General features: G+C 33.3%; 3 protein-coding genes, 3 long non-coding RNA genes and 1 pseudogene across 9 annotated transcripts; 6 read left to right on the forward strand and 1 right to left on the reverse strand.

Moving 5' to 3' along the window:
• The first annotated feature begins 252 nt into the window (after positions 1 to 252).
• On the forward strand, positions 253 to 11714 carry LOC109161951 (annotated as a pseudogene).
• On the reverse strand, positions 8164 to 27034 carry LOC109161952. Of its 2 annotated transcripts, none has more exons than XM_019310539.1 (4): positions 26680 to 27034; positions 26432 to 26588; positions 8585 to 8659; positions 8164 to 8497 (listed from the first exon to the last, which is right to left on the reverse strand). In XM_019310539.1, the coding sequence occupies exons 1-4, from the start codon at positions 26768 to 26770 to the stop codon at positions 8452 to 8454; spliced, it is 369 nt and encodes a 122-aa protein (XP_019166084.1). In that variant the 5' UTR covers positions 26771 to 27034; the 3' UTR covers positions 8164 to 8451. The 2 variants fall into 2 exon arrangements, with proteins under 2 accessions (XP_019166084.1, XP_019166085.1); XM_019310540.1 differs by lacking the exons at positions 8164 to 8497; positions 8585 to 8659 and adding exons at positions 25725 to 26158; positions 26246 to 26320.
• LOC109161955 lies at positions 18589 to 23262 on the forward strand. The gene is made up of 3 exons (XR_002050980.1): positions 18589 to 18854; positions 22219 to 22316; positions 22479 to 23262. It is a non-coding gene; the product is annotated as an uncharacterized LOC109161955 (long non-coding RNA).
• Positions 27035 to 27779: 745 nt separating the features above from the next.
• On the forward strand, positions 27780 to 28639 carry LOC109161956. The gene is made up of 3 exons (XR_002050981.1): positions 27780 to 27820; positions 28125 to 28214; positions 28310 to 28639. It is a non-coding gene; the product is annotated as an uncharacterized LOC109161956 (long non-coding RNA).
• A 19754-nt stretch (positions 28640 to 48393) lies between these two features.
• On the forward strand, positions 48394 to 51951 carry LOC109161954. Its single transcript, XR_002050979.1, has 5 exons — positions 48394 to 48641; positions 49421 to 49531; positions 50217 to 50293; positions 51079 to 51146; positions 51838 to 51951. It is a non-coding gene; the product is annotated as an uncharacterized LOC109161954 (long non-coding RNA).
• A 6-nt stretch (positions 51952 to 51957) lies between these two features.
• Positions 51958 to 54674, forward strand: LOC109161953. Of its 3 annotated transcripts, none has more exons than XM_019310543.1 (4): positions 51958 to 52089; positions 52521 to 52570; positions 52644 to 52690; positions 54288 to 54674. In XM_019310543.1, the coding sequence occupies exons 2-4, from the start codon at positions 52542 to 52544 to the stop codon at positions 54545 to 54547; spliced, it is 336 nt and encodes a 111-aa protein (XP_019166088.1). In that variant the 5' UTR covers positions 51958 to 52089; positions 52521 to 52541; the 3' UTR covers positions 54548 to 54674. The 3 variants fall into 3 exon arrangements, with proteins under 3 accessions (XP_019166088.1, XP_019166087.1, XP_019166089.1); XM_019310542.1 differs by having other exon boundaries at positions 52537 to 52570; XM_019310544.1 differs by lacking the exon at positions 54288 to 54674 and adding an exon at positions 52791 to 53079 and having other exon boundaries at positions 52537 to 52570.
• A 1107-nt stretch (positions 54675 to 55781) lies between these two features.
• On the forward strand, positions 55782 to 56435 carry LOC109161670. Its single transcript, XM_019310161.1, has 2 exons — positions 55782 to 55958; positions 56031 to 56435. The coding sequence occupies exons 1-2, from the start codon at positions 55782 to 55784 to the stop codon at positions 56358 to 56360; spliced, it is 507 nt and encodes a 168-aa protein (XP_019165706.1). The 3' UTR covers positions 56361 to 56435.
• Positions 56436 to 72089: the final 15654 nt, after the last annotated feature.

The raw sequence follows: 72089 nt of genomic DNA on the forward strand, positions 1-72089 counted from the left end.
AAGCTCTTTGAAAGTAAAATACTTTGTGTGTGTGTCTATATATATATATATGTATATATATATATATATTTATTTATTAAGATTAGCTAAACCAACCCAATCAGCCCATTACTCCATTTATATATATATATATATATATATATATATATATATATATATATATACACAGCCCATAAAATAAACCCAAAACCTAAGCCCATACCAGACCCATTTAATGTCTGAACAAAAACCAACCCCAACCCTAGAAACCCAACACCCTTTCGCGTCTCCGCCCGAAACCCTCCTCCGTCGACACAAATAGAAACCAAGCCAACCCTTGCGCAACAAAACTAAATCCAAGCTATGCACGACGAAAAATTGTACCAGTATGGTTCTAATTACATCACTTCTAGCTCTTATATCCAGTAGAAACCTTAATCGAATCCTTTGTGGTGAAATGGCGCCACCAACAAAGTAGCTCTTGGACAGCAGCTCGTAAAACATCCTACTTTATCAGGTAATATTTATATTATTTTACATATTATAAATCTAATTTTACCAATTTTCTAATTTGGAGAAGTTGGTTCAGTCCTAATTTGAAATTTTTGTTTGTTCTATGCTTTAATGTCCAGATTGTTGTTTAAATTGTTAATCATAGATTTAAATACCTAAATGATTGTAACTATTTAATTACCATTTTGTAAAGTAATAGTTACTCTGATCTAGGCCATAACATTTTTATACACTTAGGCATTAAACTTGTAATTATCTTCAACTATTCAAAATATACTTCCATTTAATGATGCTGCAGGAAGTTGCAAATTTAAGCATTTGGGATAGCTTGATTCTGTACAAAGTAATAAATACTAGTTAAAGGTTAGATAAAAAAAACTATAAAAGCATATCTAAGCAACCAATCAGTGTAACATCTCTGTGAAATAAACATAAACCATATAAATGCATAGTAAAACACACATTATAAATTTAATAGTCTGAAAATTCATAATTTGACCTTGTGGAGTTCATTAATGTCATCATGGGCCCTAGTAATTGGTGCATTAATTGTATACCACATTTCAATATTTCCTTTTTGATTACCTTGATATCTGAGTCTATCATATGTTATGAAAATCGTGAGTTCTTAGTCCTATGTCAGTCTTGTCAGCCGCCTTAATCAAGAATCAAGCTTTTACTTGTATTTTGTAATAGTTGTTCTAGCTGAGTGTTCTTTCTTCATTATTTATGCCTCCTGGAGGTAGTGTAATTTTTCAGTTCTGTTTCAAACCATGTAAACAGGCTGAACTTGAGGCTGTGAAGGCCGAATATGCTAATGTTCAGCTTGAATGTAATGCTGCTGATGAACGCTCGAAGCTTTTGGCATCTGAAGTGATTGGTTTGGAAGAGAAGGTATTGAAAGAAAATTCCAGTATTCTCTGCCTCCTTTACTTAACATAAAATTTCAAGTAATGCAGAATTTAGGTGATATTATTGTGTTACCACTTCTTAAATATTTGATTCTTATCCATTTTTACGAAACAACTTTGGTTGTACATATTAAATTTTCATTCAAGAAGATACAATCTCTGCAGAAAAATGAATACATATCCATATGAATATGTGTTTTTGTAATTTGAGTAAAGAATGAATGTTGAAATGATCATTGAACTGCCTGCTTCTTGCTATCTTTTACACTATTCACAATCCACCTTTTCTGTTTCTTTTGTATTGATATGTTCTTAGACATGGAGTCATCATTAGTGTTGTCGAGTGACCAGAATGAATTTTCTTAACCTCTTAGTAACTTATATCTTTGATTTATATTATAGTATTTATTGTCACTTTTGTCCTTCTCTAATCCCTTTATTTGTCCTACTTCCAATGCCCCAAATGCACACATATCAAATTTCTAGAACTTTGTCATTGTAATATCTATTGATTTTTCTTTTACCTGAGGTCCCCCTTTGCTTATTTCTTCAATTCATTTTTTCCTTCTTCTTTCTCTTTCTTTAAGGTATGGATAGGATATGTACTTGTGTAATTAATGCTCTTCTTTCTTACTCTAACATGAGTTGTTATCTTAATGCTTTTGTAGGCACTTCGGCTGAGATCTAATGAACTTTAATTGGAGAAGGAGTTGGAAAAGAGAGAAGCTGAAGTTTCTTCTTTCAAGTATGGTCAAAGCTTGTCTCTCTCTGTGTATTTATTTCTCAATTGTCATTTCATTGTTTTGATCTGATTTTGTTCATTCCTTCCATTTACTTGTTTCCAACTTTTGGTTTGGTCTTTCCTCAATGGGCTGGCTCTGTCCCCAGAGGGGGGAGTTGGGGATTATATGATTTTTAGACTGTTTCTGGTTGTACAAGCTGTGATGCTATCTCTATCATGGGAAATAGTTCTGTGTCAGTAGGTCCCATTGAATGTTGTTGAAGATAAATTGGTGAGAGGATCTGTGCATTTTCAAGGAAGTGTGTCATGCCTGTAATTAATTTCACCAAGATAATTAATTCTAATATTTTGGTTAAAATGCCATAATTCACGAGTAAGAAGGGAAATCAAGCCATAAGCATTAGCTCCCCTGTTAATGTACCCGAAAAAAAAAGTCCATTCTTATAAAGAAAGTCTCTTATTTGAAAAGTGAAAGATTATAGGCTATTAGTCTTGTGACTGGTAAGTACAAATTTAACCAAAATGTTCCCTCTAAAGTTGATTCTCATCTGAGGTGCGACAGGACTGATGACGGTGAGTACTGTCTGCCATGGTTGCACCTCTCCCTCTCCTTCTCTCTTCAAACAGTGCTATCCCTATCTGCATCTGGTACTTACAATATGCATCCTATATTAAAATGTTAAATAATGAAGCAGATATTAGGTGAATGCAAGAGTTTGGCTGGTTTCCTATTATTTATGCTGTCTTACCTAAGTCATCTTTATAATTTTTTTGTTTTGGTCATACAGAAAGAAAATCGTTAGCCTTGAAAAAGAACGTCAAGATTTGCAATCAACTGTTGATGCATTACAAGAAGGTAATCTATTGACTGATTATGCACCTGTTTCATTTACATTAGAACATAACTATTTAACATGATGCTAAGAGAAATGAGGCTTATATTATTTATGAGGGTTAAACTATACAAAGATAACTAAAATAGTTTTACAATTATCCACTTCCATTAATTCACTTATTCACCCGAATGTAATCCTATTACTTACTGGAGGAGTCGGTACAAGCAAACTGATTTTTCATTGTCCTGTGGTGTCTGCAAGTTGTGAGATGAAAAGTCAATAATGTTTTTTGCAATCAACTAAGTGCCAAATATATGTGATGTGTCTGTGTGTTGATATTTTATTTTCATTCTTACCAAAGGACATACTGCAGTCCGGGAAAATTGTTGTACAGAATTATATATTACCTGTTTTAGAAGAGTTCCACAGTTTGTAAAAAGAAGAGTTCCACACTTCCACAGTTCAGTGAAGTAGATCTCTAAGCAGCTTGAAGAAGTTTGTAATCAAAATAACCTGATGAAAATTCCGCTGACTTTTACTGTAATTTATAAGCAGTGTATCTTTTGCTTATTTGTAGTATTGAAATTGGTTAATTCAGAATGATCTGGGATGTACCGCTTTCCACCCTGGACCCTCTAAACATATTGTGTATCTTTAAAAGGCTTGTGTATTTTCATTCAATGACTGTATCCTTCCTCAATTCTTGTGCAGAGAAGAAGCTATTGCTGTCAAAACTACGAAAAGCTTCTACTGGTGGCATGTTTGGTGATACTAGCAGGACTTCACCTAATAAAATAGATGTCTCAACGTCAACAGAGGATCTTGGTATGCAATTTGAAATGTCATTACATACTGTAGTGTTATAAACTGCTTTATGGCTCCAGAGTCCAGAATGACCTGTTTAATCTGTATCCATAGTTCTAAATCTTTTGATTTGTGAATTCAGATGACAATGAAGGTTTGACCACTTCAGTGGATGATCCAAACCCCGGAGCTCAGACTACTGCTACTAGTACCGATGAGGTGATGAGGGGGCCATCAAAGACCAAGCTTCTTTAGTCCCACATGGGAAAGTGATGAAAAAAACGAAGCCTCAGGCTTCTAAATATAGAAGCCTGAGGCGAGACCAATTCAATGACCCGATATATTGAAAAGGAGATAGAGTCCGGAACATTGTAAGTTTTTAATTTTATTTAAATTTGTATTAATTAATTATTAATTATTATTGTATTGTTTTTTAGTTTTTTTATTTTATTATTAATTATTAATTATTGTTTTTTAATTTTTTATTAATTATTGTTTTTTATTTTTTTAATTATTAATTATTGTTTTTTAATTTTTTTTAATTATTAATTATTGTTTTTTATTTTTTTAAATTATTAATTATTGTTTTTTATTTTTTTATTATTAATTATTGTTTTATTTAAATTTGTATTATTTTTTTTATTAATCCGTACATATTATTGTTTCCATATGAATTTATTGAAGTTATTTACTATTTGCAGTGATGGATTTAGCTACGGCATCAACCGATAAGTGGGTCAAAATTATGAGTTTGGAGGATGACTTTATCCTCAGGATAACTGAGGATAAACGTCACTTGAAACGGGAATTAGAAAAGACTTTAAAAGTCTTTGCTGAAGCTCAGAGTAACTTGGATGCAATAAAAAATAGTCTCTCAGAGGTATAAATTAGTTTTAGTTTGAAAATTAGTTAATTTATTTAGTTTTTGTTTAATTTTTTTTTTTTTGTTTTTTTACAGGTTGAATCTAATGTTTTCAAACTCCTCCCGAAGTTTGAAAATCCATCAGGGGTTGAAAATCTAAGTGACCCTGACCCAGTGCCACCACCTTCTCAGGTTATTGACACTGCCTTCATTCATCAACATACCAAGATGTTAGAGGAGTTCAATGCCAAAGTCAAATTCGAAAAAGATTTGATCTTTGAAGTGGCAGGACTGAACAGCGAGGTGAGATTCAGCCCTTTGTCGCTCCGATTCGTCCCTCCCACCCCCTATCCAACCCGCCTTTCATCACTCCCTATGAAATCCAATTCAATCCACACTATTACGCGAGAGGTTACAATTCCAAGAATGGTTAGGATGTCTAAGTGGTTAAGCGCTCAATCAAGAAACAAAGGCTTGAAAAAATGGCTAAGTGTCAAAGTATTCACAAGTTTCAAGTTCTGTGTACAAGTGTTTAGTGGCCAAGGACTTAGCCACGTTTCACTCGAACTTCGTTGGTGCCTACGTTGCGGACGGATGTGGCACGCTGGTACCTAAGTGCGGACAGAGTTCCGTACTAAGTGGCTAAGTGCGGACGGCGGTGCATAAGTTGCTGACTTATGCGCAACGTTAGTGCCTAAGTTGCGGACTCATGCGGAACGATGGTGCCTAAGTGCGGACTGTTGCGGAACGGATGGTGCCTACATTGCGGACTCATGCGGAACGAGTGTGCCCAAGTTGCGGACTATGCGGAACGATGGTGCCTAAGTGCGGACTGTTGCGGAACGGGTGGTGCCTAAGTTGCGGACTCATGCGGAACGATGGTGCCTACGTTGCGGGCTTTGCGAACTTGTGCGGAACGAGTGTGCCTACGTTGCGGACTTATGCGGAACGATGGTGCCTACGTTGCGGGCATATGCGGAACGAGTGTGCCTAAGTTGCGGAGTTATGCGGAACGAGTGTGCCTAAGTTGCGGACTTGTGCGGAACGAGTGTGCCTACGTTGCGGACTTATGCGGAACGAGCGTGCCTAAGTTGCGGACTTGTGCGGAACGAGCGTGCCTAAGTTGCGGACTTGTGCGGAACGATGGTGCCTACGTTGCGGGCTTATGGGGAACGAGTGTGCCTAAGTTGCTGACTTATGCGCAACGTTAGTGCCTAAGTTGCGGACTCATGCGGAACGATGGTGCCTAAGTGCGGACTGTTGCGGAACGGATGGTGCCTAAGTTGCGGACTCATGCGGAACGATGGTGCCTACGTTGCGGGCTTTGCGGACTTTGTGCGGAACGAGTGTGCCTACGTTGCGGACTTATGCGGAACGAGTGTGCCTACGTTGCGGGCATATGCGGAACGAGTGTGCCTAAGTTGCGGACTCATGCGGAACGAGTGTGCCTACGTTGCGGGCATATGCGGAACGAGTGTGCCTACGTTGCGGGCTCATGCGGAACGAGTGTGCCCAAGTTGCGGACTTATGGGGTACGAGCGTGCCTAAGTTGCGGACTCATGCGGAACGAGTGTGCCTAAGTGCCGGACTTGTGCGGAACGAGTGTGCCTACGTTGCGGGCTCATGCGGAACGAGTGTGCCCAAGTTGCGGACTTATGGGGTACGAGGGTGCCTAAGTTGCGGACTTATGCGGAACGAGGGTGCCTAAGTTGCGGACTTATGCGGAACGAGTGTGCCTACGTTGCGGACTTATGCGGAACGAGCGTGCCTAAGTTGCGGACTCATGCGGAACGAGTGTGCCTAAGTGCCGGACTTGTGCGGAACGAGTGTGCCTACGTTGCGGGCTCATGCGGAACGAGTGTGCCCAAGTTGCGGACTTATGGGGTACGAGCGTGCCTAAGTTGCGGACTCATGCGGAACGAGTGTGCCTAAGTGCCGGACTTGTGCGGAACGAGTGTGCCTACGTTGCGGGCTCATGCGGAACGAGTGTGCCCAAGTTGCGGACTTATGGGGTACGAGGGTGCCTAAGTTGCGGACTTATGCGGAACGAGGGTGCCTAAGTTGCGGACTTATGCGGAACGAGGGTGCCTAAGTTGCGGACTTATGCGCAACGTTGGTGCCTAAGTTGCGGACTCATGCGGTACGAGGGAGCCGAGGTTGCGGAATTATGCGGTACGAGGGTGCCGAGGTTGCGGACTTATGCGGTACGAGGGTGCCGAGGTTGCGGACTTATGCGGAACGAGTGTGCCTACGTTGCGGGCATATGCGGAACGAGTGTGCCTACGTTGCGGGCATATGCGGAACGAATGTGCCTACGTTGCGGACTTATGCGGAACGAGCGTGCCTAAGTTTGTCCGACGGCTCAAATCGGGAGGCTGCTCTACCAGACGCCTCCAATCAGGAGGCTGCTCCACCCAAGCATCCTTAGGATGCTCTACCCAAGTCAGACCCCTCCATGCTCCACCCTGCTCCACCCAAGTCAGACCCCTCCATCTACTTTCCGTTTTATGAACTATGTTTACCTTTACAAGTTTTTTACCTTGTTTTCTAATTTTGAACAAACCTCAAAGCTTCTTTTAATTGTTCTGCAGAAAATAATTTCACTGCTTTGTTCTTTGCTAAGTTTGTTTTGTCAGCTAAAGGGTCAACCATATAGATTCCTTCTGATTTGAGAGGACCCCTAAAAGCAGTTCTTAGGTTCCTGATAATAAAAATTACAAGACATTTAATAAATGGAATTGGGGTGGGGGACTAAAACAAAGCACTTTATTTTTCATTGCAATGACAAGAGTGTTACCCACCCTCCCTTGAGTTCGGTCCTTGTGACAGAGTACTTCTCTGATGTTTTCTGAAAGAACAAACATTAGAAAATAGCACTAGTCTATTTTGATTGAGACTATTGTAAACATTATTTAAATTACCTGTCTATGGTAGCTGCAATATATACCATTACGTCTGCAAGTGTAAATGACTTCATAAGTAATGAGAGATAACTCATATTACAAGGAGATACAACTCCTAAAATCAACACAACATCCTTGATTTTATCAAGAAACAATGGAATATAAGATTCTACATAAGCAAGCAAAGGTACAAAACGAGTTCTGTTACAAGAAGTTGATGAATACCCATAATTAGATGGTAAGAGGATAACACATTATATGCCTGAATCTTTGCTACAATAGAGTATGCTTTGGTGGAAAACTCAACACATTTATTGACTAGACTAGAAAATGCAAATATACTTAGAAAACTGAGATTACAATTCCTAAAATACAAAAATCAATAACTTTATTCATCTGAGAACTGTAACTCTCTTAGAGATGTAGAACCATTCCTAAATGCATATTTGTGAAAACACGAGTATTAGAGTATAGAGTACAGCGTAAGAGACAACATACTTATTAATGACTAGTGTGCAAGCCATTCCATCTTTCCTTTTCCCCTTGCAAACTCCATAATCGACAGAAGTGCCGATCTTTAAGATGTTACTTGCAGAATATTACTTGCAGAATATACACTCAACGAAAACCCATTCTCCTATATAAGAAACATAAAGTTAGAGTTTTTACTAGTTATCCCTTAATAAAAACAATGAAAAAAAAAAGTTTAATAATGGCACCGAATTATCATTGCGGACACCGCAATTGAAAAGGGCAAACACAGCCCCAGCCTTCTCATTGCTATTCCTCTGATAAGCATCGCCAAACAAAAATACTAAAACAGTATTTTCTTTCAAGCATCCCATTTTCCAAATTGCATAGGGCTTTCCAGTAGAGCTAGTCCTCGGTTGTCCCGTCTCAGTTAAGACCCCAACAGCCCTGAGAGGGTATCTCCTGATAGCAAATTCCTAAGACATAGGCATGAAGTCGATCATCATCTACAATGCAATTAAACAACAGAGCATTTTATGAACTTATACAAACATTTCACTTACTTTATTGCTGGTAATCGAACAAATCGGATATCAGAAAAGCGGTTGCTCAGCTCAAGCGGTGAGACTAATTGATTCCTGAGCCAAAAAGCATGGTGGAAAGCATAATCTGATTCTCGTCAGTTTGTAACAGTTTTTCTCCCTTCATTTATCCTTGACTAGAAACGTTACACGAGTTGGCTTTATGTGCAAATGGATATTGAAGGACTGCAGCAGTCAATACTCAATAGCATTCCCTTTGGATATTCTTTTCATTTACTTAGTTCCTTGGGGGAATTGAGGTGAGGGCCGGGGGGAAGACCTTTCTGGAACATCTGCAATGTCTTTGGAAACAGAAACTTTTGTGTATTTTTTTGTGTTAATATTCCTTGCTCACTGATTCAGTTATGCCTCATAATCATTTCCTGATTTTCACTTGTATTAAATATGCATTTCAGTACTTTGGATAACAATAGCAGCTAGACTTCATTTTGTGCTCTATTTGATTTTTTTACTTTACATTTTTACTTCCGATGTTTGTAAGCATTTGTAATATAACATCCAGTAGACTTTGTGTAATAGGTTGTTACATGCTTGCTCGTAACCATTATTAACCTTTTTACTTCCCTTTGAATATGCACTGTGAAATTCATTATGATATATTTCGTTGTGCAGATATATGATAGTCTGAGGTTTTGTCATTCAGAAATCTTTATATCATGGATCTCTTACACTCGTATGCTGATGATGAAATGGACGATGAAGGGCAATCTGAAGAACAACCACAATCCTCCAACCAAAACCCTAATTCCCAACCGCTTGAGCATTCGAATCACTCCTCTCCAGATTCATCTCCAGTCCGGATGTCACTCCCATCCAAATCTGCTGCCCCAAAAGTTAACGACACCATGTTGGCCCTCACGGTTGCTGGCAGTGCGGCTCGAGCTCTTTCAAAACCCCTTGACCCAACTCAACACACAGTCTCATTTAATCCCACTTATGACCAGCTCTGGGCACCGATTTATGGCCCTGCACACCCTTATGCAAAGGATGGCCTTGCACAGGGCCTCCGCAATCACAAGTTGGGGTTTGTGGAAAATGCTGCTATTGAGCCATTTGTTTTCGATGAGCAGTATAATACGTTTCAAAAATATGGTTATGCATTTGACCCCTCGGCAAATAACTTTGTTGGGGATATGGATGCTTTGAAGAAGAATGATGCAATTTCAGTGTATAATATACCACAGCATGAGCAGAAGAAGAGGAAGCTTGAGAAAAAGAAGGAGATGATGGAGAATGAGCAAGGAGATGGTGAGGAGGATGTTGATGCAGCAGAAGTGGACAATCCTGCCACTGTGGTGTGGTTGAGGAAGAATAGAAAGAGCCCTTGGGCTGGGAAGAAGGAGGGTTTGCAAACTGATCTAACTGAGGAGCAAAAGAAGTATGCTGAAGAGTATGCAAAGAAGAAGGGTGAGGAGAAAGGTGAAAGAGAAAAGGGAGAGCCTTTGGTTGAGAAGAGTACATTTCATGGTAAGGAAGAGAGGGATTATCAGGGAAGGTCATGGATTGCACCTCCTAAGGATGCAAAGCCACAGAATGATCATTGTTATATTCCAAAGAGATTGGTGCATACTTGGAGTGGCCACACAAAAGGAGTTTCTGCAATTAGGTTCTTCCCCAAGCATGGCCATTTGATTCTCTCTGCTGGGATGGATACAAAAGTAAAGATATGGGATGTTTTCAATTCAGGCAAGTGTATGAGGACTTACATGGGGCACTCAAAGGCAGTGAGAGATATTTGGTTTTGCAATGATGGAACTAAATTTTTAACTGCAAGCTATGACAAAAATATTAAGTATTGGGATACAGAGACTGGCAAGGTGATATCTACATTTTCCACCGGGAAGATACCTTATGTGGTGAGGCTTAATCCCGATGAGGATAAACAGAATGTACTTCTGGCGGGTATGAGCGATAAGAAGATAGTACAGTGGGATATTAACACTGGGCAGATTACTCAGGAGTATGATCAGCACCTCGGAGCAGTTAATACAATCACATTTGTGGATGATAATAGGAGGTTTGTAACTTCTAGTGATGATAAATCTCTCCGCGTTTGGGAATACGGCATTCCTGTTGTTATTAAGTATATTAGTGAACCCCATATGCACTCTATGCCATCCATTTCACCGCATCCAAATGGGAATTGGCTTGCGGCCCAGAGTTTGGACAATCAAATTCTTATCTACAGCGCTAGAGAGAGGTTCCAGCTGAACAAGAAGAAGAGATTTGCTGGACATGTTGTAGCTGGGTATGCATGTCAGGTTAATTTCTCACCTGATGGGCGGTTTGTCCTCTCCGGAGATGGTGAAGGTAGATGCTGGTTTTGGGATTGGAAGAGTTGCAAAGTCTTTAGAACCCTCAAGTGTCATGATGGGGTATGCATTGGTTGTGAGTGGCATATTGGAGCAAAGTAAAGTTGCTACATGTGGCTGGGATGGCTTGATCAAATACTGGTAAAATATCTTATCCTTGAAATAATATGAAACATATGATGACTACTTCTTTATATTGTTTTATTGTGGAATTTGACAGTAGTTATAGGCAATACCCTAAACGCAGAGGGCAGTCTAAACGTGAACCATTTTTGTTAGCATCTTCTACCTTTCTATTATCACAAGTGATGGCAACTCATTAACTCATTCTACAACTTTAGTTATACAACTGAACTGGTTGCGTGTATCTATGGATAGTCCTGTCATAAGATGAATAAGTGTCTAAATTTCTCGTTGCTCTTGCAGGGACTAGACTACGGAATGCCAAGCTCATGTTTGTATCTATCGATAAACTCTTTGGCAGAAGAGGTTTTACTATAATCTACAATATATAGCAGCGCTGTATGAGCTTTGAAGACATCCTTACAACTTACAGGTTCGAACCCCGTTGGTATGTTTGCTAGAATAAAAGTAGCACTATAACTTGTGTCCTTGTATCCCCATCTATCTATCTGTACTTGATCAATTTTGTGCACCAGGCCAGGAGGTATTACATGCAAATTTAAAAAATGATTATTATTGATCAAGGCTTTGTGTATGATGTTATATTGGAATATTGCAGATGTATTGTGTGGAGTACTTTCTCCTACAATTTGTTAGGTGAATGTTGCATCTATTCAACGTTGCACAATGCACATCTAGCCATTTTGCATTTGGTGGCATTTTTACCTTTATTATTATTATTACTATTATTATTATTATTATTATTACTAGTAGTTCCACCCGTGCGATGCACGGCAATATATTTCAACCATATAATATATATTATTGTATAATAAAAAAAACACTGCCTCAAATCAATTCAAATGTATTAAACATTATTGAATACTTCTTTATATACGACGTTTGTAGTCGTATTTTTCGATTGTACATTTTCGTCATAAATAAGAATTTTTAATCCCTTAGGATTATTAACTCTTGACAATGCTACATACATTTGACCATGATTAAAAATCGGCCTCTTCAAAAACAAATCCACGTTGGACAGTGTTTGGCCCTGACTTTTATTTATTGCCATTGCATATGACAATATCAGCGGAAATTGCTTTCTTTGGAATTTAAACGGCAATCTTGGATCAGAAGGTGTTAATGACATCCTTGGAATTAAGACCTTTGTACCAACACTTGATCCAGACAGTATTTGAGCTTCTAAAACATGATCCGCCAACTTTGAAATAATCATCCTTGTACCATTGCACAATCCCAATGAGTGATCAATATTTCTTAAGAGCATAACTGGGGAGCCAACTTTTAGAGTCAATGAGTGATTTGGAACTCCAGAACATCGTAAGCCATTTAAAAATTCCGGGGTGTGCAGATCAGCAAGCATGTCAACATTAGAATCAGATTTGCATACCGAATCACAACTGAGATACGTCCTTCCTTCAGCGTTGTTATAGTCATTCATGTATTCGTTGACTGTATCTACAACATCCAAAGTTGGCGCAAGTATCGCACGATCTTTTAGATATTCATGATCTCTGTGGCCACTTTGAAACATAGGGAATGTGCTATCAACAATTGTAGCAATAGGATCCTCTCCACAGTTGAGCAAAAATTGTTCCGGAATATTTATCTCAGATTCTCCATCCATTGAATCACCAATTGTTCCATCACCTATATTAGCAATCCACTTTGCAAAATCCGCAATCTCTTGAACTTCACTATCTGATTTCAAAGCCCTAAGCCGTAGATTCTTTGTTAACCTAAACACTTTACAGCTTCTCCAAAGATAGGAAGAATTTATACTTGCTAGCACAATATCTTGCCTCGTGCCCTTTGGAATGACTGGTAGAATCTGTCTGAAATCTCCACCTAACACCACTGTTTTTCCACCAAAATTCATATCAAAGCTGTTTGGATTCTTGGCACGCATTATATCTCTCATAGAGCAGTCCAACGCTTCAAAGCAGAATTTATGCATCATTGGTGCCTCATCCCAAATGATCAACTTACATTGCATGATCAAGTGTGCCAAAGGACTGCTTTGGCTGATATTGCAGGTTGAATCTTCGTTAACAGCGATGGGTATTGCGAACCTTGAATGGGCAGTTCTTCCTCCGGGTAATAGAAGAGAAGCTATGCCACTCGATGCAACGTTCAAAACTATCTCACCCTTAGACCTTAGAGCCGAAGATAATGCTCTCCACAAGAATGTTTTTCCCGTTCCACCGTATCCATAAACAAAAAAAAGTCCTCCAAGATTATTCTCAGCATCTTGCAATACGTTGTCATATATTGTTCTTTGCTCTTCAGTTAGTTTCTCCACCAAAGTATCATTCTCTTCCTTCATTACATTAACATCATATGCCAATTCCTCCTGTATCAGCCGATTAGTTGTTCTAGAATGATTAACTAAATCGGGTATGGGCATCCCTTGAAAGTCTTTCAGACTTTTTCCCATAGCTGAAAGCATTATTTCTATCTCCGTAAGTGCAAAATTCTTCTTTTCATCTTCTGATATAATCCAATCTGTGATAACATTATTAACAACTATTATAATTTTTTTGGTCAAATTGTATCGTAACAGTAAAAATGAAAAAATACAATACCTGGAATTCCCAATTCTTGTCTAATCTTGAATTGTGCATCGTCGGACAAATGAATCCACGCAGCTTCCCACACCACCTCTGGTTTTGCTATCGAGTTAGTCATCAAGAGAGTGACAAACAATCTTCTCAAATTCACAGGTGTTGCCCAGTGACTTGCTTCTTCTATAGCATGAACATATTCTCTGTCGTCATCTACTAATCCTCTAGCACAACACGCATCCCTAAAAGATTCATATTCGACCCCATCAACTTTTTGTATGTCTAAATAACTTGTGGGACCTTTGACTTTATTCAAAAGACACCTCAAATAAAATATCTCCCCTGACCCAGGAGGCACATAGAATACTCTACCGATTGAAAATCCTCTTTTCCTTGGCTGCCATTTTCTAATATCTTTCTTCCATACAAATTTCGTTGGCATTTCAGCATATGTCAAATTCCTTGCTTCAGGGTAGGTTTTATTTGCCTCAAACCATTCCAGGAACATGCTTTGTAAGATTGTTGGCCGGCTGAGAATGTTGTCAACGGGATCATCATCTGCGAAAACAACACTTTGTTGATTCGGCAAGTGAAAGCTCAATCGTTCCACTGGTGGTGTCCTAAACTGTATATCAAAACCGAACAACCGCCACGATGCTTCACACGGCGATATGTACCTACAATCATAGTACATACTGATTTCATCAATAACCTGCGGTCCATCTTGATCATTGCTGGTCCTGTAAAACTCTGCTGTAACCCTGTCGTGACCCTTGTTCATGTACTTGAACAGGTACTTGATTGAACGGGACTGATTGCACCATTCAACATTAATATGAGCCCTATACTTTAACAACAAATGCCTATTGTGTGGTACAACGTACCTATTATCCAAGTTAATCCCATTGCGCGTCACGGAACGACCATTGTCTCTTCTCCGATATATAGGATAACCATCCTCATCAAAAGTTGTGCAATTAACAAACTTTTTGGGGAAATGTTTAGTACATTTACCATTCGACATACATGGAGAAGTCAACCTGGCTTTCCCGCAAGGTCCATGCATCATAAACTCCTCAACAACTTTGTAGTATTCTGCGTCAGCTTCTTGATCAGGTAACTCAGCTGAAATAATGTGGTCCAATTTTTCGACAGAATGGGTTCCATTGATTTTATCCAGAAACAGGAGAATATGAGCATGCGGTAATCCTCTTTTTTGGAACTCTATGGTATATATCACTGTTAACAAATAAGAAGAAATAATAAATTAGAATAGAGCAAATAATAGGTACAGTGAATTTTCTCGCACATCTTGAAATAGCGGCATTTAATTAACGTACCTCCCATTACTGGTCCAAATAACTTGTTCTTCCTACAGTCTGAGATTAGAGCATCCAATTTCATTTTGAATAATCTACATATGATGTCAGGACGATCTTCAGGTTTTAACTTTCTATCATTCAAAAAGCGTTGTACCTCAGGCCACTTGGGGTTGCATGTGAATGTGATAAACAGATCAGGATATCCGACCAATCTACATATCGCCATGGCGTCCTGGTAATTTTGAATCATGTATCTAGCACCCCCTGTAAAACTCGAAGGCAATATTATTCTCTTTCCTTGAGTAGTGGGGTCAACTTCACCGCGTGTTAATGCATCATTCAAGCAATTATACGATTCGCACCTCAAACTTTTTTGGTGTGTCCTTATATAGATTAACCTTCCTGACTCCACCATTGTATAGGCATCTACCAGAAATTGTTGGAATAACCTCTTTGAATGCAATAAAGTAGATACCTCAGAGACCCTCGACATTATACGGTATGCAAAATATTCTCGAGGACTTATCCTTTGACGACCAGTTGTGTTTCCTTTTAATGTAGAGAAGGAGATGTCTTCCCTGTATCCGTCCTCACCATACGAAAACAACAGAGGGTATTGCATCGGCAAGTAAGCTGGATTTAATTCACTAATTCTTTGCAAGAGGCCACTTTTCGTCTCCACCATAATGTCCCGTTCTCCAATATTTGTATCAATATCACCGACAATTAATGCTGCCACTTCAGAAACTTGCGGCAAATTGTATGTTCTGGCATCCTTTGATCTCTTCCCAAGCAATTTTATTTTGACCTCAGCAAGTGGATTCATTTGTAGCTCAGATCGTGCCATGCGGAATGATTTGACCAAGACATTACATGTATCCAACACTTCTTGAATATCATTAACAATCTCTACATGGATTCCGTTTTGCTCACCATCTGGCCTAGAAAGAGACAAAAAAATCAATTGAATTATGCACATATAATATGAATGGATGTGCGGTATAATATGCTTGTACGTATACATATAATTAATTAACAGGTACGTACCTTACAGAATTGATACGATTACTAAGTTCATTATTAGTATCATATATATACAACTGGGCAAAATGGGGTTTTTTCCCGTCGACCGGCAAGAGACTACCAATGTAGTGAAAGTTTTGGCCATTTATCCTGAAAATTGGTGGACCACCGTTCTTGTTCACGCTTCTATCTATTTTACCACCCATGGACGTGAAGCAAAACATACTATTGTATGTTCTAATGTTTTGCAGGAATTGCTTGCTTTTTTCTCCTTCTCCAAAAAATAGATTGTAAATTGCATCTGGTGGCCTCAGGTTTGGTGGCAATTTAATCTTACCGTTGTTGCAACACATTGAATATCTTGGGGTGCCATGAATAACTGTTTTGTTTATCCTTTCTTCGTGCCAAAACAGCGCTCCACAATGTTGACACTTGTTATTTGCATCACCAAGATCTTTGTATTCAACTACATTGATAATTATATATAATTTAGGTCAATTATATAAGATGACCTTAAACATTTCATATTATGCATACACGTATTGAACTGATTATTATCAAAAAGGTGAATGCGATTGGTTTCTACACTAAACATAATAACGTACACATAAAATAATTTTGAATTTACGTAAGATTCTAAATAATAAAGGAATTACCATTTGGAATATGTTGTATAGGTTGTTGCAGAATTTCGACCAATCCTACGATACAGTAATACATTTGATTTAAACAACTAAATACATAAACTTGAACATTTTTTTTGTAAAGTAACTTCGCAAATGTTAGTGTATGTTGAACTTACCACAAGTGTCTTCCATTTGTTCTAAAATGCGATTAGTATTGCAAACTTCTTCAAAATCTTGAAACAAATCGCGGTTGACCACATTATCTTGGCTATGGTCTTTACCCTCATTCATGCATGGACTCTTGTTGCATTGTCTGGTAGCGACTTTATTTTAAGTAGAAAAAAAAGGTCAATAAATAAAAATAACTACTTAAGCAAACTTAAAAATAGATCGAACTTTAGAACTTACGGTTTGATATATTTTGTAGAGGTGATCGTGTGCTGTTCGACATAGTTATTGTACCCTCTGCAACAAATGAAAATTTTTTGTGTCTGTCATTGATGATATCCGAGTTCTGATATGAAATAAATAATATTAAGTATATGCCTTAATATAACTAACCGGGATGTGTAGAGCTTGTTGTACAGGATGAATAGGGAGTTCTGCCGCCTAATACAAAATGTCTGGAGTTACTTTTGCTTGTCGTATATTCCATGAGGCATGTACTCATATTTATATTTATACTCTCTGGATTCACTGCAGGTTTCCAATAATGTTAAAAAAATAATAATAATAAATTCTAAACAGTGTATTAGACCTAAGTAAATGCCAAACGGTATTACATTTGAAAAGACATGAGCGTTTACCTGTTGTTAGACCACTTTTTGGTGTATCACTTGAAGTACCCACTTGTAGTGGTGTGCATTCCGTATGTAACTTTGAGCTATTTTTTTTTCAAAATAGCGTTATGAGTACTTGTAACCGGAGAATTTTCAACATTTTCTGCAATTAAAAGGTGCAAATATTCATAGATAAGTACCTTTACTTTTAAACATAACGATATGATTATCAAAATAATTCTAAATAAAATACATTTGTAATATACTAATTTCTGAAAATTGAGCTACGTAAGTTATATATTGTGAAAGTGACTTTTTATTCTACCTAGTGTACATAATTGTATATAATGTACCATAAGTCTAAAAAATTATAACTTAAGTGATTGAAATAAATTACATTTAACATTCAAAAAAAAAAATAAATTACATTTAAATATACTTTGAGTATATTAAAAATGTAGATGATGGACCAATTGTTCACACAATATTGTGGACCATTATCCACAACCTAGATTTGACCAATAATTCTATAATTAAAAAAACAAAGCAAAATTTACCTACTAATTATACCAAATATAATGTTAGAATACTGTCATTTGCATTTAGGGGTCTTCTAGATGGATCTGCCATTTCTTGATCCATTCTCTTCCACACTCTCGTACAGCTAGCATCTTCTCACATCTACATAACCTTATCTCTCTATCTGTTCAGACAAAAAACCCCATCTCCGACAGTAGAACTCGTCATCTGCCATTACAGTGTTGAGATCTTCTTTAATTCGTAGAAGATCTCAACCCCTAAACCGATTGCAGTAAGATCCGATTAGGGTTCATTTGTGAAAACCACACTGAGATCGGTTTAGTTGTTGTTCGAGGATCTGAACTATTAATCTCCGATCTTGGTTTTTAGAATCGGATCGGCATTTTTAAGGTTCTAACGTCAAGCTTCGTATCTCAATCTTCAATTACTATCCTATTCGACTACATCAGATGTAAGGTAAGCAAGTCTTATACCCTATCGTAGTTTGTATTTGCTTATAGATTAAGTCTTACCGTCTAATTGTAGATCAAATTTAATATTTTTTTTTGTTTCCTAATTCTAGATCAAGCAGATAAGAAAATGGGTCCGTACGGTGTTCATGACTTAGATGCAGATTAAAGGACTGAAATGCAAGATAAGTTTAAGAGTACAAATTTGTTTGTCTAAATTCTTATCTTAGAATATTTAACATATTCTAGATCTTTAATTTGTTTTTGTATTATTCTCTATATACCTAACATCAGACATTATTGGCTTCTTAGTATTCCTAGGATATTATACACTAACCAAATGATACCTAATTTAATTGCAGAGGTGTAGTTGTTAGATCTATATGTACACATTCAAAGGTGGGAAGGTAAGCAGGCATCAACAGAGTTCAATAGGTGTAAATTTGTGCAATGAACCAAAAATTCTTAGGTAAAGTATAAATTTTCAGTTTCAAGCAGTGTTTATGGTACCTTGATTGTCGAATGTTTGCTTCCTTTTGCTTCCTATTATTGTAGAAGCAACTATTTTCCTCATATCTGAGCTGTTATTGTTTATGTTCCTGTGTTTTGTTGTGATTTTATTTGTATTAGAAATAGTTGTATTCAAATAGGTTAAGCTTTTATTGGGTTTTTAGCATTTAAGAGTGCAGTGTAATAGTAATGATGAAAAGCAATGATATGACTCTTCATTTTTTATTGGAAAACAACAAAGCCAATTAGTTTTTATGATATTGAATACACATGTTCCCACTTTCTTTTAATTATTTAGTTTATGATGTACAGAGTTTTGTTTTCTGATGACTGGTTAAGTATGCTGTACATTATCTATGCTATAAATTATTGTCTAGTCTGTAAACAGATTTTGTGTTTACACTTTTTTTTGGTCTTTTCAATGTTCCAGGTTATCCTAATAACTTCATCATTTTAGTTGTGACTAACATTTTTTCTAAGCTTTGGCAAATGATGAAGTTACAGTTCTGATGCCCTAACTGTAAACAGCAACTTAGTGGATTGCAGAGAAACCATTTTACATGTCTATTTCCCTTTTTGGTTGATAAGCCTTAATTATTATTCATATAAATAGTTTTTGCGTTTTTAATATTTAGTACATCCAATTTATCTTCCAAAGGTTATCTGATATGTACTGTGATGTCCAAGTTGTTAGGCCTAAAATGTCAAAGTTTTTCTCATATGTACTGTGCTGATCCAGTTCCAAAGCAGTCTGACTTTGTAATGCTAAAAAGAGCAGTTTTACTACTCATTGTAAAATTTCAATGTGTAACAGTTTTAAATTATATTTACTTCAATGGATTGCAGTTTACCAAATGTTTTTACTCATTTATCCTAAATATATTCTATTTAGTATATTTTGAATAGAATAAAACTGAATAGAAAGAATATACTGTTTAAAGGTTGTTTTGATTGGTGGTTTAGGATTTAATTGAGTTATTTATACACTTTTCTTCTTTAGAAATTTGACCAATGTAATAGTTATGTTAAAAAAAAACACAAATAGACATTACTTTGAATTGTTTATTTTGTATTCACATTTTATCACAATTAGTCTGAATTGTACTGTTATGAGTCCTATGTACTGTTATGTAGTGTTAACATTAGGTGTGATATGTACTTTTCCTCATGTCAACAGTGTTAGTCCTAGATTGTGTACTTTGGTTTCAGATAGACATGATCATACATCTTGTAATTTGAAAACAACAGTTTTATTTTGTAATGAGGAAGTTACTTGCAGTGTTACTCCTCTATTTCAAATTTACCTGTGTATGAGTTTTTAATTGACATTTCTAGGCTTGATTTGGGTTCGGTATACATTTGACTTCTTAAAATGTAATTTCATTTGAAACTGACCAAGTGAATTTATGCTGAGTTTTTATTTTTTTTACTCTTTAAATAATGTTTATTTAAAGATATACGAATGATAAGTGTATTGTGTTTGTTCTTTGTTTTTTGATGCATAAAAACACCAAAAATATACAGAAACTTAATAAATAAAGTCAAAAGTGTGAGCAGTTTCTTTTATTTAAAACTTAATTTCAAACTGCTTAAACTTAAAAGTGTAGGCAGTTTCTTTTCATTATAGTTTGCCAGTGATGATATTTAGAGTGTGTGAGTTAATTATTTTAATAGAGTACGATGTTTCCAATGTAAATAACTTTTTTTTTTTTTTGGTCGAGAAAAAACCATTATTTTAATTACCAATGTTTGTCTGTATAAATAACCATTTTGATTGTATATATCTTTTTTTGTTGTATCATACTGATCAAAGACTAAGTTGTACACTTTTTGGATGATAGTTTGCTAATGCTCTACATTTAAAGTGTGTGAGTTGTAAAGTACCAGAACAGTCTGTTACCATTGTAAATAATAAGTTTGATTACATTTGATAGAGTCCATTTTCATTGCATATATCTTTTTTTGTTGTATCATACTGATCAAAGACTAAGTTGTACACTTTTTGGATGATAGTTTGCTAATGCTCTACATTTAAAGTGTGTGAGTTGTAAAGTACCAGAACAGTCTGTTACCATTGTAAATAATAAGTTTGATTACATTTGATAGAGTCCAATTAAGAATTCAGACTTAATAATTGATAGAGTACAGTTTTCAAAATAGCAGATTGCTACAGATTAGTAATTGAAAACCCTTGTGTGTTACACTAGTTGAATGTGTTTGCTTCCTTAACTACCATATTCTTGTGCTTGATTCCTTGTGCTTGATTCCTTGTGATTGATTCCTTGTGTTTGATTCCTTGTGGTTGCTTCCCTGTGGTTGCTTCTTTCTTGTCCTGCATTCAGATTCATACATCTAACAGTATATGTAATAAACATAGTGTAATGAATGTTTACCAAAAATCATAGGTAAAAAACAAAGGTAAATAGTCTAATCATAGATCTCAATAACATGAAATTGTTCAGGACAAACACAGTCCAATTTAACATGGCAAATGATCATTTTAAAAATATTAAAAAAAAAAAAAAACCACAATAATGTGGTAATAGTTTGTAGTATCCCAGAACAGCTCAGATTTTTTCTTGTTTAACCACCACAGTTTTTCCCTTCTTGCTAGAGGATGAAAACTGGTCCATAAGCGATTGCTTCACACCATCTGCCTCTGAATGATCATTGTCTAGGCTTTGAGACTGATGTAGATTTAATGGACTGTTGACCTCATTGTCTCCATTTGAAGCTTCCTGCATATTAAAATAAAGTTTAGTCTAAAACCTGTCAACCATAAGATTAAAACTGTACAACTTTATTTGACTTTATAAAATAAGCAAAACCTGATCCGAGTCCTCCTCTTCCTCCTCGTCCTCATCTAACATTTTTGATATCATGTCCTTGTCTTGGTCTTCAATCAGTTTAGAACAGTATGCTGACACTAAGGCTTCATCCCTTAGAACTTTCATAACAGTGTACGCTGAATTAGCTCCCTTCATGAACTCCATTTTTAATGATATCCTAAATACCATTCTCATACCCACTAATGTTTCCAATTCTTTTGGAATGTCAGAAACCTAACCAAAAAAAATAAAATACATTCTAGTAAGAAATATCATCTCAGACTCTGTATGTACGTGTTTAGTTTAGAAGAAATTTAATTTTACCTTATTATACTTTGTGTACAAACTGTGTGCTGGGATACCAACTAATTCAGAACACTCCCTATCCCATAATAGGAAGGGAGCATCATCTAGACCTTTATCTAGAACAATAACTCTGACCCGATACCTTGCCATTCCTTCTTTATATTTCTTATCACAATTGGTACAAATCAGTTCACCTGATTCGTCTGAAAGTTTTCTGTTAGATCCCGGTGACATGCAAGAAATGTACATCCATCCGAAAGAACCTTCAATTGCAACAATTTCAGCAGGTACATAGAACTCCCCATTCTGCATTTTTTTTTTTTTTTTGTTTTAAACTAATTGGTTAGTCTTTCATATGTAATCTATCTTATTATAATAAGAGATAGGTATCCAAACTGTATTTATGACTCTTTATAAATATAGAGACTAACCTGTTTCTTTTTCAACAGATTAAATACTGTAGTTACAGTCAAAGCACCCCTGGTAAAGTCATCTAGGCCTGCTGATTGAGACAGCACTGTTGCTGTACTTATACTGCGCAAAGGACTGTTTGGAGCAGTTAACCTACAGGTAAAATTAATAAACAATTGTATAAATGTGTAAAACAATAGTTTTGAAAATGTAGAGTGTAGATAAATAAAAATTTAGGCACTTACTGAGACCTAAAATCAGCAAATTCCTGGTAAGATGCATTGAAATGAAGTTGGGTAGCATCATAGCAGCTAGTGATTCTGACTTCACCTATTTAGCATGATAGATGTAAATGAAGACTGGCAAACCTAGAAATAGTGTAAAAGAATAACCTAACATTATAACTTACCATTGACCACCTTCGCCCGACATAGCTGTAGTACCAAAATTAATGGTTCTTTAAGACCTACATCATAGTAGGGTAGCATGGCAGCAACATGACTGTCCCACACAGTGCACTGTAAGGTATTTCCCCTATAGGCAAGTGTGTTAGAAAAAAATTAATGTCTTGAAATATAGGAACAGATTTGTAATATGAAACTTACTCATTATCAGCCATTTTAAAGTCTATGAGTTTTGCTGGTCTACCCACTATTATCTTGTCAACTGGAGCATGGATCTCTACAACTCTGCCTATTAAATCTGTATCATCACAAAATAAATGAATAGTAGACGAAATACAAAAATAGTTCAAAGAAAAATAGCAAAAGTAAGATCAAAATACTTACCAAACAGAACCTTGTCATTCACTTGAGTAGGGTCTTTCAAAGAGTCATAGTTTTTTAGTTGAAACATCTTAGTAAGAAAACCTTTGGATTTTATGGCCTTAACCTGAGTCTTATAGTTTGGCCTGATCATATACTTGTGATCACAAGTTTTGTACATATAGTAGTGGGTGAAGACCAAAATTTTTTTGACTGAATACAGCTTCCCTTCTATGAAAACATTGTTATATTTTTTCACATCGTTATTTTGCATGTTCAAATGAATGAAAGTTCCCTGCAATAATGTTAGTGAAATAAATAAAACATTAGAAATAAATAAATAACCCTAAACCCTAAACCTTAAACATTGAAGAGAAAACAAAAAGTGTAGATTTAATATCTGTTTAGCGCCTTGATTTGGTAGAGCAAGAAAATGGTTTAGAGACTTTAAACAGTAAAATAAAATATTACACACTATACTAAAATATAGCTCATAAGGATAACCTGGAACACAGTTAAACAGTGAACAGAGTACAAAAATGTGTACATCAGAATTCTGTTTAAAGCCTAGATAATGTAGAGCATAGATAACATAGAGCATAGTTAATCAGTGAACAGAAAACAAAAATGTGTGCATCAAAATTTGTTTAAAGCCTAGATAATGTATAGCATAGTTAATCAGTGAAAAGAAAACAAAAATCTGTATAGCAAAAAACTGCTTAAAGCCTAGAAAATGTAGAGCATAGATAATGTACAGCTTAGTTAAACATTAAAAAGAAAACAATAATGTGTAGATAAAAATTCTGTTTAAACACTATATTTGGTTGAGCATAAATCTGTGGAGAGCCTAAAAATTAAACAGTAAAAGAAAATATTAAACTGAACATCATACCTCTTTATCGCAAAACAACACTTCTCGACTCTTAATCTCTGTAGACCCTTTTTCAGGGATTTCGTAACATATAACACACTTTACTCTGATGGCTTTCTCCCTATCGAGAGGACCAATATCCTTTACAGCTACGTACATTGACATGGTTTCTTTGCTGATTTGTTTGTTTTCTTTCTTCTGTTTGGCAGGTGATACAAACTGAAGATAAGGTGGAGTGGGGAGTGGATGTCTCCATAGTCATATGCTTATATACAATGTAATACTGCATTTCAAAATCTATGATGTTATCTTGGAAGTATGAATGCTGCGGACAACCTTTCAGTTTTCAAGAGCATGGTGATCAGACTTGAGTCTCTTTATTATGAGTGTATTTATATTTATTTATTCGAGATTTGAGAAGTATGTTTTCGAAGAAGTCTTTAATATAAAGAGTCTCTTTAGAAGTCTGTAACTAATAGAAGTCTATTTAAAATGCTTTATTTTAGTTGGTATTACCAAAAAATTAGCCGGCATAATTTAATTGCACGCGTTAATCTTTATTGAGCGCCATTTACTGTAGACTTGAGTTTATATATATGAAGTGACGTCGTTTCATTTGAGCGGAAAAATGGTTTAGATAGAAAGTTGTTGCTTTATTATAATAAGAGATTATTATTTTTAATGAGGGGATGAAAATTCGCAATCACTATTTAAAGGTGTGCAGGGATAAAATTCACTCATGTGTAATACCCCTAGGCCCTAATCATGCATGAAAGAAAAATTGCTCTAGAAAGACTCCATGGAGGCTCGATCAAAAGTGTTGATAAGAATCAAACTTGAACCTTTAAGTATAAGATTCATCTTTCACCCACTTAGTTATTCTTTTCGGGACACTTTTTAAGTACTAGTTTCTTATTTATGTTATTAAAGGGATCAATTCCAAATTTATAAACAGTTTTTCATCCCCTTGTAAATTTCTGTTCAATTTAATTAGTTTACCCTTACCGTAACATTTGTAATTTGTTTGTTGAAGGAAATATGAAAAATATTTAGATCTTCTTTTGCCATGTTCATAGGAATCTTATTCCCCTCCTATTCTGAATTTCTCATGTTATATTAAACATATTTTGGAACCAAACTCCCCTAATAAGAATCAAATAAATACCCTCCACAACGGCAATATTGATCAAACATATTTATTAAATATAATTGAGTTTTTAATTTTGTTTTAATAAAAATCACAAAACACATTTAGGAAATGCATTTGACGTATTTCTATGGATACATCAAATACATTTGGGAAATGCATTTGATGATTTTCACAAAAGGTGGTGAAAATAAATTAAACGCATTTATCAAATGTGTATATTATTTTTTTCAATTAAAAAAGTTCAATTGAAAAATACGTTTAGGATCCAGTACTCCAGTCAAAGACTCATATACATTTTCAAAACGTGTTTTTTCTTATTAGGGTTGTCTAATTTTAAACTTTCTTAATTTTATAAAAATAAAAATGTTCATTTTGGTCAATTTGTCATAATTTATTTAGTATATATTTGAGAAATATCTACTATCTAACTATCTAAGATTCTAAGATGACATCAATGGACACATTAGACATATGTGGAACAGCGTAAGAGACAACATACTTATTAATGACTAGTGTGCAAGCCATTCCATCTTTCCTTTTCCCCTTGCAAACTCCATAATCGACAGAAGTGCCGATCTTTAAGATGTTACTTGCAGAATATACACTCAACGAAAACCCATTCTCCTATATAAGAAACATAAAGTTAGAGTTTTTACTAGTTATCCCTTAATAAAAACAATGAAAAAAAAAGTTTAATAATGGCACCGAATTATCATTGCGGACACCGCAATTGAAAAGGGCAAACACAGCCCCAGCCTTCTCATTGCTATTCCTCTGATAAGCATCGCCAAACAAAAATACTGAAACAGTATTTTCTTTCAAGCATCCCATTTTCCAAATTGCATAGGGCTTTCCAGTAGAGCTAGTCCTCGGTTGTCCCGTCTCAGTTAAGACCCCAACAGCCCTGAGAGGGTATATCCTGATAGCAAATTCCTAAGACATAGGCATGAAGTCGATCATCATCTACAATGCAATTAAACAACAGAGCATTTTATGAACTTATACAAACATTTCACTTACTTTATTGCTGGTAATCGAACAAATCAGATATCAGAAAAGCGGTTGCTCAGCTCAAGCGGTGAGACTAATTGATTCCTGAGCCAAAAAGCATGGTGGAACACTAGGCCTCAATTAACAATAAAAAAATAATAATAAAAAAGACTTTTGTTTTTGAAAGAATCTAATGTGCACATATCAATAACTTACCGAATCCGTAAACCCGAAAACTTTTCCACCTCCGAATCATTTGATGCCTTGGAAATATTGGGTTTAGATTTGAGAGCCTTCTTAGGTCGCTCAACTCGAAAGACAGACATGTCTGTCTGCCCAACTCGCTTAGGTCGCTCATCATCCGATAGGTAATCTACAAAAAGGACCCCGGCAGGGAAAATCAGCAGACCAATTTTTAAGATATGGATAAATGTTAAAGGATTAAAAATTCCTAGAAAGAACACCTGGAGAGTGGGATGAGGGAGATGCCGGAGGGGTTTCCAAAACCCTATCTTCGAGTGAAAGGAGGAGATCCAAGTCTTCTTGATCCGACATTTTTTAGCTTTGAAATGAATGAGAAATCAGTAATCAGAGAGGAAAGGAATCTCGGAAGCTGGTTGCAGAATAGGGTTTATAGTGATGGCTCGGAGGGAGATTTGAAGTTTGGAGGGAAATTTTGAGGCAGTAAATAAATTTTGTTTCAGATTTGCGGTTAATTACACGCACTACGTGGGCTTGGCCCAACATAGATTGTATGGATATTTCTTTTAAGAGCCAAGGCCCAATATTTAAAAACAAAAAGCACCAGCCCAACATAGATTGGATCGATTTTTCTTTCAAAAGCTAAGGCCCAATGTTATAAAAAAAAAAAAAGAGAAAAGGGTCAAATAGGTCATCGAACTTTAGCTTAAAAGTCAATTAGGTCTCTAAATTTTTAAAGGTGTAATTACACCCATCAATAATTTATTTAAGTGCAATGAAGCCCAAAAACAGATTAATGACATGCTATGACGGGTCATTAGGGTTCAGGTCACCTTCCAAAAAAAAAATGACCGGAGAAATTTTCGACAAAAGAAGTGACTGGCGAAATTTTCGACAAATTTGGGTCGGTTGCTAGTCACATTTTTTTTGTTGGAAAATTCGCCAGAACGTGGCCTGAACTCTAATGACCTGTTATAGCAGGTCATTAACTTGTTTTTGGGCTTCATTGTACATAAATGAATTGTTGATGGGTGTAATTGCACCTTTAAAAAGTTTAAGGACCTAATTAACTTTTAAGTTAAAGTTCGAGGACCTATTTGACCATTTTCTCTAAAAAAAATAATAATAAATAAAAATACAAAAGTGATTAAGCTTGACGGGCAAAGTTTGAAAAACTGGTCAAGATAAAGAGCAGAATTCTAGGGAAAATACATGGACATAAAGCAATAGAAACCCAGAGAAAAATGGGCATCCACTAAACAGTAACAAGCAAACAATGTGTGGATGATCCGAAACATCTCAGGATGCATGCGTTCATGGTTCTTGATTAATCTTCTTCTATTATAAATAGATCAGAATCCCCATCAGCTCTATCAACATCGGCAATTAGTTCAATAAATTTAGGTAAAGCACTTCCTCCCCTTAGCTTCAATAAATATATTGTTTTTTAGTTTTTTTTTTTATTATTATCAATTATTAATTATTGTTTTTTAGTTTTTATTATTATTATTAATTATTAATTATTGTTTTTTAATTATTAATTATTGTTTTGTGTTGTTAATTGTATTTTTAATTTTTTTTATTAATTATTATTTTATTTGCAAATATGAATAGTAAAAGTTACTCCGTACATATTACTGTTTGTATATGAATTTATTGAAGTTAGTTACTGTTGAATTCCTAATTTTAATTTTTTAAATGTTTGCAGTAATGGATTTTGCCAAGACGACAACGGACGGTTGGGTCGAATGCATAAAGGTGAAAGATGACGTGATCCTCAAGATAACAGAGGACAAACGTGAGTTGAAGCGCGAAATAGGAAACACTTTGAAAGTCTTTGTCAAATGTCAGTCTACCATCGATGACATCAAAAAGAGTTTTTTTTTTTTACAGATTCAATCCGATGGTTCTGCGAGTGACCCAGTGCCACCTTCTCGGAACATTGATGCTGCGTTCATAGATCAACTAACTAAAATGAACGAGGAATTTAATACCAGAAGTTAAATTTGAAAAGGCCTTACTCTTTGAAGTCAAAGGGTTGAACAAGGATGTGTTGATTCTCACCTCTCCCCTGAACGCGCTTATCGAAAACATTTCAGATTGTACACTTTGAAAGAATCTTGCTCCACCCTTGTCCAGCTCTGGGAAGCAGCCCTTAGGATGTCAGGCCCCTCCAATTAGGAGGCTTTACCTAAGAACTGCTTTCCGTTTTTGAAATCTGATGTTTACCTTGTTTACAAGTTTTATGAACTACTTTCTCTTTTTGAAAGAAATCTGATGTTTACCTATCAACTGACATTAATAATTAATTCCCCGTGATCAGGAGTGCTTGCCAGTCTCATAGCCTCTGCAAGTGAGTCATTACCTCCACAAGGCACATTTTCATCCCATAATCAAACAAGTTTTGAAAATTCCTCTATACTTTCACAGATCCATAACCTTTGCCTTGTCCGAGTAATAAAACAGTACGTCCTACAATAATACATGATAGTGGTCAAACAATATAGAACGGGACATATTCTAGTTAATATGATCACAAATTTCAATTGAAGCAGGCAAAGTACATGATTTTGTGGGTTGGGGTAATTTTTTAATGTTCCTTGAATGTGCGAGACTTTGGTTGTTAAGCCAGGGTGCCTGATTCAGTACAGTCTTAGATATTTTTATTTCTTAATTTCTCAATTTTCTAAGGTCGTTACCATTTTAATTATACATGATTTTGTGGGTTGGGGTAATTTTTTATTATTTGCACATCAACCCTGATTTGTAGTAAGAAGGTGCAGAACAACGTCACATGCATCTAATGTTGGCATTGGTTCAGGGGATTATGAAGAATTCGGTGAGCCAGCCACCTATAGATACTTCAGCTAAACAATGATGATGTCATATGCACTTTTTGCCTTTCATGAATGGCAGTGAGAAGCTTCCAAACAAAGGTCTTTTTGCCTTCTCTGATCATGTCATATACACTTTCATTCAAAACTTTCTTGATATTCAGCCTGAAACATATATTGCCTTTTTCATGAATGGCAGTGAGAAGCTTCCAAACCAAATTCCTTATCCTCTCTCTATAGCTCTAGTGCTATGTGGAGCTTTGTTTTTGGTTTTTGCTGGTGCCACGTTCTTTGAGCAAGTTTTGTAAATCACAAGAAGAAAAGGAACTTCTTTTGTCCAAGACAAGACATGCTTAAGGCAAAGACACTTAGAAATCGGGACACACACACACGAGAGAACGACTGTTGTTGTATCATACATGAAAAAGAAGTAACCATGTTAGAGGCAATTTAGGACATGTATACCTTCACACCCCCCAACTGTCTTTTCACACAGTTTATGTTTCTAATATCATTAATATGAGTTCCTTATTTTATTGAATGTTGGAAATGGGCTTATATTTGTTAGTTCATGTTCTGTTTGATGTTTTAGTTGATAACAAGGAAGCCAATTATTGTCTGTACTAAAGAACTAACAGCATATTTAGTTTATAAAATAGGTCAAAAATGGAATAACATTCTTAAGAATAATCCTATTCCATTGTTTGTTTTGATCCTATAACATACAATCCTATTTAGAATGTATGAAGCCCATTAAATCCAAAATCTTTAATGGAGTATCTTAATGATCTTTTTCTAAACTTTCGGTATACTGTGCATGGCTCTTGCTTTATATCATTGACAAGCCAAGCCGAACTTTTAACACAAAGTGACAAAACAATTCAGAAATTTTTTGAACAGTATTCTTTTTCGGATGACGAGGAAAACCTACAACCACCCAAGAGTGCACAATACACAGGGTAAACCCCACCTGAGAACTATATTCTTGAATTGAGTTCAAAGGGAGAAAAGGCTTTATTAACAAGAATAATTAGAATCCGAGCCGTCAAGGACAAAAATTACAATTTCCTCATCATGGAAAAAGTCTGGTTTTGGATATGTTACTAGATTACTACAATTTCCTCATCATGGAAAACCATCAACTCACCTGCAAGCACAAGAGTTTATCCACTCTGATGATTTCGCAGTGGACTACAGAACTAGTGGCTCACCATCAGCGTTCTATGCTGGTCGCGGCAGAAACAATAGAGATCCGGGGTCGAGCGGGCGGCAGTCTTCCGGTGCGCGTGGACGACAAGGTCGTGGCAGGGGCGACAAGGTCGTGGCAGGGGCAACAATGGCCGAGGGCACGGCGGCACACCCCGCTGCCAAATTTGCAGGTCACACGGCTATACGACCGTGTATTGTCTTAAGAGATATGCTGATCATCCACAGACTCACGCAGGTCACACCAATGTTGCGATTTCCAGTGATCCACAAGTAGCCGATGCATGGTACCCGGACACGGGCGCCTCGTCTCATGCGACCCCGGATGATCGGATGTTGCACCACTCCAAGGCTTACACCGGCGGAGACGTGCTCAAAGTCGGCAACGGCGCAGGTTTGGATGTTTCCCGTGTGGGTCATGCGGTTATCCCATCCCAGTTTAAAAATGTCAAATATTCTACATGTCCCAAATTTAACTTTACCGTTGCTATCCGTTTATCATTTTACTAACGAAAACAATGTGTATTTCGAGTTCATAAAAATTCGTTTCTTGTGAAGGATTGCAACACCCAAACGATTCTACTTAAAGGGTCAACTTCGGGCGGGTTGTACAAGCTGTTAGTCCCCGCAAACTCACTTTGCGTTCGTGTCCGCCCGAGCGTCGTCACAGGTGTGGCATCAACAGTTGGGTCACCCACATCATGAAGTCCTCTAGCGTGTCTTAAAGAATTGTCAAGTTCTGCCTAATAAAGCTAGTTTGGCAAGAATGTGCACCGCGTGCCAACTCGAAAAATCAGCATGTTTTCCATAAGGAAGAAACCGGGCATGGCCAGTGTGAAGGACATGCCGCTTCTACAAGATGGACCTCCGCCCGAAGGTTTCGCGACGGTCAGGTTCGCCCGCCGAATTCCCAACACTGGTCCCAGCGCCATGGCCATTTTCCTCACTGCTGTAGGCACCTTCTCTTGGGGCATGTACCAGGTCGGCCAAGGCAACAAGAAGCGTAGGTACGGCGTGTGTATGTAAAGATCAGATCTTTGATTTGATCTGGATCGCGTTTAATTTGGATAGTGAAGATATTTATTGATCATCATTTTTCAACTAGCGATTTTTTCAACATTGATCGATCTAGGCATCCGCCTAGGCGCTAGGAGGCGATTTCACCCCTAGGCTCCCGCCTAGGTGACTGGCCGCCTAGGCGCCTAATTCGGCCGAATTCGACCGAGTTAACTCATCCATTTCGATCGAGTTAACCCGATCGGCTCAACCTTGCTAATTTATTTCATGTGTGTGTGTGTGTGTGTGTGTGTGTGTGTGTGTGTGTGTGTGGAAGGGATCAGGATATATATATACATATATATATATAAGGGATCAGGTGAGGGTGGTGCTTCCCGTGCGGTTGTGCGAGTGTACTCACATTAAGCATTACATTAAGCATTACACTGGCGCACTTTAAGTATACAACAGACGTACATTAAACACACAAACAAAATACATTCAGAACACAAATTCACCCATCTTAAGCACAACCCTCACGCACTTTAAGCACAACCCTCACGCACTTTAAGCACAAAATTTACGCACCTTAAGCACAAAACTCACGCACCTTAAGTTTGAAGATCAAGCTAGCCACTTGAGTTTTAGAGGCTCTTTAGTGGAGTGTTACAATTGAAGAATTAGAGGACCATTCAGAGATATTGTACCCACACAACATTGATGATGTAACTTCTTGCAATTTAAAATGCCAAAAAACAAAACATAGTACTTTAACTATTTTAACTTAGGTTGTAAAATATATATTTAGAGTCGATACATGATGGTGTTTAATAGCGAAAGAAAAATTTGCTACAAGGGGCATGTTTTTTCCTTTTGTTACCATTGGTATCAACTAATGGTAATGTCGGGGTTCCAAATCTTCAAGTGTCCATCTTTACAATAAACCATAACATCAAAATTCATGCCTCCAGCATGCTTAACAAAGAGACAATCACCAATACAAAGACCTGTTTGCTTATAAAATGTCTCCCATCCATTGTTAAAAAAGATGTTGTCCCCCTCCACACTTATATCAACCTTCCAATGGTGACTTGATGACATCCTCAGAGTTGCGCTCTTGCCGAACTCTAAGCCCAGCTTCTTAATGAAGCTTGGTGGGACCAACTTCAAAATTGGAAAAAAATGAAAAAGTTACTAACAATTCAATAAGTTAATTGTTTAATTTGCATTTACAGTTTTTTTCATTGGCATGATAAAAACATAATGACACAAAGTAAAAAGCTAAACATTATAGATTATGCACAAATCAAAATTAGCCTAAAAGAAAAGATATTCGTTATAAAACACTAGTCGAGCAATAAAACTATCTCAATAAGAATAAATAATCACAATACAAATACAATGTAAAAGTAATTAACCCAATGTTCAAACTTTTCCAAATAATCACAATACAAATACAATGTAAAAGTAATTAACCCAATGTTCAAACTTTTCCTCTCCAAAATGCGGCCAAAACACCTTAAACCATTGCAAAATAATAATAATAATAATAAATTAAAAAAAAAAAATCAATCTAGCATACCAAACCAAAATCACCTACAACTCTCCCTCAAAAATAAATTTCTCACCACTCCAAGCTATGCTAACCTAGCACTACACAACAACAACTTACAGTCCTTTCTACTGTTACAACTTCAACGTCATCTATGACCACTACTAGAACTACAAACCCAAAACTCACATCATTCAGCACTACATCCTTCAACTTAAATGCTAATCGTATCATCATAGATCTACTATTTTAAAACCAAAATTGAGAGATCTACTACATCCATATTATAATTTAGTGAAATTTTGGTAAAATTTCTTTGATCCATCCTGATCACCACCAAATCTTCAACCCAAAATCGACATCAGTTCAACACCACATCCTCCAACTTCAACCATACTCACCACTCCAAGCTATGCTAACCAAGCACTACACAACAATCACTTACAGTCCTTTCTACTGTTACAACTTCAACGTCATCTATGACCACTACTAGAACTACAACCCAAAACTCACATCTTTCAGCACTACATCCTTCAACTTCAATGTTAGTCGTATCATCTTAGATCTACTATTTTAAAACCAAAATTGAGAGATCTACTACATCAACATTATAATTTAATGGAATTTTGGTAAAATTTCTTTTTTCCACCCTGATCACCACCAAATCTTCAACCCAAAGCCGACATCAGTTCAACACCACATCCTCCAACTACAACCATAGCTACTACCGTCCTAGATTTACTACTTCAAATTCCAAATCGAGTGAAATCTATGCAAAATTTTCCTAATCTTCTATATTTACCACCAAATGTATGACCAAAATCCACGTATGTCGATACCACATCATCCATCATCAACCCTAACCACTACAATCCTAGATCTACCACTTCACAACAAAAATTAAGTGAAATAATAGCAATGACTCTTCAATTATCCATGACCACCTCCAAAGCTATAATCCACAACTTGTCGTTTCCAACATCACATCCTCCAATTTCAGTGCTACTTTCTATCATCGTAGATATACCACTTTACAACCAAAATCGTTTGAAAAGTTAGCAAAGATTCTCTAAAACAGTATTTGATAATTACCCATTTTTCCTGGTCATTGTCATGTACAATGAATTTAGCAAAATGAAAACCATTAATTTCAGAGGTGCAAAGAAACCGCTTGAACTTTTGGGCGCCTGAAGATTGACCCTCCTTTTGATTATGCTTCTTCATTTTCTCTTTCATACACTATAAATTAAATGTAGAGCAAGAAAATAAATTTTTGTATGATTCTTTAATGTCTTTGTGTGTATATATAGGGTTGAAACCAAGGGCGGCATAAATGGCCCCGGGCCCCTCAAAATTATTTCTTTTAAATAAAAAATTACAATTAATTACTGTGTTATTCTTTGTATATTATGCTCAATACGGCATTTATAATGGTTCTCTTATTTTCTTATCAACTAGTATTTTTGCACGTGTGTTACACGAAATGAATTTGTTATTATATTTTTAAAATGTTTATATCGATATACAATTATTATATAAATTATAGCATCGATATACACAAAGTGATTGGACAGGCAGATTCAACAGATCCATTCCAAAATCAAAGATTTCGAAAAGGATCTACGCATTTAACACAAAAATATGTGTAGATAAAGCGATCGGACATATAGATTTTTAGAGAGAAGTAGGAGCATATGCTTCGTAGATGAGAGCGGAGAGAGTCAGAAAATGTGAAATGAAGAAGTTTCTCGCATTCTCAGCTGCTGACTATAATTTACCTTTTATTATTATTATTATTATTATTATTATTATTATTATTGTTATTATTATTATTATTATTATTAATTGGATTAGATATTGTTTTTATGTTTCGACAATTCCACGAAGCACTGCTTTCTAAATAATAATAATAAGAATAATAATAATAATAATAATAATAATAATAATAATAATAATAATTATTATTATTATTATTATTATTATTATTATTATTATTATTATATTAGTATTTGTGTTGTATTTTATATTTTAGTGATTTAATGAAATTTTTATTTTTATAATACTTAAAAACTTAATAATAATAATAATAATAATAATAATAATAATAATAATAATAATAATAATAATAATAATAATAATAGTATAGGTAACTATATATTATATATTATGTAAATGTATATAAAAAAATTTTTTGTGTATCATGTTGGGTGCTATGTTAGATATACTTAAATGTCACAGCATTTATTATATGATTTTGTAATCAATTTTAGAATAGTGGGTATTCACGTTGTTTTGTTATTTTAAACAGTAGTGTTTATTTTGTTTGTTTGTTTTTTTTATTTATTATGCTTTAATAAATAAAGAGAAAGATATAGAGATAGAGATAGAACTATAATAATAAAATATAATTTATAAAATATAAATACACATAATAACTTCAAAAAAATCTCTATCTCTATATATATTAAAGCAAAACGATATTCATAAAATTTTCCCTTCAAAGTGTGAATGCATTTTGATTGAAACAAGAATATCAAGTATGAATGCATTAATTGTGTGGGTAGATGTATTTATACATATTTTTTGAAGTTATTATGTGTATTTATATTTTATAAATTATATTTTATTATATCTCTATCTATATATATATATTAAAGCAAAATGAAGTAGGGAAAAAATTTATTTTGTTCAAACTTATTGGTAAAGATTTATATTTAATATAATTTGTGTATATATTCATTTAAACTTCAATTATAATTAATTTGATTCCACATATATAAAAATGAGAAATTAGATATAAAATAAATATAGATCTTACATAAATAATTTTTTTCAAATGAATAAATTTTTTGTGGAGATTTTCAACAAATATTGCCTTTTATTTTATTTACAAATTTTATTTAAATAGGTTAGTTATATCATTAAAGTGGTTATTTCAAATTCAAATAATAATACAAGTTACAATAAACTTTAAAATCAACATAATAATAACATAATTAAACTTTTAAAAATATTAAATATTACATTATATAGTTATACTTACATTTTTAATAAAACTAATTCTGAGTTGAAGAACTCAAGTACGTTTTTCTATTTCCACAATAACCAATTTAAGATGGTAAAAAAAATCAATATTTATGATTACATATTTACTCCGAAATTCCAAAAGTTAAATAAGTTAGAAATCTAATTTTAAGTATGTAGTTTCAGATAATTTTAAATGAGTAAATTGAATAAAAAATATTTAGACTATAGAATAAATAATTATGGTAATTGAAACTATAGAACCTATTGAAACACAAAGAACCAATAACACCTCCACTGAGATTCGAACTCATAATCTTCCAAATGGAAGTCCAACTCGATAACCAATAACGCCTCCACTGAGGTTTGAACTCATAATCTTCCAAATAGAAGTCCAACCCGGGTACCATTAGACCACATAGTCCTGGTAATGAGTCAATTGAATAAAGAAATTTTTAAATATGGCATATTATAGACTAATTAATTATGGAAATATTATTATGGTAATATTACACGGAATTGGTTGAACCAAATCATAAATGAGTCAATTGAATAAAAATTATTTTAAATATGCCAAAATATAGACTAATTAATTATGACAGAATATTGACTAATTAATTATAAAAATATTATTATGCTAATATTACACATAATTGGTTGAACCAAATCATAAATGAGTCAATTGAATTAAAAAATGTTTTAAATATGGCAGAATATAGACTAATTAATTATAAAAATATTATTACGGTAATGTTACATGAAATTGGTCGAACCAAATAATAAATGAGTCAATTGAATACAAAATATTTTAAATATGCCAAAATACAGGCTAATTAATTATGAAAATTATGAAAATATTATTATAGTAATATTACACGGAATTGTTTGAACCAATACATAAATGAGTCAATTAAATAAAAAATATTTTAAATTTGCTAAAATATAGAGTAATTAATTATGAAAATATTATTATGGTAATCTTACACGGAATGAATGAATTAAGTATTAGCATGTACCTTTTTTGACTAATTAATTAACATTACACGGAATATTATGAACATAGACTAATTAATGAATTAGGTATTAATGCGTACCTTTTTTGAATTAACGTGTATTCCTTATATGGTATTATTTAATAATAATAATAATAATAATAATAATAATAATAATAATAATAATAAGTGAAATGCCATTTTTACCCTCATATTTAACAGTCATAACACTCATTTAACAGAGAGGGGGGAAAATAGCTACTTCAAAAACAATTGAGGGGGATAAAGTGGTTACATAAATAACACAGGAGAAAAATATGCTATAAGTAAACAACACAGGGGGAAAAAGTGTCATTTTCCCTAAAATAAAATAGAATATGGAGTACGTCACGTGAAGGGGATGTTTATAAATTTGAGGTGGTTAAAATGCATACATATATTCACTTCATGAATTGATTTTAATTGCAAGTGAAGATGAATGATTTTTAAATATGCACAAATTAAAGAATGTCACTTTTATGTTAAATTTTAAATTATATTTTTATTTGTTAAATATTTGATGTATTATATTTTGACTAAAAGTTTTTTAATAAATATTTGATGAAGAAGTGAAGCAGAAGTTGATGAAGAAATCATCTAGCAGTGAGCAGCATAAATAAGCTTTAGTCATAAGGGGTAGTTTTGTCTTTGGATTTGTACCCTGGAATCCACCCTGGGGGATAACCATGCTTCCTATAGCATTTCTCTGCTGTGTGCCCAAGCTTATCACAGTAGGTGCATTTAGGGATATTTTTTCTTCCATTGTTGGTAAACTTCCTTTTGTTATTAAGAGTGGAAACTGCCACAACAGATTGTTCATCTGCAGGCTGAAGGCTATGAACAGCATTGGATTGCATTAAAAGTGACCTGCAACGCTCATGGAAAACATGATTTTCTCCTATAGCCACAGCAGATCTATTGTCACAGAATAGAGCAATGGGGCTATCAAAAGTGACCTGCAAATCTGCTAAGAGGAATAAGAGCCACTGGACTTCACAAGTAGTGGATGCTAAAGCCCTGTATTCAGCTTCTAAGGATGATCTTGAAACTGTTGTCTGCTTCTTAGTCTTTCAGGAGATCAAGGATTGTCCAAGATAAACACAATAACCAGTGATAGATTTCCTTGTTTCTATACAAGAGGCCCAATCTGAATCAAAATTTCTAATCCCCTTAGATTACTTATTCTAAAAAGTGTTGCGTACATTTGACCATGATTAAAAACAAACTTTTTCAAAAACAAATTCACATGCGATATAGAAAAAATGTTGTATGTAGTATAAAAAGTATATGAATTTAGTTCAAAAAAGTTTATACAATAATGCTAAATCTATCATTATAATAAAGCAGTAAGTTTCTACCCTATTCATTTTCCCGCCCACTCAAAACGGTGTCACTTTAGGTAAGTAAATATCTGTGTAGAATTTATTGTTTTTACATGACTTTTCGGCTTCCAATGCCCTATTTCCGGCTACTTTGTTCAGTTACCAAGTAAAATGATTAGACTTCTAATATTGAAAGACTTCTAATGATAAGCTACACCTAAATCTAAATTCAAATTTGTTTACATAAATACAGATAAAATATACAAATAGACCCATAAAGATTAAATGCTCCCTACTTCCAACAGTCTCTTGTGGTCTTGGAAAATGAAAGGTCTCCAGCAGCCTTCCTACTTCCCAGATAATATTCAAATTTGGCAATCAAATTTCGGAGTCTATATAAACCTCTGTGATAGACAGATGCACTCCAAAGTTCACCATCTCTTCTGTGCATCTGTCTAGCAAAATTATTTTATATGCTAACATAACATAATAAAAATAAATAAATAAATAAATAAATAAATATATATATATATATATATATATAATAATAATAATAATAATAATAATAATAATAATAATAATAATAAACTAACATAACCAAGGTTATCTTACATTATCTAAGATTTTAAAAGGAATCACATTTCCTTCAAAATCCTATGTGGAGGGAATGTGACATTCCTTGGGAATGTTGGATTCCCTAAGATAATATGAATCAAACATCAGAATGTGAGCTTTGGAATGTCACATTCCCTTGGTTATGTTATATAATCTGAACCAAACGCCCCCTTAGGGGTCGTTTGGTTCACGGAATGTCAGATTACCTTAGAAATGTTAGATTGCTGGGAATGTTAGATTACTGGGAATGTTAGATTCCTGTGTTTGGTTAAAATTGGGGTATGTAATATAATGATGTTTGGTTTAGGGTTATCTTTTATACACACTATAATATCATTAACATATTTTCATATATTTTAATAAATTTAAAAATTAAAATAAATAAATAAGATAACGGTATCATATATAATTACATAATTTTAAAATATTAACTAAAATCTTATACTTGAGAAACAAAATTATTTTATATGCTAACATAACATAATAAAAATAAAAAATATATATAATTACAAAAATAATTATATTATATTATATATATATATATATATATATATATATATATATAAAATAATAATAATAATAATAATAATAATAATAATAATAATAAACTAACATAACCAATGTTATCTTACATTACCTAAGATTTTGAAGGGAATCACATTCCCTTCAAAATCCTATGTGGAGGGAATGTGACATTCCCTGGGAATGTTAGATTCCCTAAGATAATATGAACCAAACATCGGAATGTGAGCTTTGGAATGTCACATTCCCTTGGTTATGTTATATAACCTGAACCAAACGCCCCCTTAGGTTTTGTTGCCGGAATTAAAATGACATGTAATAACATGTCATTTACCAATTTTTGGGTTTATTGACCCAATTTAACATGTTTGAGGGTTTAATTACACTTTTGTAAAATTTAGGGGGGCTAATTGACCTTTAGGGTAAAGTTTAGGGGTCTATTTGACCCTTTTCTCTTAAAAATATGAGTAGCAAACATTTGGCAAGCTCAATGTATGTACATAACAATGTAAATCAAGTATCAAAGTTGTAATGGATACAAAAAGAACGGCAATAAATTTAAGTAATATTATTGAAAGAAAGACTAAATTACAAATTATTAAAACTGAAGGTGTAATCAAGTATCAAAGCTGTAATGTAGTCTAAATTAATTTATCAGTGAATTATTTCAATCAAGAGAATTTGCTAACTTCTTACATACAATCTTCAATAAATCAATAAAAAAAAATGCATGAAAACATAGTTAGATTGCACTGTAAGTTTCCTTAATAATTATCAGAATCAAGTATCAAAGCTGTAATCAAGTGTCAAAGCTGTAATGTAGTCTAAATTAATTCATCTGTGAATTATTTCAGTCAAGAGAATTTGCTAACTGCTTACATACATTCTTCAATAAAAATGCATGAAAAAATAGTTAGATTGCACTGTAATTTTTAAAAAAACTTAAGCTTTGACTGATACTCAAACATAAAAAGAAAATAGCCTTTGATGTTAAAAATAAAAATCAAATATATATACTTTATAGAAAAAATACTTTTGGGAAAGCTAATCACTTAGGCACTATACTTTTATTTTTTTAAAAGAATAAAAATCTAAACAAATTAACGGAAAATGACTATTTTACTAAAACTGTTGCATATAAAATTAAAGATTCTATGAACTGAAACTTATAAATTTACTCAAACTTTAAAAAAAAAAAAATTTGAGGTAAGAAATTCCTATCAAATGTACTATACATACTTTAAAAAGAAATAATTTTGTGACAGATGCTAATATAGTATCTATCCTTTTAAGTTAAAAATAAACAATATAGAAAAATTTGTGGAAAGTTGTAAATCTACTAAAACTTTAATATAAAATCAGAGTTTGATGGCAGAAATTCCATGTTAAATATACTATACTTAATTTATAATATCTTAAATAAGATAAATTTTCAACTCTCCTTTTAATCTAATAAAAAAAAATTAAATTGTAGTCCTAAAAATGAAAGAAAACTTATAGATCTGCTAATCAGGCCCGGAATTCTGTTAAGGGGGGCGAAATAAGGATGAATTCATTAAAACATTAAAACAAAAGAGATTTAAAAAATAAATAAATAAATTACCTAAGAAATATATGTGTAAATATTATTGGATATGAGCGAAAAATAAAACACAGAAACTTTATAAAACGTGATTGTGTTATTATTGGAAAGATTATTTTTGGAAAGATTCTGAATTAACCAATGTTGCAAAAATCGCGCCTAGGCGCCGATTAATCGGCGCCTAGGCGCTAGGCGCCATTGCACCGCCGCGAGGAACGGCCTCCGCGGCCTCCTCCTAGACCGCCTAACCGGCCGGTTCGGCGGATTTTTTTTTTTTTTTTTTTTTTTTAATGTCGGAAAAGTTTCGGAAGGCATAACTTTTGACTCGGTTGTCCGTTTTGGACAATTTTTTTTTTCAAATCGCGTATTTTTTCGAGATCTAAGGGGAAGATCTGTTTATGATATAGTTCAAGAAAGAGTCGTCTCATTTCCTTACTTCTTCTTTTCTAATTCATTAACTTCAAGACTGGTTCTGAACGCCGCGTAACATCATCTTCAACCAACCTCCACCGTACGTACCTTTCGCTGCTCTTATACTCCCTGGCACTCGTGTCGCCATACCCCCCCGCGGCATTTCCATGACCAACTAGAAATAACCAAACCCACCCATTTTCAGGAACCTCCAACTCTCTTTTTTGAGGATAGCTCCCCTCTTCTATTCCGGAACGGGGTTTATTCTATTTATTATATATATATAATTAATAATAAATAGAGTCTCACTCACAAAGGATCTTTCATTGATCAGAAGGTGTTGTTTCTTTCCATCCCTAGGTTGTAGAAGCACTTCCTAGTTTGTTATCCGGAACTTCATTCTAAGGATGTAGCTGCTGAATATAAAATAGTTTACTTAATAAAAGTTCTCGGACATTATTTGAAAAGAAAAAGTTTAAGCTATTTTTTAAGAGTCGAGTGGGAGTGGGTTGAGTTGGGAAGCGTCTTTCTTGAGCTTAGCAAGCGGAAGGGGTTTCATCGGAGAGCAAACTCCCGAGATATTAGTGGCTTGATGAACTATCCCATTTCTGAAGATTTCAATTTTCGTATGAAACAGATCAGCTGGTCCGAATCAATAGAATCTGGAGTTGTTCGGATGATTGCCCCTGCTGGGAATCGATTCATGCCAAAACGGGACTTCTTCACTTGTCAGTCGCCCGGGGCGCTTCTTGTTTTATTTTCTTGATCCCCTTGTATGATGGTCTCGAACCTGCTGAATTAGCATGCGTTGACCACTTTATCTTGATAGGGGCATTTTATACCTTTCTTCAACCCTCGCACTAAGGGGGCGCAGCTAGAGAAAGAAACCTATTAACTTAACACCAACAAAGAAACTCTTTCTAAATAAGATATTTTTTTTCTTTGAATTATAGGTGTGGCCAACACGCTCAACGGCCTTTTATTCGCTATCAGCACTATGCACTCTCTCTACCTTTCTCTCCCGCTCGGTAGAAGTTTGATGGAAAGGGGATAATAAACAACGTTCTTGACTTCTTAGCTCATCGGGCTGTCTTAATCACTCGCTACCTAGGTACATGGGGAAATCGGTACAAAGGGGAAGTTTCGACTCAATCGACCGGGGAATCATGCTTAGTCAAGGGGGAAGATGAATGTACTTACCTGCTCATTCATTCGATAAGAGAGGGATTGGAAGAAGAAGTCTAAGGTGTATTAACTTCTGTATAATACCTCTTTATGTACCAAAGTAGTCTTAATTAGAAATCTACCAGCAAAGCTCGAACAAAGGAGAGTGTGTATTCTTCCGGGAGGATACCGAGCCGAGCCAAGCGAGCGAAGACAGAGACAGAGGGAAGACCAAGGCAGGGATGGTTCGGCAGATGAACGAGTGATTAATACTGCAAGAGGTATCTCGTTCGACTTGCACTTGCATTTGAGAAGTATATCCTTAGCTTTCTCTCGTCTGAGCCAGGATCACGAATTCCGGGCAGCAATCAACTTACAGAGAACTAAGAACAATGACTACGCCCCCTACGATGAAATCGATTCCTGCCACTACTTTTTGAGTATCCCACTCCTCTATTGGTTGAATTCATACAATAGAGTGAAATGAAAGAAAAGAGGGAACGAGACATCACAATGAGATCTTCATCTAAAAACTCAAAGAAAGGGGGATTGGGGATTGGGGATCGGCTGTTTGTTCCACTAATTTCTCAAAAAAATGCTTCTTTAGCTCTTAATTTTAGTTTTTTTATGTATTTAGATGGTTTAAACAATCTTTTGAACAATTTTACAACCACTTTTGTAAATAGTTTCTAAGAAATAACTATGACAACCTTATGTTTTAGTACTAAATTTTAAAAAATTTTAATTTTAATTTTTTTTAATTAAAAAAAATAAAAATAAAAAAAATAAAAAAAATCGGCGCCTAGGGGGCGCCTAGCGTGTTTTGCAACATTGAAATTAACAACTATTAAGGGTCAAATAGGCCATAGGACTGCACACAATAATACAATTAGACCACTGAACCTAAAAAAACAACAATTAGATCCCTAAACTAACCATTTTTTTTCAATTAGTCTAATTTGTAAGTTTTCTAGGTTGCTAGCAGGTCACTTTTAATTTAAAATATTTTTTAAAATATTTATTATTTAAAATAATTATTTAAAACTAAAAAAAAAAAAAAAAAAAAACAGATCGTCTCCGGCCATGGATTCGTCTCCATGGCCGGAGACGTCTTCGTCTCCACTGCCGGAGACGAAGAGACTCTTCGTCTCCGTAGCCGGAGACGAAGAAGTTATCTTCATCTCCGGCCATGGAGACGAAGATAACTTCTTCGTCTCCGGCTACGGAGACGAAGAGTCTCTTCGTCTCCGGCCGGCCAGAGACGAAGACGTCTCCGGCCCTGGAGACGAATCCATGGCCGGAGACGATCTGTTTCTCGTTTTTTTTTTTTTTTTAAAGTTTTAAATAATTATTTTAAATAATAAATATTTTTTAAAAATATTTTAAAATAAAAAATATATTTTAAATTAAAAGTGACCTGTTAGCAACCTAGAAAACTTACAAATTAGATTAATTGTAGAAAAATAGTTAGTTTAGGGATCTAATTGTTGCTTTTTTAGGTTCAGTGGCCTAATTGAATTACTGTGTGCAGTTCGATGGCCTATTTGACCCTTATTCCCTTATAATTTAGAAGAAAAACCAACATGAAGAACACGGTAATACTGATATTTATAGAGCTTAAATCGAAATCGCTTCGAAGATCTGAGGCCATCTTGGGTTGAATTTCAGCGAATGAACCAAGATTTTAGCGTAGAAGTTAGGACAATGATTGAGAGTGTTTGGTTTACAGGAATAAAATAACTGTAATAAAATTACACCCTTAAATTTCAGTGTTTGGTTTACAGGAATAAAATTATTGGGAATTTCAATTCCAATGTTCGATATGCATGGGAATTGAAAAGGAATAAGTAGTATAAGGTCCAAAATGTCCATTGTTGTCAGACATCAATTTTAGGTTAAAAAAAAAGGGACGGATAATTTTGTTTTATCATTATCTTTTTTTTCTTCCTAAAATCCATGGAATTAAAATTTCAAAGGGGGCATGGGATTTTTAATTCTATGAAAATGAGGGAATTGCAATTCCATGGAATTGCAATTACTTCCAACCAAACTAAGGAATTTAGCGGCCTTTGGAATTAGGTAGGAATTAAGTGGGAATGGAATTTAAATTCACTCCAACCAAACACCCTATAAATACATTAAATGAGCAAATACCAATTTCGATTCCACGAGTATTAGCAAAATATCAGTTTCGGTCTACATATTTAATTCCTACCAATTTTCATTCACGACTATTGTTTTAGTACCAATTTTCATCCACAATTATTGTTTTAGTGCCAAAATTCATCACGCCGATCACCCCTCGATTTAATACATGCCGAAATCTAAAAATCTTAAGAGTATTTTCATCATTTTTCAACATAAGATTCCAATTTGAGCATGAATAATAGATTTAAGCCTTACGATTGATCTCAATTAGCAGTTCTCCTCCCCCATCATACCTTAACGTAAGGAGGAGAACTACAAATTGATATTGATCTTAGGGTTTAAATCATTTTATTCATGCTCAAATTGGGATCTTAACTTAAAAATGACGAAAATATCCTTAATAATTTCATATTTCAACATGTCTTAAACGAAATAGTGGTCGGCATGATGAATTTTGGTACTAAAATAATAATTGTGAATGCAAATTGGTAAAAATTAAACATGTAGACTAAAATTGTCATTTTACAAATAATTTATCAAAATTGGTATTTACAGTGAATGTAATCTTGAGGATATAAATAGTTGAGAAAATTCAATTTAGTGTAAATGCTCTTAGAGATGGTGTATGTTTTTTTAGTTGTTGTCAAGCCATGTGGAAAATGTCAAATTGGTCCCCTAAGTCACACAGAAAGTGCAGTTTGATTCCCTAAATGAAAAAAAAAAAAAAAAAACTTCATTTAAATCCCTTAAACTTGTTAAAATGTTCAATTGGGTCTAAAATTACCTAATTAGTGTGTAATAAAATGTTATGTACAAAAAAATCTTCAAACAATGTGTAATAAAATTACAGAGTTTATTATTTCAAATTTATTATATTTTCAAGAACTATATTCTATATTGTGTATTCCATATACTATACGTATAGCCGTGCATCACACGGGTACAACTATTAGTATTTAATAATAATAATATAATATAATATAAGATAATATATAATATAATATAATAATAATAATAATATTTAAAAAAAATAAAAATAAAAAATAATGGGGAGCCGCTGTGCGACTCCCCTTTTGTAATTTTGTTTCCCCACTTATCCCACATCGGTGGGATAAGTGGGGGATGGAGCCTTGAGGCTCTATAAAAGGAGCCTCAAGGCTCCGTGTTTTTCTACGGCAATGCCTATGCCCATCAGCATGCGGATGGGCAGGCATAAACAAGTTAGATTTTTTTTTTCTTTTTATATAATTATAATTAAATAATTAAATAATAAACAATGACGGTGTTCTAGGCAATCTGCTGTACCAAGCCACCATTTAACCAAATGATTTTTTCAATGTTTTGACCTTGGTTAAAATGTTGAAATGATGAATTCGCCAAATTTTGATCTGTCATTTACTTACTATTTTCGCAGGATGCAGGGTAGAGTGACTTGTCTATTCCAACAGACGGGTCAGGTCGAAGCCCTCTCTCTCGAGTTTCCTCTCAACTATGTGTCACCTATAGTTGTTTATAGTTTTGTAGCTTCTCCATTGTTGAGGGGAGATCACGGAGTAAAGATGACGGAAACAATGATAAGGAAGAAGCCAGGCATGACCAACGTGAAGGACATGCCACTTCTACAAGACAGTTTTGTAGCTCCTCCATTGTTGATTATTGAGGGAGACCACGGAGCAAAGATGACGGAAACAATGATAAGGATTGTTGAGTAATTTGCATTGTGCTTTTAAGTAACAAAAAGTTAAATTGATATTAGATGATAGACAAAACTTAAATTTTAAGGGAATAGCTTTGATTATTATGGGTACTAGTAGTTGCCCCCGTGCGTTGCACGACCATGATATTATGATGCAATATATAAAGATTGTTATATTAAAGATATAGGCCCGTGCGTTGCACGACCATGATATTATGATGCAATATATAAAGATTGTTATATTAAAGATATAAGACCAATAAGGTTTTAGATGTAATAAATAGACAAAATATAATTTATCAGTTCCATAAACAAAACAATTATACATTATTAGACCAATATACAATTTAAGATTGAGTAGAGCTTGTAAAAAAAAAAAAAAAAACTTCTAAATTCTAAATTCTAAATTCTAAATTCCTAACCTATAGTAAAGCTTCTAAATTCTAAATTCCTAACCAAGCTTGTAAAAAAAAAAAAACTTTTAAATTCCTAACCTCATAGAATTTAAAGACAACATCTAATGTTTGGAGCCAAAATAGCTCTACTCACTAGTTGTCTTGTATCCATGTTTCCAGTACGGTATTTAGGAAAGTGCTGTCAACAATTTGTCTAATGGGATCGCCCTCATTTTCCAATACAAAGGAAGACGGTATAATTATATTGCAATCAACACCATTGTCTTCACCAAGTTTTCCATAACCTAAATCTGCAATCCACTTGAAAAAACTATCTAACTTCTCAACCTCATCTTCATTAGTAATACTTCGCAATCTTAAATTATTCTTTGTGACCGTCTTATTCAACTATCTATCTAACTTCCTTATGTCACCCATGCGATGCACAACAATATTATTATGGTGCAAGCTATAACACTTGTATAGGTTAAACATATAGTAAATAAAATGTTGAACATATAATAAATAGACAAAATATAATTAGGTAATTAGAATAATTTAGATTACTATTGAATCATTCTCGTTTTAAGTTATTTTGAATGACCATACTAACCCCAACGCACTTAGTCAATTGTTGATCTCATTCTTCGTGTCATAAATATATAATTGAGCAAATTTTGGTTTAGCGTCAGATTCTGGTAACAAACTCCCCATTTAGTGAAAAATTTGACCATGTAGTCTAAAAATTGGTGGTGCACTCCTATTGTTAATTGTTCCATCAATCTAGTACTGTATTCGTGCGATGCACGGCTATGTTGTTATGTTGCAATTATAAGACATGTAATATTGAACACATATTAAAGTCTTACGAAAGATAAGTCACCCGTGCGATGCACGGAGCTGAAATTGTAAATCCTTTAGTTAAGTTTATTTTTCAATAAAACTTAGTATGGACGAATTTGAAGTAATTATTCGTTAAAATTTTGTATGTTATTAAAAATTAATAGTGTTATTAAATTTTATATATACAAAGGGAATATGAAATTTATTATTTTATAAATTTTGGTTATTTAATAATTATGTTGATTAGCTATAATAAAATTATAAAATTATAAATTTTGGTTATTTAATAATTATGTTGATTAGCTATAATAAAATTATAAAATTATTATGATCATAAATATTTACTCTGAAAAAATACATTAGTGAGTTTGGTTGTCCATAGTATGTGGACTATCTCAAAGCTCTTTGAAAGTAAAATACTTTGTGTGTGTGTCTATATATATATATATGTATATATATATATATATATTTATTTATTAAGATTAGCTAAACCAACCCAATCAGCCCATTACTCCATTTATATATATATATATATATATATATATATATATACACAGCCCATAAAATAAACCCAAAACCTAAGCCCATACCAGACCCATTTAATGTCTGAACAAAAACCAACCCCAACCCTAGAAACCCAACACCCTTTCGCGTCTCCGCCCGAAACCCTCCTCCGTCGACACAAATAGAAACCAAGCCAACCCTTGCGCAACAAAACTAAATCCAAGCTATGCACGACGAAAAATTGTACCAGTATGGTTCTAATTACATCACTTCTAGCTCTTATATCCAGTAGAAACCTTAATCGAATCCTTTGTGGTGAAATGGCGCCACCAACAAAGTAGCTCTTGGACAGCAGCTCGTAAAACATCCTACTTTATCAGGTAATATTTATATTATTTTACATATTATAAATCTAATTTTACCAATTTTCTAATTTGGAGAAGTTGGTTCAGTCCTAATTTGAAATTTTTGTTTGTTCTATGCTTTAATGTCCAGATTGTTGTTTAAATTGTTAATCATAGATTTAAATACCTAAATGATTGTAACTATTTAATTACCATTTTGTAAAGTAATAGTTACTCTGATCTAGGCCATAACATTTTTATACACTTAGGCATTAAACTTGTAATTATCTTCAACTATTCAAAATATACTTCCATTTAATGATGCTGCAGGAAGTTGCAAATTTAAGCATTTGGGATAGCTTGATTCTGTACAAAGTAATAAATACTAGTTAAAGGTTAGATAAAAAAAACTATAAAAGCATATCTAAGCAACCAATCAGTGTAACATCTCTGTGAAATAAACATAAACCATATAAATGCATAGTAAAACACACATTATAAATTTAATAGTCTGAAAATTCATAATTTGACCTTGTGGAGTTCATTAATGTCATCATGGGCCCTAGTAATTGGAGCATTAATTGTATACCACATTTCAATATTTCCTTTTTGATTACCTTGATATCTGAGTCTATCATATGTTATGAAAATCGTGAGTTCTTAGTCCTATGTCAGTCTTGTCAGCCGCCTTAATCAAGAATCAAGCTTTTACTTGTATTTTGTAATAGTTGTTCTAGCTGAGTGTTCTTTCTTCATTATTTATGCCTCCTGGAGGTAGTCTAATTTTTCAGTTCTGTTTCAAACCATGTAAACAGGCTGAACTTGAGGCTGTGAAGGCCGAATATGCTAATGTTCAGCTTGAATGTAATGCTGCTGATGAACGCTCGAAGCTTTTGGCATCTGAAGTGATTGGTTTGGAAGAGAAGGTATTGAAAGAAAATTCCAGTATTCTCTGCCTCCTTTACTTAACATAAAATTTCAAGTAATGCAGAATTTAGGTGATATTATTGTGTTACCACTTCTTAAATATTTGATTCTTATCCATTTTTACGAAACAACTTTGGTTGTACATATTAAATTTTCATTCAAGAAGATACAATCTCTGCAGAAAAATGAATACATATCCATATGAATATGTGTTTTTGTAATTTGAGTAAAGAATGAATGTTGAAATGATCATTGAACTGCCTGCTTCTTGCTATCTTTTACACTATTCACAATCCACCTTTTCTGTTTCTTTTGTATTGATATGTTCTTAGACATGGAGTCATCATTAGTGTTGTCGAGTGACCAGAATGAATTTTCTTAACCTCTTAGTAACTTATATCTTTGATTTATATTATAGTATTTATTGTCACTTTTGTCCTTCTCTAATCCCTTTATTTGTCCTACTTCCAATGCCCCAAATGCACACATATCAAATTTCTAGAACTTTGTCATTGTAATATCTATTGATTTTTCTTTTACCTGAGGTCCCCCTTTGCTTATTTCTTCAATTCATTTTTTCCTTCTTCTTTCTCTTTCTTTAAGGTATGGATAGGATATGTACTTGTGTAATTAATGCTCTTCTTTCTTACTCTAACATGAGTTGTTATCTTAATGCTTTTGTAGGCACTTCGGCTGAGATCTAATGAACTTTAATTGGAGAAGGAGTTGGAAAAGAGAGAAGCTGAAGTTTCTTCTTTCAAGTATGGTCAAAGCTTGTCTCTCTCTGTGTATTTATTTCTCAATTGTCATTTCATTGTTTTGATCTGATTTTGTTCATTCCTTCCATTTACTTGTTTCCAACTTTTGGTTTGGTCTTTCCTCAATGGGCTGGCTCTGTCCCCAGAGGGGGGAGTTGGGGATTATATGATTTTTAGACTGTTTCTGGTTGTACAAGCTGTGATGCTATCTCTATCATGGGAAATAGTTCTGTGTCAGTAGGTCCCATTGAATGTTGTTGAAGATAAATTGGTGAGAGGATCTGTGCATTTTCAAGGAAGTGTGTCATGCCTGTAATTAATTTCACCAAGATAATTAATTCTAATATTTTGGTTAAAATGCCATAATTCACGAGTAAGAAGGGAAATCAAGCCATAAGCATTAGCTCCCCTGTTAATGTACCCGAAAAAAAAAGTCCATTCTTATAAAGAAAGTCTCTTATTTGAAAAGTGAAAGATTATAGGCTATTAGTCTTGTGACTGGTAAGTACAAATTTAACCAAAATGTTCCCTCTAAAGTTGATTCTCATCTGAGGTGCGACAGGACTGATGACGGTGAGTACTGTCTGCCATGGTTGCACCTCTCCCTCTCCTTCTCTCTTCAAACAGTGCTATCCCTATCTGCATCTGGTACTTACAATATGCATCCTATATTAAAATGTTAAATAATGAAGCAGATATTAGGTGAATGCAAGAGTTTGGCTGGTTTCCTATTATTTATGCTGTCTTACCTAAGTCATCTTTATAATTTTTTTGTTTTGGTCATCCAGAAAGAAAATCGTTAGCCCTGAAAAAGAACGTCAAGATTTGCAATCAACTGTTGATGCATTACAAGAAGGTAATCTATTGACTGATTATGCACCTGTTTCATTTACATTAGAACATAACTATTTAACATGATGCTAAGAGAAATGAGGCTTATATTATTTATGAGGGTTAAACTATACAAAGATAACTAAAATAGTTTTACAATTATCCACTTTCATTAATTCACTTATTCACCCGAATGTAATCCTATTACTTACTGGAGGAGTCGGTACAAGCAAACTGATTTTTCATTGTCCTGTGGTGTCTGCAAGTTGTGAGATGAAAAGTCAATAATGTTTTTTGCAATCAACCAAGTGCCAAATATATGTGATGTGTCTGTGTGTTGATATTTTATTTTCATTCTTACCAAAGGACATACTGCAGTCCAGGAAAATTGTTGTACAGAATTATATATTACCTGTTTTAGAAGAGTTCCACAGTTTGTAAAAAGAAGAGTTCCACACTTCCACAGTTCAGTGAAGTAGATCTCTAAGCAGCTTGAAGAAGTTTGTAATCAAAATAACCTGATGAAAATTCCGCTGACTTTTATTGTAATTTATAAGCAGTGTATCTTTTGCTTATTTGTAGTATTGAAATTGGTTAATTCAGAATGATCTGGGATGTACCGCTTTCCACCCTGGACCCTCTAAACATATTGTGTCTCTTTAAAAAGCTTGTGTATTTTCATTCAATGACTGTATCCTTCCTCAATTCTTGTGCAGAGAAGAAGCTATTGCTGTCAAAACTACGAAAAGCTTCTACTGGTGGCATGTTTGGTGATACTAGCAGGACTTCACCTAATAAAATAGATGTCTCAACGTCAACAGAGGATCTTGGTATGCAATTTGAAATGTCATTACATACTGTAGTGTATATTCTGCAAGTAACATCTTAAAGATCGGCACTTCTGTCGATTATGGAGTTTGCAAGGGGAAAAGGAAAGATGGAATGGCTTGCACACTAGTCATTAATAAGTATGTTGTCTCTTACGCTGTACTCTATACTCTAATACTCGTGTTTTCACAAATATGCATTTAGGAATGGTTCTACATCTCTAAGAGAGTTACAGTTCTCAGATGCCTAAAGTTATTGATTTTTGTATTTTAGGAATTGTAATCTCAGTTTTCTAAGTATATTTGCATTTTCTAGTGTAGTCAATAAATGTGTTGAGTTTTCCACCAAAGCATACTCTATTGTAGCAAAGATTCAGGCATATAATGTGTTATCCTCTTACCATCTAATTATGGGTATTCATCAACTTCTTGTAACAGAACTCATTTTGTACCTTTGCTTGCTTATGTAGAATCTTATATTCCATTGTTTCTTGATAAAATCAAGGGATGTTGTGTTGATTTTAGGAGTTGTATCTCTTTGTAATATGAGTTATCTCTCATTACTTGTGAAGTCATTTACACTTGCAGACGTAATGGTATATATTGCAGCTACCATAGACAGGTAATTTAAATAATGTTTACAATAGTCTCAATCAAAATAGACTAGTGCTATTTTCTAATGTTTGTTCTTTCAGAAAACATCAGAGAAGTACTCTGTCACAAGGACCGAACTCAAGGGAGGGTGGGTAACACTCTTGTCATTGCAATGAAAAAAAAAGTGCTTTGTTTTAGTCCCCCACCCCATTTCCATTTATTAAATGTCTTGTAATTTTTATTATCAGGAACCTAAGAACTGCTTTTAGGGGTCCTCTCAAATCAGAAGGAATCTATATGGTTGACCCTTTAGTTGACAAAACAAACTTAGCAAAGAACAAAGCAGTGAAATTATTTTCTGCAGAACAATTAAAAGAAGCTTTGAGGTTTGTTCAAAATTAGAAAATAAGGTAAAAAACTTGTAAAGGTAAACATAGTTCATAAAACGGAAAGTAGATGGAGGGGTCTGACTTGGGTGGAGCATCCTAAGGATGCTTGGGTGGAGCAGCCTCCTGATTGGAGGCGTCTGGTAGAGCAGCCTCCTGATTGGAGGCGTCTGGTAGAGCAGCCTCCCGATTTGAGCCGTCGGACATCCTTAGGGACGCGGCTTCCCTGCGCTGGGCGAGATCGGAGCAAGAATCCTTCAATGTAAGGGTTAGATCAGAAATATTTCTGATCACTGCATCCATTGAGGTGGTCAGAATCCGCACCTCGCTGTTCAGTCCTGCCACTTCAAAGATCAAATCTTTTTCGAATTTGACTTTGGCATTGAACTCCTCTAACATCTTGGTATGTTGATGAATGAAGGCAGTGTCAATAACCTGAGAAGGTGGTGGCACTGGGTCAGGGTCACTCACCAGGGGTTTAGGTAGATTTTCAAATGACAATGAAGGTTTGACCACTTCAGTGGATGATCCAAACCCCGGAGCTCAGACTACTGCTACTAGTACCGATGAGGTGATGAGGGGGCCATCAAAGACCAAGCTTCTTTAGTCCCACATTGGAAAGTGATCCTTCCGAAGTTTGAAAATCTACCAGGGGTTGAAAATCTACCTAAACCCCTGGTGAGTGACCCTGACCCAGTGCCACCACCTTCTCAAATTATTGATACTGCTTTCAGTAATTAACATACCAAGATGCTAGATGAATTCAATACCAAAGTCACATTCGGAAAAGATTTAATCTTTGAAGTGGCAGGACTGAACAGCGAGGTGCGGATTCTGACCACTTCAATGGACGCGGTAATCAGAAATATTTCTGATCTTACCCTTACTTTGAAGGATTCTTGCTCCGATCTTGCCAATCGCAGGGAAGCAGCGTCCCTAAGGATGTCAGACTCCTCCAATCAGGAGGCTGCTCTACCAGACTCCTCCAATCAGGAGGCTGCTCCACCCAAGCATCCTTAGGATGCTCCACCCAAATCAAACCCCTCCATCTACTTTCCGTTTTATGAACTATGTTTACCTTTACAAGTTTTTTACCTTGTTTTCTAATTTTGAACAAACCTCAAAGCTTCTTTTAATTGTTCTGCAGAAAATAATTTCACTGCTTTGTTCTTTGCTAAGTTTGTTTTGTCAGCTAAATGGTCAACCATATAGATTTCTTCTGATTTGAGAGGACCCCTAAAAGCAGTTCTTAGGTTCCTGATAATAAAAATTACAAGACATTTAATAAATGGAATTGGGGTGGGGGACTAAAACAAAGCACTTTATTTTTCATTGCAATGACAAGAGTTCATCCGATAGGTAATCTACAAAAAGGACCCCGGCAGGGAAAATCAGCAGACCACCTGGCGAGTGGGATGAGGGAGATGCCGGAGGGGTTTCCAAAACCCTATCTTCGAGTGAAAGGAGGAGATCCAAGTCTTCTTGATCCGACATTTTTTAGCTTTGAAATGAATGAGAAATTAGTAATCAGAGAGGAAAGGAATCTCGGAAGCTGGTTGCAGAATAGGGTTTATAGTGATGGCTCGGAGGGAGATTTGAAGTTTGGAGGGAAATTTTGAGGCAGTAAATAAATTTTGTTTCAGATTTGCGGTTAATTACACGCACTAAGTGGGCTTGGCCCAACATAGATTGTATGGATATTTCTTTTAAGAGCCAAGGCCCAATATTTAAAAACAAAAAGCACCAGCCCAACATAGATTGGATGGATTTTTCTTTCAAAAGCTAAGGCCCAATGTTATAAAAAAAAAAAAAAAAGAGAAAAGGGTCAAATAGGTCATCGAACTTTAGCTTAAAAGTCAATTAGGTCTCTAAATTTTTAAAGGTGTAATTACACCCATCAATAATTTATTTAAGTGCAATGAAGCCCAAAAACAGATTAATGACATGCTATGACGGGTCATTAGGGTTCAGGTCACCTTCCAAAAAAAAAATGACCGGAGAAATTTTCGACAAAAGAAGTGACTGGCGAAATTTTCGACAAATTTGGGTCGGTTGCTAGTCACATTTTTTTTGTTGGAAAATTCGCCAGAACGTGGCCTGAACTCTAATGACCTGTTATAGCAGGTCATTAACTTGTTTTTGGGCTTCATTGTACATAAATGAATTGTTGATGGGTGTAATTGCACCTTTAAAAAGTTTAAGGACCTAATTAACTTTTAAGTTAAAGTTCGAGGACCTATTTGACCATTTTCTCTAAAAAAAATAATAATAAATAAAAATACAAAAGTGATTAAGCTTGACGGGCAAAGTTTGAAAAACTGGTCAAGATAAAGAGCAGAATTCTAGGGAAAATACATGGACATAAAGCAATAGAAACCCAGAGAAAAATGGGCATCCACTAAACAGTAACAAGCAAACAATGTGTGGATGATCCGAAACATCTCAGGATGCATGCGTTCATGGTTCTTGATTAATCTTCTTCTATTATAAATAGATCAGAATCCCCATCAGCTCTATCAACATCGGCAATTAGTTCAATAAATTTAGGTAAAGCACTTCCTCCCCTTAGCTTCAATAAATATATTGTTTTTTAGTTTTTTTTTTTTATTATTATTAATTATTGTTTTTTAGTTTTTATTATTATTATTAATATTAATTATTAATTATTGTTTTTTAATTATTAATTATTGTTTTGTGTTGTTAATTGTATTTTTAATTTTTTTTATTAATTATTATTTTATTTGCAAATATGAATAGTAAAAGTTACTCCGTACATATTACTGTTTGTATATGAATTTATTGAAGTTAGTTACTGTTGAATCCCTAATTTTAATTTTTTAAATGTTTGCAGTAATGGATTTTGCCAAGACGACAACGGACGGTTGGGTCGAATGCATAAAGGTGAAAGATGACGTGATCCTTAAGATAACAGAGGACAAACGGGAGTTGAAGCGCGAAATAGGAAACACTTTGAAAGTCTTTGTCAAATGTCAGTCTACCCTCGATGACATCAAAAAGAGTTTGTCAGAGGTATTACTGTTTTTTTAAAGAATTTTGAAAATTAGTTTACAAATTAGTTTTTTTTTTTTGTTTTTTTTACAGATTCAATCCGATGGTTCTGAACTTCTTTTGAAGTTCAAAGATCTACCCATACCCCCGACGAGTGACCCAGTGCCACCTTCTCGGAACATTGATGCTGCGTTCATAGATCAACTAACTAAAATGAACGAGGAATTTAATACCAAAGTTAAATTTGAAAAGGCCTTACTCTTTGAAGTCAAAGGGTTGAACAAGGATGTGCTGATTCTCACCTCTTCCCTGAACGCGCTTATCGAAAACATTTCAGATTGTACGGTGACTTTGAAAGAATCTTGCTCCACCCTTGTCCAGCTCTGGGAAGCCGCCCTTAGGATGTCAGGCCCCTCCAATTAGGAGGCTTTACCTAGTTTACAAGTTTTAAGAACTGCTTTCCGTTTTTGAAATCTGATGTTTATCTTGTTTACAAGTTTTATGAACTACTTTCTCTTTTTGAAAGAAATCTGATGTTTACCTTGTTTTCCAGTATTCTACATTGCAAAACACATTGATTATGAATGATATTTTAAAAAAAAAAAAACTAGCCAAAAAGAAAAGCAAGATCAACTGACATTAATAATTAATTCCCCGTGATCAGGAGTGCTTGCCAGTCTCATAGCCTCTGCAAGTGAGTCATTACCTCCACAAGGCACATTTTCATCCCATAATCAAACAAGTTTTGAAAATTCCTCTATACTTTCACAGATCCATAACCTTTGCCTTGTCCGAGTAATAAAACAGTACGTCCTACAATAATACATGATAGTGGTCAAACAATATAGAACGGGACATATTCTAGTTAATATGATCACAAATTTCAATTGAAGCAGGCAAAGTACATGATTTTGTGGGTTGGGGTAATTTTTTAATGTTCCTTGAATGTGCGAGACTTTGGTTGTTAAGCCAGGGTGCCTGATTCAGTACAGTCTTAGATATTTTTATTTCTTAATTTCTCAATTTTCTAAGGTCGTTACCATTTTAATTATACATGATTTTGTGGGTTGGGGTAATTTTTTATTATTTGCACATCAACCCTGATTTGTAGTAAGAAGGTGCAGAACAACGTCACATGCATCTAATGTTGGCATTGGTTCAGGGGATTATGAAGAATTCGGTGAGCCAGCCACCTATAGATACTTCAGCTAAACAATGATGATGTCATATGCACTTTTTGCCTTTCATGAATGGCAGTGAGAAGCTTCCAAACAAAGGTCTTTTTGCCTTCTCTGATCATGTCATATACACTTTCATTCAAAACTTTCTTGATATTCAGCCTGAAACATATATTGCCTTTTTCATGAATGGCAGTGAGAAGCTTCCAAACCAAATTCCTTATCCTCTCTCTATAGCTCTAGTGCTATGTGGAGCTTTGTTTTTGGTTTTTGCTGGTGCCACGTTCTTTGAGCAAGTTTTGTAAATCACAAGAAGAAAAGGAACTTCTTTTGTCCAAGACAAGACATGCTTAAGGCAAAGACACTTAGAAATCGGGACACACACACACGAGAGAACGACTGTTGTTGTATCATACATGAAAAAGAAGTAACCATGTTAGAGGCAATTTAGGACATGTATACCTTCACACCCCCCAACTGTCTTTTCACACAGTTTATGTTTCTAATATCATTAATATGAGTTCCTTATTTTATTGAATGTTGGAAATGGGCTTATATTTGTTAGTTCATGTTCTGTTTGATGTTTTAGTTGATAACAAGGAAGCCAATTATTGTCTGTACTAAAGAACTAACAGCATATTTAGTTTATAAAATAGGTCAAAAATGGAATAACATTCTTAAGAATAATCCTATTCCATTGTTTGTTTTGATCTTTTTTTTTTTTTTTTTTTTTTTTTTTTGAGGAATAACATTCCTAAGAATGAGTTATTCCCTTCATAGAAACTTTCGGTATACTGTGCATGGCTCTTGCTTTATATCATTGACAAGCCAAGCTGAACTTTTAACACAAAGTGACAAAACAATTCAGAAATTTTTTGAACAGTATTCTTTTTCGGATGACGAGGAAAACCTACAACCACCCAAGAGTGCACAATACACAGGGTAAACCCCACCTGAGAACTATATTCTTGAATTGAGTTCAAAGGGAGAAAAGGTTTTATTAACAAGAATAATTAGAATCCAAGCCGTCAAGGACAAAAATTACAATTTCCTCATCATGGAAAACCATCAAGTCTGGTTTTGGATATGTTACTAGATTACTACAATTTCCTCATCATGGAAAACCATCAACTCACCTGCAGGCACAAGAGTTTATCCACTCTGATGATTTCACAGTGGACTACAGAACTAGTGGCTCACCATCAGCGTTCTATACTGGTCGCGGCAGAAACAATAGAGATCCGGGGTCGAGCGGGCGACAGTCTTCCGGTGGGCGTGGACGACAAGGTCGTGGCAGGGGCAACAATGGCCGAGGGCGCGGCGGCACACCCCGCTGCCAAATTTGCAGGTCACACGGCTATACGGCCGTGTATTGTTTTAAGAGATATGCTGATCATCCGCAGACTCACGCAGGTCACACCAATGTTGCGATTTTCAGAGATCCACAAGTAGCCGATGCATGGTACCCGGACACGGGCGCCTCGTCTCATGCGACCCCGGATGATCGGATGTTGCACCACTCCAAGGCTTACACCGGCGGAGACGTGCTCAAAGTCGGCAACGGCGCAGGTTTGGATGTTTCCCGTGTGGGTCATGCGGTTATCCCATCCCAGTTTAAAAGTTTAAAAATGTCAAATATTCTACATGTCCCAAATTTAACTTTACCGTTGCTATCCGTTTATCATTTTACTAACGAAAACAATGTGTATTTCGAGTTCATAAAAATTCGTTTCTTGTGAAGGATTGCAACACCTAAACGATTCTACTTAAAGGGTCAACTTCGGGCGGGTTGTACAAGCTGTTAGTCCCCGCAAACTCACTTTGCGTTCGTGTCCGCCCGAGCGTCGTCACAGGTGTGGCATCAACAGTTGGGTCACCCACATCATGAAGTTCTCCAACGTGTCTTAAAGAATTGTCAAGTTCTGCCTAATAAAGCTAGTTTGGCAAGAATGTGCATCGCGTGCCAACTCGAAAAATCAGCATGTTTTCCATAAGGAAGAAACCGGGCATGGCCAGTGTGAAGGACATGCCGCTTCTACAAGATGGACCTCCGCCCGGAGGTTTCGCGACGGTCAGGTTCGCCCGCCGAATTCCCAACACTGGTCCCAGCGCCATGGCCATTTTCCTCACTGCTTTAGGCACCTTCTCTTGGGGCATGTACCAGGTCGGCCAAGGCAACAAGAAGCGTAGGTACGGCGTGTGTATGTAAAGATCAGATCTTTGATTTGATCTGGATCGCGTTTAATTTGGATAGTGAAGATATTTATTGATATCATTTTTCAACTAGCGATTTTTTCAACATTGATCGATCTAGGCATCCGCCTAGGTGACTGGCCGCCTAGGCGCCTAATTCGGCCGAATTCGACCGAGTTAACTCATCCATTTCGATCGAGTTAACCCGATCGGCTCGACCTTGCTAATTTATTTCATGTGTTTGTGTGTTCGTGTGTGTGTGGGGAAGGGATCAGGATATATATATATATATATATATATATATATATATATATATATATATATATATATATATATATATATATATATATATATATATATATATATAAGGGATCAGGTGAGGGTGGTGCTTCTCGTGCGGTTGTGCGAGTGTACTCACATTAAGCATTACACTGGCGCACTTTAAGTATACAACAGACGTACATTAAACACACAAACAAAATACATTCAGAACACAAATTCACCCATCTTAAGCACAACCCTCACGCACTTTAAGCACAAAATTTACGCACCTTAAGCACAAAACTCACGCACCTTAAGTTTGAAGATCAAGCTAGCCACTTGAGTTTTAGAGGCTCTTTAGTGGAGTGTTACAATTGAAGAATTAGAGGACCATTCAGAGATATTGTACCCACACAACATTGATGATGTAACTTCTTGCAATTTGAAATACCAAAAAACAAAACATAGTACTTTAACTATTTTAACTTAGCTTGTAAAATATATATTTAGAGTCGATACATGATGGTGTTTAATAGCGAAAGAAAAATTTGCTACAAGGGGCATGTTTTTTCCTTTTGTTACCATTGGTATCAACTAATGGTAATGTCGGGGTTCCAAATCTTCAAGTGTCCATCTTTACAATAAACCATAACATCAAAATTCATGCCTCAAGCATGCTTAACAAAGAGACAATCACCAATACAAAGACCGGTTTGCTTATAAAATGTCTCCCATCCATTGTTAAAAAAGATGTTGTCCCCCTCCACACTTATATCAACCTTCCAATGGTGACTTGATGACATCCTCAGAGTTGCGCTCTTGCCGAACTCTAAGCCCAGCTTCTTAATGAAGCTTGGTGGGACCAACTTCAAAATTGGAAAAAAATGAAAAAGTTACTAACAATTCAATAAGTTAATTGTTTAATTTGCATTTACATTTTTTTTCATTGGCATGATAAAAACATAATGACACAAAGTAAAAAGCTAAACATTATAGATTATGCACAAATCAAAATTAGCCTAAAAGAAAAGATATTCGTTATAAAACACTAGTCGAGCAATAAAACTATCTCAATCAGAATAAATAATCACAATACAAATACAATGTAAAAGTGATTAACCCAATGTTCAAACTTTTCCTCTCCAAAATGCGGCCAAAACACCTTAAACCATTGCAAAAAAATAATAATAATAATAAAAAAAAAATCAATCTAGCATACCAAACCAAAATCACCTACAACTCTCCCTCAAAAATAAATTTCTCACCACTCCAAGCTATGCTAACCTAGCACTACACAACAACAACTTACAGTCCTTTCTACTGTTACAACTTCAACGTCATCTATGACCACTACTAGAACTACAAACCCAAAACTCACATCATTCAGCACTAAATCCTTCAACTTAAATGCTAATCGTATCATCATAGATCTACTATTTTAAAACCAAAATTGAGAGATCTACTACATCCATATTATAATTTAGTGAAATTTTGGTAAAATTTCTTTGATCCATCCTGATCACCACCAAATCTTCAACCCAAAATCGACATCAATTCAACACCACATCCTCCAACTTCAACCATACTCACCACTCCAAGCTATGCTAACCAAGCACTACACAACAATCACTTACAGTCCTTTCTACTGTTACAACTTCAACGTCATCTATGACCACTACTAGAACTACAACCCAAAACTCACATCTTTCAGCACTACATCCTTCAACTTCAATGTTAGTCGTATCATCTTAGATCTACTATTTTAAAACCAAAATTGAGAGATCTACTACATCAACATTATAATTTAATGGAATTTTGGTAAAATTTCTTTTTTCCACCCTGATCACCACCAAATCTTCAACCCAAAGCCGACATCAGTTCAACACCACATCCTCCAACTACAACCATAGCTACTACCGTCCTAGATTTACTACTTCAAATTCCAAATCGAGTGAAATCTATGCAAAATTTTCCTAATCTTCTATATTTACCACCAAATGTATGACCAAAATCCACGTATGTCGATACCACATCATCCATCATCAACCCTAACCACTACAATCCTAGATCTACCACTTCACAACAAAAATTAAGTGAAATAATAGCAACGACTCTTCAATTATCCATGACCACCTCCAAAGCTATAATCCACAACTTGTCGTTTCCAACATCACATCCTCCAATTTCAGTGCTACTTTCTATCATCGTAGATATACCACTTTACAACCAAAATCGTTTGAAAAGTTAGCAAAGATTCTCTAAAACAGTAATTTGATAATTACCCATTTTTCCTGGTCATTGTCATGTACAATGAATTTAGCAAAATGAAAACCATTAATTTCAGAGGTGCAAAGAAACCGCTTGAACTTTTGGGCGCCTGAAGATTGACCCTCCTTTTGATTATGCTTCTTCATTTTCTCTTTCATACACTATAAATTAGATGTAGAGCAAGAAAATAAATTTTTGTATGATTCTTTAATGCCTTTATGTGTATATATAGGGTTGAAACCAAGGGCGGCATAAATGGCCCCGGGCCCCTCAAAATTATTTCTTTTAAATAAAAAATTACAATTAATTACTGTGTTATTCTTTGTATATTATGCTCAATACGACATTTATAATGGTTCTCTTATTTTCTTATCAACTAGTATTTTTGCACGTGTGTTGCACGAAATGAATTTGTTATTATATTTTTAAAATGTTTATATCGATATACAATTATATAAATTATAGCATCGATATACACAAAGTGATTGGACAGGCAGATTCAACAGATCCATTCCAAAATCAAAGATTTCGAAAAGGATCTACGCATTTAACACAAAAATATGTGTAGATAAAGCGATCGGATAGACAGATTTTTAGAGAGAAGTAGGAGCATATGCTTCGTAGATGAGAGCGGAGAGAGTCAGAAAATGTGAAATGAAGAAGTTTCTCGCATTCTCAGCTGCTGACTATAATTTACCTTTTATTATTATTATTATTATTATTATTATTATTATTATTATTATTATTATTATTATTGTTATTATTATTATTATTATTATTAATTGGATTAGATATTGTTTTTATGTTTCGACAATTCCACGAAGCACTGCTTTCTAAATAATAATAATAAGAATAATAATAATAATAATAATAATTATTATTATTATTATTATTATTATTATATTAGTATTTGTGTTGTATTTTATATTTTAGTGATTTAATGAAATTTTTATTTTTATAATACTTAAAAACTTAATAATAATAATAATAATAATAATAATAATAATAATAATAATAATAATAATAATAATAATAATAATAATAGTATAGGTAACTATATATTATATATTATGTAAATGTATATAAAAAATTTTTTTGTGTATCATATGGGTGCTATGTTAGATATACTTAAATGTCACAGCATTTATTATATGATTTTGTAATCAATTTTAGAATAGTGGGTATTCACGTTGTTTTGTTATTTTAAACAGTAGTGTTTATTTTGTTTGTTTGTTTTTTGTTTTTTTTATTATGCTTTAATAAATAAAGAGAAAGATATAGAGATAGAGATAGAACTATAATAATAAAATATAATTTATAAAATATAAATACACATAATAACTTCAAAAAAATCTCTATCTCTATATATATTAAAGCAAAACGATATTCATAAAATTTTCCCTTCAAAGTGTGAATGCATTTTGATTGAAACAAGAATATCAAGTATGAATGCATTAATTGTGTGGGTAGATGTATTTATACATACTAGTATTTGCACCCGTGCGATGAACGGAATGAATTTGTTATAATATATTAAGAATATATGAATCGATATATAATTATTTAAATTAGAACATAAAATATTATATAGTGCAATTAAAGATATGTTTTGTATCGTTTATATATTTTGATGTTATCATTGCTTGTATTTGTGCAAATAATTGCTCAAATTAATAGCTAATGTCTAGATGTACGCATGCGCTGCTATAACTTTGAAGATTTTATTTATCATTGTTTAGTATTTTCGTAAATTAGGCAAATGTGCTCGTTTCTAACAACTCAGTTATATAAATGAATTGCTATCCTTATTCATTTATATGGAAGATATATATATATATTTTTTTGTAGATATATAGCAATTTTTTCATTTAAAAAAAAAAATTTAATATCACCGATTATATTTACACATTATTGAAACCTCTTTGTAGACGATATTGGTAGTGACAACACAATCTTGTTCATTTTCGTCTAGAGCTAACACCTTCAGTCCAGCAAAACGGGTTACTTGGGTGAAAATATATAATGGTAAAATAACACTAAATTAGTTATCCTTTTATATTTTCAGTCAATTAGTAATATCAGATTCATTTTCAGCCAATTATTCTTTTTTATTTTCAGTCAATTAGAATATCAAATTCAGTGATATTTTTACCTAATTTTCGTTTCATTTTTAATTGATGATGTAGATATTATTATTGAAATATTACCGTTCAATTTTTAATTTACCTTTACTATTGTTTAAAATATTCATTTACTATTAATAATGTAAAATACTATTACTGAAATATTTTCATCAAATTTTTAATTTTCATTCCATTTTTAATTAAAATGCAATGATCTGACCATTTCTTTTTTTTTTTATAGTAATTATAGATCATTTTTTATTTGCAGTCAATTATTAATAGTCATTTCCTTTTATATTTTCAGTCAATTAGTAATATTAGATTCATTTTGAGTCAATTATTTTTTTTTTATTTTCAGTAAATTAGTCAATTAGAATATAGATGCAGTGATATTTTTATCTAATTTCTGTTCCATTTTAATTTGATGACGTAGAATATTATTAATGAAATATTTTCGTTCCGTTTTTAATTTACCTTTACTATTTTAGTATTTTTTAAATATGCATTTACTATTTGATTATGTAAAATATTATTATTGAACTATTTCCTTTCCATTTTTAATTTTCCTTCACTTCTAAACAAAAAAAAAAAAAAAGACTTTGGACTTCTCAATACTTGCTCACATTGATGGGCAAGCAATTATGTTTGTAAGTGAGATCAATAGCTCATCTTTCCAAACATTTTCAAAATGAGATCAAAATGATCCCACATCATTTACAAAGGGGGGCTTGTGACACCCTTTTGTCTTCTTTTTATTTTTTTTAAATTTTAATTTTATTTTGTATATCGTTTTGTTTGGATTATTATTATTATTATTATTATTATTATTATTATTATTATTATTATTATTATTATTATTATTATCAAATTCGTCAAAATTTTAACGAATTCGTTATTTTAACAATTTATCTTTAATCAAAATATCAAAAATATTATTTAATAACTCAATAATTTGCTCAAAACTGCTAAAAACTAAAACAACACATACATTTTAGGTTAATCTTTCCCAACCCCCACTAATAATAAATAAATAATAAATAATAAATTAAAAAAAAACTAAAATAAGAAGACAACGATAAGGTTTCTTAAATAAGAATCTTTTGACTTCTCAATACTTGCCACATGGACAAATAATTATGTTTGTACCTCTTATATAGATTGAGCTCCCACAACAACAATAATAGTAATCTTAACAAAACTATATACAAAATAAAATTAAAATTAACAAAAAAAATAAAGAAGAAGAAGACAAAGGGAGTCACGGGCTCCCTTTTGTCTTCTTCTTATTTTTAATTTTAATTTTATTTTATATATCGTTTTGTTTGGATTATTATTATTGTTATTATCATTGTAATTTTTTTTTTTGAAAGCCACCAATGAAGGTGATTATATTATAGATATCTGAAATAAAATCAGGTGGGATAATAATAATAACTAAAATAAGAAGACAAAGTTAAGGCTTCTTAAATAAGAACCTTTTGACTTCTCAATACTTTTTTCCAACTTTCACCTCAATACTTGCCCACATTGATATGCAAAAAATTATGTTTGTAAGAGGATCATTACTTCTCTTATATAGAGGAGCTCTCTATTTTTAAACATTTTGAATGTGGGATCAAAATGATCCAACATCATTTACAAAGGGAGCCCGTAACTCCCATTTGTCTTTTTTTTTTTTAAAAAAAAAATTAATTTTATTTTGTATATAGTTTTGTTTGGATTATTATTATTATTATTATTATTATTATTATTATTATTATTATTATTATTATTATTATTATTATTATTGTTGTTGTTGTTGTTGTTGTTGTTGTTGTTGTTGTTGTTGGTGTTGTTGTTATTGTAATTTGATTATTTGGCAAATTCGTCAAAATTTTAAGAAATTCGTCTGTTTAACATTTTATATTTAATCAAAACACCAAAAATATTATTTAATAACTTAACAATTTGCTCCAAACTCCTAAAAACTAAAACAACTCATATACATTTTTGGGTTAATCTTTCTCAAACCCCCTAATACATTTTTTTTTAAAAAACTAAAATAATAAGTCATTAAGATAAGGTTTCTTAAATAAAAGCCTTTTGACGGCTTCAATAGGTTGAGAAAGTTTACATGTAACAGGGTCAATCGAATAGTTATGTTGTTGAACCGTGTCCATCTTGCAAGGTGTACTCCCTTCTATATTCATAATTACTGAACTATATGTTCATTATTATAAAGTTATATATTCATAATCTTTGAACTTAATATTCATAATTATTGAACTCTATATTCATAATTACAGAACTTTATGTTCATAGTTACCGAACTATATGTTCATAATTATAAAGATATATATTCATAATTTTTGAACTTCATATTCACAATTATTGAATCTCTATATTCATAATTACATAACTATATGTTCATAATTATGTTCACAACACTATGTTCATAATTATAGAACTGAATTAATTTCACTTTTGGTCCCACGACTTTAGAGGATCTATCACTTTTGGTGCACAACTTTAAAAGTTTTCAATTTTGGTGCCTAACTTTGTTGTTTTTATCAATTTTGGTCCTTTCAACCAAATTGACGACGAAATATTGCCGGATTTTATATTTTTAGGGGTAAAATCGCCATCCCAAGGAAACATCTTCAATATCTAAACAAAATCACTCTAAAATCATATCTATAGGTGTTTGATCGATGAGAATAATTGGGAAGACGGACAGAAGCTAGACACAGATCTATGAGATTTATAGCATCGACGATTGCCAAACTCTTATATTTCTCTTAACATGATTTTTCTTTTGTTTAGATATTGAATATCTTTCCTTGGGATGACGATTTTGCCCCTGAAATGTAAAATCCGGCAATATTTCGCAGTCAATTTGGTCGAAAGGACCAAAATTGATAAAAATAACAAAGTTAGACACTAAAATTGAAAAAATTTAAAGTTGTGCACCAAAAATGATATATTCATAATTTTGAACACTTTTTGAACCATATCTACCTTGCAAGGTGGACACATTTCCACAGCATAATTTGTCGGGTCAATAGTACTAAAAAAAAAAAAAAGCCTTTGGACTTCTCAATACTTGCCCACATTGATGGGCAGGCAATACTTGAGCTCCTCTTTCGAAACATTTTCAATGTGGGATCAAAACGATCCCATATCATTTACAAAGGAGAGCCACCTTTGTCTTCTTCTTATCTTTTTAATTTTAATTTTATTTTGTATATAGTTTTGTTTGGATTATTATTATTGTTGTTGTTGTTGCTGTTATTTTAATTTTATGTTCATTTTATTATGATTACATTATTACATAGGGTTTTTATTATACTTGAAGAATAATAGTATCAATTATATTATAGAATATATTACCATACATAATATTACCAATTATGCAATATTACGAATTAGTAGATTTTATTTAATTTCCATTTGAGATTCACTTACCAAATAAGCTTTACTACAAAAGTTTGGCCGGGAAATGAAATAGGATGATTTTGTTTTTATATATAATAATAATAATAAATAATAATAATAATAATAATAATAATAATAATAATAAATATAATATATAATATATATACATTAATTATTAGCCTAATATCTAATTTATAATTCTGACTTTAAAATTCTTCTTATTATTATTAACATTAACATTTGATTAGTTTTATAAATTATGTGTAATTTATATATGCACTATGCATAAATTCCAAATTTCCTAGTATATTAATATTATTAGTTGTATATATATCTATATATATATATATAAATGATGGATGATATTATAGAAATGCCTCAAATTTTGGGGAGAAAATTTGGCTAGGATGATTTTACTTTTAATTATATATAGATAGATTGATTCTATTTCATTTTTTAAGCAAAATTTTTCTTAAAGATTAATAGTAAAATAAAGCTAACTTATTAATAACCGATTCTATTATATTTTTTTACGCAGAATTTTTCTTAAAAATTAATAGTAAAATAATGCTAAATTATTAATAAACAATTCTATTCTATTTTTTTATGCAAAATCTTTAATTAATAGTAAATGTCTTAATGATTCTTTTCCTTATACTGCTTATTGATTCTTTTCCATTTTGTAGAGTGTAGAAAAAATTCACATGGCTAACATTTCCTTCCATTCATTTCCATTTTTCCATATTATTATTAATTTCCTTCTCAATATTATTCTATATTGTTTTGGCGTACGGCTTCCTTCCATTCATTTCCATTTTTTCATATTATTACTAATTGTTTAGGCGGGAACTTGTAGAGGGGGATATTATTTTTATTAATTAATATAGAATATAGATTACCAATTAAAATTAAAAATTTTATTATACTTAAACAATAATATTACCAATTATTATTTGAAAATTTTGTAAAATAATAAGTAATATTGTATACGGATAGGAAAATATATGTACTTTAATTTTAATTTATATTATTAATAATTAATTTTATTTTATTTTTTTAACAAAATCTTCCTTAAAGATTAATTGTAAAACAAAGCTAAATTATTAATAACCGATTCTATTACATTTTTTTACGCAGAATTTTTCTTAAAGATTAATAGTAAAATAAAGCTAAATTATTAATAACCGATTCTATTACATTTTTTAACGCAGAATTTTTCTTACAGATTAATAGTAAAATAAGACTAAATTATTAATAACTAATTCTATTCTATTTTTTATGCAAAATCTTCCGTAAAAGATTAATAGTAAAATATTCTAATGATTCTTTTCCTTATACTGCTTATTGATTCTTTTCCATTTTTCAGAGTGTAGAAAACATTCATATGGCTAACATTTCCTTCCATTATTTTCCATATTTCCATATTATTATTAATTTTCTTCCCATATTATTATTAATTGTTTGGGCGTACGGCTTCCTTCCATTCTTTTTCATTTTTTCATATTATTATTAATTGTTTAGGTGGGAACTTGTAAAGGAGGATTTGTTTTTATTAATTAATATAGAATATAAATATAGATTAATATAGAATATAGATTACCAATTAAAATTTGTTTTTTTTTATATTATATTTGAACAATAATATTACCAATTATTGAGCATGGATTTCATAACTGCCAAAACCGGCACCATGAGAATAAAATAACTTAACAAATCAGAACTTCAGAAGTCCGATTACTTCAATAATCAACGCCAAAAACTAAGAAGAATATAATAATAGTCAATTGGTGTATTAAAGACGATTCTTGCTATATCTTGTCGTGTATATTACAACAGAAACTTAACCACTCCCATTCTCCAATCACCCGTGAGTCACACATTTTATCGTGTGGCACTTTAAATTCTTGACCAATGACAATATAGCAAAAAAATGAAGAGAGAGATTAGAGGAGTCAGCACTCAGCATCCCTTTAAACGGGCAAGAGTAGGCACCACTCAAAGCGAGATTCACATGAGGCTGCCTTTCATCAATGATAATGAAATTTCAATAGAAGCAAAAAATCAATATATGAAATGGACTTGGAGTAACCGTAGAAATATTCAGAATAAATCATAATCTAGGTATATGATATGAATAGCTTTTCGCTGAAAAAAAGCATTAAATTTGGACAATACAACCATGAAAAACGTATTGTATCTAATCCAATCAAACTACTTGGATGCTAAACCTACCGTTAATTCCGAAACGCGGCTAAACTGAATGATCAAGGTTGAAGACCTAGTGGGAAAAAAGGGATGCAATATAAAATGAAGACTTATAATTTTTGTAGTCATCAACTCATTGTATTTATAGGTGAAAAATATGATAATTATAAATTTGTAAAATTTTTCAAAAAGAAAATGTATTTATTTATTTAAGGTATTGCCCTAATCAATTCATTATATTGATATTCCTAATCAATTAATTATATTAATATTCCTAATTAATCTTATTCCTAATTAATTCATAATATTGATATTACTAAATTTCCATTTTTTATTTACTTACCAAATAAGCATTATTAAGTATTTGACCAATAAAATATAAAGTATTTAATTAATTTGACTACAAAAATTTGGGCGGAAAAATGAAATAGGAGGATTTTACTTATATATATATATATATAGATATAGATTATTATTATTATTATTATTATTATTATTATTGTTGTTGTTGTTGTTGTTGTTATTGTTATTATTTTAATTTTATTTTATACTTGAGCAATTATATTTTTATTATACTTGAACAATGATATTATCAATTATATTATATTATAGAATATAATACCATATATAATATTACCAATTAATAGATTTTATTTAATTTCAATTTGACATTTACTTAGTACTTACCAAATAAGTTTTGAATCTCTATATTCATAATACATAACTATATATGTTCATAATTATGCCCACAACACTATGTTCATAATTATAGAACTATATGTTCAAATTGTTGAACTATATATTCATAATTATGAACAATTTTGAAATCGTGTCTACCTTGTAAGGTGGACACAATTCCACAGCATAATTTATCGGGTCAATAGTATTAAAAAAAAAAAAATCTTTAGACTTCTCAATAGTTACCCACATTGATGAGCAATCAATTATGTTTGTAAAAGGAGCATTGCTCCTCTTATATAGAGGAACTCAAGAGCTCCTTTTCTAAACATTTTCAATGTGGGATCAAATGATCCAACATCATTTACAAAGGTGAGTCCGTGGCACCCTTTTGTCTTCTTCTTATTTATTTTAGTTTTAATTTTATTTTGTATATCGTTTTGTTTGGGTTACTATTATTATTATTATTATATTATTATTATTATTATTATTATTATTATTATTATTATTATTATTATTATTTATTTGATTATTGATAAATTCGCCAAAATTTTAACAAATTCGTCATTTTAACATTTTAACTTTAATCAAAATAGTAATTCAGTAATTTGCTTCAAATGGCTAAAAACTAATAGAACACATACATTTTGTGTTAATCTTTCACAACCCCCATTAATAGTAAATAAATAAAAACTAAAATAAGAAGACATAGTTGAGGTTTCTTAAATAAGAACTTTTTGACATCTCAATACTTGCCCACATTGATGGGCAAAAAATTATGTTTGTAAGGGGATCATTACTCCTCTTATATAGATGAGCTCTCTCCTTTCAGACATTTTCAATGTGGGATAAAAATGATCTCAAAATCATTTACAAATGCAACCCGTGACTCCCCTTTGTCTTTTTTTGTTTTTGTTTTTTTTTTTTATTTTTTATTTTTTTTTTAATTTTAATTTTATTTTGTATATAGTTTTGTTTAGATTATTATTATTATTGTTGTTGTTGTTGTTATTGTAATTTGATTATTTGACAAAATCGTCAAAATTTTAAAAAATTCGTCTGTTTAACATTTTATATTGTATCAAAACACCAAAAATATTATTTAATAACTTAATAAAAGTTGCTCGAAACTGCTAAAAACTAAAACAACTCATATACATTTTTGGTTAATCTTTCTCAAATCCCCTAATAAATTAAAAAAAAAATTAAAATAAAAATTAAGAATCCATTAAGATAAGTTTTTTTAAATGAGAGCCATTTGACACGTTCGGGTTTAATAGGTTGTGGAACCGTTCCCACCTTACAGTTCTATGTTCATAAATATTGAACTATAAGTTCATTATTATAAAGCTATATATTCATAATCTTTGAACTTCATATTCATAATTATTGAACTCTATATTCATAATTACAGAACTCTATGTTCAGTTATTGAATTATATGTTCATAATTATACAGATATATATATTCATAATTTTTTTAACTTCATATTCACAATTATTGAATCTCTATATTCATAATTAGATAACTATGTGTTTATAATTATGTTCACAACACTATGTTCATAATTTTTGAACTATATATTGGTTATTATATTCATAATTATGAACTATTTTTGAACCATGTCTACCTTGCAAGGTGGACACAGTTCCACAGCATAATTGTCGGGTCAATAGTACTATAAAAAGCCTTTGGACTTTTCAATACTTGCCAACATTGATGGGCAAGCAATTGTATGGCTATATAGAGGAGATCAAGAGCTCCTCCTTTCAAACATTTTCAATGTGGGATCAAAATGATTCCACATCATTTACTAAGGGGAGCCACCTTTG

This window comes from Ipomoea nil, unplaced genomic scaffold (assembly GCF_001879475.1).
Source record: "Ipomoea nil cultivar Tokyo-kokei standard unplaced genomic scaffold, Asagao_1.1 scaffold2926, whole genome shotgun sequence".
Lineage (NCBI taxonomy): Eukaryota > Viridiplantae > Streptophyta > Magnoliopsida > Solanales > Convolvulaceae > Ipomoea > Ipomoea nil.

Bases quoted from the DNA above. Each gene is read 5' to 3' on its own strand.
- LOC109161953 (XM_019310543.1), top strand. From the start codon at position 52,542: ATGGTATATATTGCAGCTACCATAGACAG. The intron at 52,571-52,643 runs GTAATTTAAATA...TTGTTCTTTCAG, and splicing joins ATTGCAGCTACCATAGACAG to AAAACATCAGAGAAGTACTC. The intron at 52,691-54,287 runs GTGGGTAACACT...TTCATCCGATAG, and splicing joins AGGACCGAACTCAAGGGAGG to GTAATCTACAAAAAGGACCC.
- LOC109161952 (XM_019310539.1), bottom strand. From the start codon at position 26,770: ATGTCGGATCAAGAAGACTTGGATCTCCTCCTTTCACTCGAAGATAGG. The intron at 8,660-26,431 runs GTAAGTTATTGA...TTTTTGGCTCAG, and splicing joins TTTTCGGGTTTACGGATTCG to GAATCAATTAGTCTCACCGC. The intron at 8,498-8,584 runs GTAAGTGAAATG...CCTATGTCTTAG, and splicing joins GTTCGATTACCAGCAATAAA to GAATTTGCTATCAGGAGATA.
- LOC109161670 (XM_019310161.1), top strand. From the start codon at position 55,782: ATGGATTTTGCCAAGACGACAACGGACGGTTGGGTCGAATGCATAAAG. The intron at 55,959-56,030 runs GTATTACTGTTT...TTTTTTTTACAG, and splicing joins TCAAAAAGAGTTTGTCAGAG to ATTCAATCCGATGGTTCTGA.